Below are 72,089 nucleotides of genomic sequence, written 5' to 3'. Positions count from 1 at the left end.
CATTCTTTGCATAAATGATATAGTGAAACCGGTGAAATGTGTGCCATGAAAGAGGTTACCCTGTTTTCTGATGATCCAAAGTCAAAAGAAAGCGCAAAACAGCTTCAACAGGTGATTTTTCTCTGACTAAGCTGTAGCTATATTTGTATTGCCGAATTAAGAAATAACTGAATATGCCTGATTAAAGGAGTTTTGATTGTTTGCGTGTCATAATTTTGTTGAGACGCTTGATAACTTCCTTATCACCAGGTACTAAACAGTTAAGAGCTCCTCAGTTTGAGAGACATTGTTTTAGGGTATTTCTTGCTTTAATAATCAAAGCTGCAACCCTTCTTGAAAGTTATTAGTTAATGATGTAAATCTGTCTGGTGTCGCCGCGTCAGTTAATGGGTAGTTGGGTACTGAATGGTACCAATGAGTTAAACTTTTTTACTTTGTTTTAAACTTCTACTGAATTTTACGAAACAGATAAATGCTTGATTGAGTTTTTCTGCTTTTATCCCGATAGCTATGCTTCTTAAAAGAAGCCACTTCTTCTTGGATTTTTTTTTACATATTTGTGAATAAGCTCTACTTTTTTAGTTTACACCATTTATAAAGCCGTGAGTAGCTTTAATATTTACATCTAACGTTTGTGTAGGAAATTTCCTTATTGAGCCGCCTACAACATCCGAATATTGTACAGTATTATGGTTCTGAAACTGTAAGTTCGACTTCGCCTTCTATTTTCTTTAGTCACTTCTTTATTATTTTCTTTTCTTTTACCCTTTCAACTTTTTAATCTTTTAACTTTACGATATTGTACTGCCACTTCGAACTCCATAAAGTCTGCTAGTCGAAGCCTTTTGGTTTTGTCCTATCCAGTGACATTGTTTTGACTTTGATTCACGAGCATTTCTCTTTTGTATTTATATAATAGGTTGGTGATAGACTATATATATACTTGGAGTATGTGTCTGGTGGGTCTATTTATAAGCTTCTTCAAGAATATGGACAACTGGGTGAACTGGCACTTCGTAGTTATACCCAACAAATTCTGTCTGGATTAGCATACCTTCACGGGAAAAAAACTGTACACAGGTGAATTCTTTTATCTTTAATTAATTTGATGTTCACTGTTTGGTTTAGGGGAAATATATTCTCCTTTCGTTTGAGTTAGGGGGAAAATGAGGGAAATACAAAGAAAATCTATCTCCCTAAAACAACCTATATTCTCTTTGTAACACATGGATGCAATCTCCCAATCTCGCATCCACCTTTTCCTGTCTCGTTACCTATGTAAAACGAAGGAAATTTCATCTGGAGATCTAGTATTCTCTAAGAAGAATAATCCATTAAAAACATGTTTCAGCTGAAAATCTTATACCTTACCGTTATTGTTTAAGCTGAAAGTGATTCATCTGGAGCTCTGATATTATACAATTTCATCTGCAGATTATTGTTTATTGTATTTTAATTTTTTTGTTTGATTGATTCTGTTTATTTAATAATGCATGAAAAGTGGATATTCATTATAGGATAGATTTATTATTTTGTTGATCTTGATTTGCAGAGACATTAAAGGAGCAAATATACTCGTGGACCCTAATGGTCGAGTCAAGGTAGCAGATTTTGGTATGGCAAAGCATGTAAGTATCTGTTGTATTTCATGGTAGCCCGCAGTTCCATTTTTATTGGCTCGGTTATTTTGAGAAGTTCTGTTGAGGACCAAGAATCCAAGATTAGCCTTTTCTCTTCAGATTTCAGGAGTTTATTAGAATGAAGCAAGAATATTATAGGAGTGGAGGTTTTGTGTTAAGGGTATAATGGGATGTTCAATGAATTATATAAATGTTCGAAACCTAATGTGGAAATGTGGCTAAAATATGACATAGAGCCATAGAGGGAGTACATCTTCATCCAGTGAGCTGCAAGTGGTTTCCAGTTATTAGATGTTCTATAATTTTGTGGTGCAGTTACCTTTTTCTTTCATTGCACAACTGTTAAAACCCTTACTATTACTTACGATGATTTTCCAGATCACAGGACAGTCATGTCCATTGTCATTCAAGGGAAGCCCTTACTGGATGGCTCCAGAGGTCAGAAACAGAATATCACATCTCCTACATTGATTCCACTTTGTTTCTCCCTGTGGGCTTTTGGCATCCTTATTTCATCTTCTAAACGCAGGTCATTAAAAATGCGAATGGGTGCAGTCTAGCTGTTGACATATGGAGCCTTGGTTGCACCGTCTTGGAGATGGCTACAACCAAACCTCCTTGGAGTCAGTATGAAGGGGTATGTACTATGTACATTGTGATCAGTGATTTTTAGTTTGATTTTCAAATAAGTTGCTCTTTATAGGAATTTTCTTTAATCCATTGCTTCTATGATTTTTAGATTGATTTTTAGATTGATTGAACACCATTTATATGGTCAACAAGACCAGCCTTCATTTGTGTTAATTCTTTCTCCACAATCAATCCTAAGTTCATCAATAAAATTTCATTTTTGTCGTAGTCCGTATTGCTAAAGCCAAATTTTTTATGTGTTGCGTGAATTTATAATGTTCATCTGAGGGATATTGGCGCAAATGTTATATGCTAGTACTATCTATTGCAGATTAGTGCGTGTCAATATTTTTGGTTTTTAATTTAATCTTGGATGTAATTCGAGATAGCATATTTACTAAATTGGTTGTGTTTTACAGGTTGCTGCTATGTTCAAAATTGGAAATAGCAAAGAATTACCTGCAATTCCTGATCATCTTTCCGAGGAAGGAAAAGATTTTGTGAAGTTATGTTTGCGACGGAATCCACTTGATCGTCCTAGTGCTACTGAATTACTTGAGCATCGATTTGTTAAAAATGCTGCTCGTCTTGAGAGGCATATTCCAGCCCCTGTACTTGAGAGGAACCTTTCTGGCCTGGACTCAGAAATATTGGATGTGCATTCATCTAGGGTTTCACCCACTCGGCCTCGCTCCAGGTGTGTTCTAAAATATATTTATCGCATTACTTGATGAGTTTATCTACCACATCTCTTTTATCTACGTAATGGTGCAAGGATTATGGAAAAATTGTCAATCATTACCGTGTATATACCACTTTCCTTAATTTACTACCTATTATAAAAAATTACTAATCAGAAATGCTTGAAAGGTAGTAACTCGGAAATTTTCCAAGTTTTATAGAATCCTTTTGTGCTTGCATTGCAAACTGCGACCTAATTTTTTCCAATTCCAATTTTGTATTCTTAGTGAATATCACATTCCACGGAACATATCTTGTCCAGTCTCCCCGATTGGCAGCCCCTTGTTGCATGCAAGATCACCTCAGCATTTCAGTGGAATGATGTCACCTTCTCCTATATCTAGCCCTCGAACCACTTCTGGCTCATCAACTCCCCTGACTGGTGGTTGCGGTGCCATTCCATTTCATCACTCACAGCAGTCTCTTTACATGCAAGACGGTTTTGGTACAATGCCGAAGTCCCCAAATAGCGTTTTCCTCAACGGGCCATATTACCACGATTCAAACCCAAATATTCTTCGAGGAGTGCAATCTAGTCCCCGTGCATTGGCGACTTTAGTAGTATCTGATAATGATATGCTCGTAAAGCAGGGTGTAAGACCCAGTCAAGGGGACCTTTCTAACGGGCAGTCGATATTGGCTAATCGCGTGTCTGAACAACTCCTAAGGGAACATGCAAAGCTCAATCCTTCACTGGAATTGAGTTCCCGTTCTTCGTTGCCTAACCGGATCAATGGCCAGCTTGCCTCACACCAATACAAGGAGAAATGAAGAGTCTAGAAAATGGATTTTTTGAATCTGAGTTGGTTCTTTTAGAAAAGATTTGGTCCAGGAGGTTGCCCCTTGTGACGTTGGGAGACTTCCAGGAAGGGACCAGAAGCACTACTTGGGGTTTTTGCGTTTCTGTATTCTCTGGTTAAAATTCTTGCAGCAAAGGATGTTCAATGTGTTGGACTTAACTCGGGGGAACTGACTTCATCTGAATTGACTGAACCCAAAACTGGCTATCCCAAATCCAATACTGCTAAGTCAAAACAAAATACTAATACCCACAACATGGAATGGAACGACCTTCAAATGACCCGGGACCCATAACCACTGACCTGAAAAAGTCCAAAACTGTATTGACCCTGTTCGAACCCTGCATGACCATTTTGACAAGTCTAACCATAGATCATTATACTTTACTACCTTGTACAAATTGGGAGATATGGTATCTGAATATCTGATGCTGACTAGTTGAGGGTGCAAGACACCCACAGAGAAAAACATCTCACCTTCAGTTTCTAACAAGTTTCTGAAAAGTTTCTGACCTGCATTTTTCTAGGTCATCTTGGACAGGTTCAAAGCCTGGATCGAAGCTCGCGTTTAGGCGTGAGTTAGATTTGCAGTTCAGCAGTCAGGTAAATTGAATTTGAAAAACTATGGGACCTAATTTATACCTGCTCTAATGAGATTGTCAATATTTTGTCAGTATGTAATATTGTCGCCGTGTTTCTATACATTCACAATTCTAGTACAGAAATCCAATTCATATTGTAAATTACCTGTTCTCTACTTCTGATATAAGGTGGAAATTTGAATGAATGTCGTGACTGTCCTGTCTCCTTTAAGTATTTTTATGATTTTGGTGCACTTATTCCAGAACAGGTGGAAGATTTGACAGTGACTTCGTAGAAGACCGTCTTCTTGTGAGACCAATTCATTTACATATATTAACCGGAGTATCATTTAGTAATAATAATATATTTGAATTTTTGGATTTTTTTTTTTTTTTAAAATTTAGAACTGACAGCGATAGGTTGTCTCCCAAATTCAATAGCATTTGGTTGGTCTCGTATGTAAGACGGTCTGTTATAAGAACTGTGTGATTCTTTGAGACATTTGTCGAGCTGCAGCCTGCAAGAAGCGTGATTTGAGAGATATTTTGGTGTAGGTAGGTGGTTCGAGCTGTCTTTTATCAGCTCTTAAGCTGAACCATTACTTTCACTGCAAGTCATTTGACATTCCTCGAGGAACTGCACAACTCAAATCCAATCATTGTTGATCACACTCTAGACCTTCACAGTAATTGACATGGTAACAAGGAGCAACTAGAGGTGTATGGGCAAAATCTGCAATCCCATTCACGGTAATATTTACATATTGCTACAAATGGGGTACATTATATGCTATAAGAGTCCGCATCCGTATCATATTTCTAGCATTGAGATCTTTTCCATTTACCCTCCCCATTTTATAACTCAAATTTATTCCTCCCTCAATTTCCTTCCATTTGTAGGGTAGTTAATGTACAATGTCTAGGAATTTGTTTTTGGTTTTTTTTTTTTTTTTTTGCTCATTTGAGGAAAGAGAAGGCAAATGGGGAGGTGATTTCTCTCCTTTGCGGATGCTCTAACGTACCCTATTTATAGCAATTGGGATCCTCTCCGTTTATTCCTCCCTCAATTTCCTTCCATTTGTAGGGTAGTTAATGTACAATGTCTAGGAATTTGTAGTTTTTTTTTTGATTAGGTAAGAAAACTAGGTTGATCCTCTAAGGTAGGACCAACCTATCTCATCCTTTCGAATGAGGGAGGTAAGTTGAACCCAGCGACTATCAAACCACCTCGAAAGAGTTGGACATGAATGTCCAATAGTAGCCATGAAGTCAGCAATCTTGTTGGCTTCACGAAATGTCCAATAGTAGCCATGAAGTCAGCAACCTTGTTGGCTTCACGAAAACAATGTTTAATTGTTATCTCATCGAAAAAATGAAGGTCTAATTTCACATCCTTGATAATACTAGAAATTTCCCAAAAATTTGCCAAGTACCTCGAATTGAGTTAATAATACATAAATTATCATCCTCCACAATTAACTTTTGAGATTCCTAAGTATTTAGCTGATAAAATACATTCTTTTAAAGCGAGAGCTTCCGCAACAAGGATACTATTGGATCCGCACTTTTTTGCTCCCAACAAAATGACTTTACCATTGTGATCTCTTATAGAATATCCTAAAGCAGCTTTATTACCTTCTATTCTTGATCTGTCAAAATTTAGTTTTAGGAAACCGTTTCTAAGTTTTTCCCACCAAATTTCTTCCTTACTAGAGTTGTTTCTAGCTGACTCTTCTATCTCGGGATTATTGAGATCCTTAAATCTAGTCACATTTCACGTGTTAGTGCTATTATTACATAAAGTAATAAGTTTGCTGATACTTAAATTAACATTATTAAATATAATATCATTTCTATGAAACCATGCATTCCACCAAATAAAAATAATCTTAATGAAATCATCTTTTGGAATTAAATCTTTGAGATAATTAAGTTTCGTTAGAAAACTTTGACTTCTAATATTATCATAATTTGACAAAAACTCGTTGAAACTAATAATGTTCAGGTCTTGGATGACAGACCCAATCAAGGGACATTCGTAAAAGAAATGATCTTTGTTTTCAATAGGATTGTCGCACAGAACACAATGGAGTGGAACATCAATATGACTCTTGAGAAGTCTACTTTTCGTTGGAAGTCAACACAGGCTTTCCAAAGAAAAAATTTTAATTTTGGAGGGATATTCAATTTCCAAATCCACTGAAATTCACATTTGTCAAGAGCTTGATCGAACAAACCTTGCACTAACCAAGTTGCTGTTTTGGTAGAGAAATTTCCATTTACGGACAACCCCCAAATGAGGGTATCTGGAATATCATTATGTGGTAGTGGAATGTTAGTAATCTGATTAACAATATTGTTATTCACTAAGCTAGATAATTTACAAACATCCCATTGTTTGTCTGACGTTATGAAATCTTTAACCAAAAGATTAAGATCATGGTTACTATCATCATCAACCATACTGCTTGTAAGTGAGTGTGAAAACGACCAATTATTAGACCAAAATTTAATGTTGCTACCATTACCTACCTGCCACCTCAGTCTTTTTCTAAATAAAGTCCGAAGACTCATAAGTTTACGCCATTGCCAAGAAGAGACTGAATTAGGCTTATGATCAAAGAGTGAACAATTTCTCAAGTATTTTTTAGTTACCACTTTGACCCATATACTTTCCTTAGCCATAAGAATTTTCCATAAAAGTTTCATTTGAAGAGCTTTATTAGCTGCTTCAGAAGATTTAATTCCTAAACCACCAACCGACTTTGGTAAACAAACTTTATGCCAACCAATCAAATTAGGAGAACGCCGGGAATGATTCTTATTCCAAAGAAAATCTCTATTAATTTTATCTAATCTATTATGGATCGATGAAGGAAGGAGGAAGCTTTGCATATGAAAAGTTCCCTTCGCGGCTAAATTAGCATTGACAAGAACTAGTCCACCTGCTTGGGATAGAGAATTCGCTTTCCATTTCGATAATTGAGTGCAAGAAAATTGAATAATGTTCTCGAAAGTATTTTTAGTTACTTTGCTATCAATTATAGGACATCCTAAATACTTACCCAAATGAGCTTCCTCGTTCATATGAAGAATGCCTCTAAAGGATTCACGAAGAGAACGCTCAATATTTCTAGCGCATTGAAAAGTGAATTTGTCAAAATTAACAAATTGTCCGAAAATCGTACAAAATTTATCTAAAATAGACTTAATAGTCCTACAACTCTGGTTAGAGGCTTTAGCGAAAATGATAGTGTCATCCGCAAAAGTGACAAAAGGAATTTTCTCCACCTCGGATCCAATTCTAATACCAATATCCCTAGAGCTAACATCACTATTTTTTTGGAGAGATCTTGCTAAAATCTCGGCGCACATACTAAATATATATGGCGAAAGTGGGTCTCCTTATCGAATACCTCGAGTGGGTCTAAAAACATTTCCCAATGTTCCATTTACTAACACTGAGTAAGAAACAGTGTTTATACATGCATAATCCATGAAATCCACTTATCTAGGAATTTGTAGTTAATGAGACAAATCACAATACTATTCGATTCTTTTATTTAGACTCTAGAATTTTGATGCCTTCCTTCAAGATACAAGGGCATTTTGGTTGTGCAAGAATACCTCGACATGGTACATTTCCCTTTTTTTTTTTCAAAATACCAAGAAGTAAACATAATAAAAGGGCATTAACAAGAAAGTCACAAATTCTCATCAGAAAATAAAGTCTCTTAAAAACCCATAAAAGGAATTAAAAAATAATACTACAAAATAAATAAACAAATTCTACCACGGTAAAGAGGAAACAGACATAATTCTATAGAAGAAATAGAGAGATCTCCTGAAATGCAATGTACGAAAAAATTTGTATTTACTCTTATATTTCTAGAATCAACAATGATTTGTACAATCAATTTCAAGATAAATCTTGAAATATTACTCTTTAATCTTTAATTTTCACCTTCTTTAACTAAGACATATGACTAAAATGAACTCTTCTATGCTAAAATGGAGAGTAGATTAAAGTCAAGTCTTTAAGAAGATAAAAATCAAGAACGAAATCTAAAAAATTTCAATTAAAGGGCTAAAAAGAGAAAAAGAAAAAACTACAGAATCATGCCAACGGAGGAGATGATTATATAGAGAAAGGATAATAAAAACAAGATGAAGGAAGTTTTCTCAATTTCTGAGATTTGGAGAGATTTTTCTCTCTCCTCTTTCTCTCACTAAAGTTTTCATTCGAATGAGTATTTTGCGAGTTTTGTGAGTACCTACTTTGGACAATTAATTTGAAATAAATTAAAAGAAATCAAGGGATAATAAAAATAAGATGTGGGAAGTATTATTTTGTACGGAATAATTTATTTTACCGATTGAAGAAAGCATGAGATAGCCTCGGATCACCATGACAACGGCCAAATGCATGTTATCCTTTTTTTGGATGTTTTCAAGAGATTCAAATTGCTGCAATTTTTTTGTGATTTCCTTCTTTTATACCAATATCGAGTAGATTTAAAATCACATGACATAAAATTGACCCATTAAAGTCGACTAAGTAAACTAGTTGAAACTTGTTATAAAAAAAAAGTAAATTAGTTAGAACACCTTAATAAAATAATTTAAACGAACTCAAGTCACATTAATATCCGTGTTAAAAACCAATTTTACTCGTATATAGTAATACACTCATAATAAAAAAAAAAAAAAATCAATCTACCCAGCCTAGATCATATCTCAAATAATCCGATCCAAACAAATCAACAAAATCCACCTAAAAATACCTTATACCCGCTCAAAAATCTCTAAATTAAATCCCCAAAAAAACGGTTACACAAGTAGTATAGGCCGGAAGATGCTACGGTTACACTCGATGTATAGAATCTTCTATACACACCAATTAAAATGTAGCATGTGGAGGAATATATTTGTAGTTAGGGAGGGAATTGTGTAGATGTTTGGAGGGGAAAAATTTCACATAGGAGGGAAAGATGAAAAAGATGGAGGGAAATTTGTTAAAGCTCTATTAATTTTGGCAACATGAATAATAATCATATTTATTATGATTAAATATAATATGATATCTTAATAAAATATTTGTCTATATCTTTTAAAAATTTTAGGGGTTTTTGGTTTATAATTAAGATAAAAAAAATCAAAAACTAAAATTTTCACATGAATTAAAAAAAAAAAAAAAAAAGCATATGTGAATTATCTACCCTAAAAATGTCAACTTTAATTGGTAAATTTTTTGATTTAAATGAAGAATATAATGATGAATTCAATGAACAAGATGTACCTTCATTGGAAGAAATTAATTTGACTTCCTCCATGACATGGAGGAACTTAAATTCCAGTCCAAACCGGGAAAATTCCACTTCCCATGATTTTGGCAACCAAACAAGTCCATAATATTGCAATTCATGGGATTTTCAAAATCCCATGAATTTAAAAGATAACTAACAAGTCCTTAATGGTAAACTTTAAATCATTCACGGTTTATAATTATTTTATAAAAAAATCAAAAACCTAAAATTTTCAATACGTCTTTGCATTAAAAAAAAAAAAAATCGAAACATGAACAAGATATCTACCCTAACCTTCATCAATGTCAACTTCTAATCATAACTTTTTTGATTTAAATCAAGAATATAATGATGAATTCAATGAACAAGATGTACCTTCATTGGAAGAAATTAATTTGAGGACCTTTCCTCAATGAAGGTTGAGGATGACTTTCACCTTTTGTCACGTGGTAGAACGAGTCCAAACCGAGACAATTGGAAAGACCGTTCTACCCTCGGCGATGGACCCATGCAACTCAAGGTGGGTCTACTAATTTGTTCCAACAAACAATTGAACTATTTGATAACGATAATTCGAAGTCGTTAATGATATTACTAATCCCGTCGTTGGAATGGTTTTTCCTTGCTCAATCTTTCACCGCGTTGATATATTCTTATGCATATAAACGTGATTTCAAGCTTTTTATAAGAACTAATGAGTTTAAAGAAGAGTATAAAGCGAATGGCATAAGTCGATTATCGACGGGTGAAAAGGAATCACGTTTTTTTATGTACAAGCGATGAGAATGATGTGTAAGAAAGGTGGAGAAAGCAAACATGAAGGTTCAAATGTTACCAGGTGCAAATTTGTAGTAGATGCTAGATGCTAGATTTCCGAAAGGAAAAACGATGATGGAAATCACATGTTGTGAGTTAGAGCATAATCATGAGATTATTCCTGAAAATATGCGTTTTATGGTAAATTATAGGGTTATAAGTGACTATTTCAAAAGGCGAATTATGCTCAACGATGCTGCTGGTATCTCGATTGTTAAAAACTACAATTCTATGGTACTTTAATGTGGGGGACACGAAAATGTTCCATTTAATAATAAGGATGTGAGGAATCTTATAAATCAAGAGAGACGTACAGTGAGGCTTGGCGGCGATGCTACTGCATTGTTGAATTATTTTGAAGAGATGAAAGCGGACGATCCGGATTTTTTCTATGCTATTCGACGTAATAGTGACGGACGTTTGCCAGACTTTTTTTGGGCAGATGCTCGATATCGGCCTTTGTTTAAAGCGTTCCCCTATGTTCTTTCATATGACACTACATTCATGTGCAATAGGTAATTTAACTATTGTATTATCATCCTTTTAATATGTGTAGTTGTATTAATGAAGGAAGAGTAGCTTGAACATCATCTAATATATCAAGTTCAGCTACTGCATACACATTCAGCCGGACCTACACTACCCTTTCATACACACTCTCTGCAAAAATGGCCAACTTTTCTTTGATGAAGTTTCAGAAGTAATAAAATTAATGTTATACATTACAATAAAATTGTGGCATGTAGTGTTGGCTCTTTGTTTTCAAATATTAGAATGTATGATTAAGCTGCTGTACAACTTGATTTTGCCAAAGGAAGTAATAAGAAATAATTGTTCTGATGTACAGTGCGTTCTGATTTCTACCAGTGCCAGGAGTAAAAAAAACGCGTTGTGATTTCTACCAGAAGTGCCAAGAGTAAAAAAAATGTCCCTATTGGGGTTTGCGGGGTTGTACATTTTTGAAGGAATCCTCGTAACCAATTAACCAAGGGTATCAACACGTCTATTTACGAATTCTAATTCATTATATTGTAATTTACTAGTTAAAAAAACGTGTATATCTTAACATATCTTATATCTTATATTTTATTCTACCAACAATAGTTGCCTGTAATTATGTTATACTTGCCTAAAATCATGCCTAGAATTAAGCATAGAATTGATCATGAATATTTTTTTATTATATTTTGATTTTTTGTATATTTTGTTATCTTTTCTTTCTTTTTTTAATTTCAAAAAAGATGACGACTTTGTATATTTAGTTAGTTTTCATTTGCTATTAATTACTCAATAATATAAATGGATTGCTATTATTATTTTTTAGAAATAATAATTTTGTCGTTTTGTAAAAATAATTTTTTCTGTATCAATAATCCCCTATTTACTAAATGAATAGGTTAATCTACGTTTTTTCCTGCCTATAATATTATCTTCTAATTGAGCTTTTAACTTTTACATTCTACTATGGGCTAAGTTTAATGTAAAAAATGATTTCCAAAAAATATTATGTATAACATTCTATTCTACTATGTGTTAAATGTAGATCATATTAATGATCGTACCCAAAAATAACGTAAAATTTAATTGCTACATATATTCTTTGATTGCCAGAAAATGTAGATCATATATCTATAAAACATTATTAAAAGGTTAGCCTAAAAAAACCACGTAGACAATGTCACATGGGATAAAAAAAAGCCACGTACGCAATAACATTGTGACTTGGCAAACTAATATGACATGTATTATCAATTTATTATTATATTGCATTAATTTAATTCACTTATTTCCTTTAAAAATCCTTTCATATTCCATCTATAAAACATTATTAAAAGGTTAGCCTAAAAAAGCCACGTAAACAATGCCACATGGGATGAAAAAAAGCCACGTACGCAATAACATTGTGACTTGGCAAACTAATATGACATGTATTATCAATTTATTATTATATTGCATTAATTTAATTCACTTATTTCCTTTAAAAATCCATCCATATTCCATTAGTTTTAAACTTAATTAACTAAAAAAAAACTACAATAAAAAAAAACGCATTAACTATAAGTTAATAATTTCAAGATATTTCATATGAAGTAGTATTATATGTATTCAAATAAAAAAAAACCGAATACATGAAATTAAGAACGAAAAGAATAAATGAAGTTGAAAACAAAAAAATTTGTATCTATACAATATAGTTAAAAGTCTACTTAAAACATTTAATTTTTAATCCACATGTTGATTTTTTATTGGTAAATATTAATTCATCTATATTGATTACTTGATTATTTATTAATACAATATTATAAAAATCTAGATCTAGATTATGTATTAAAAAGTTAACTTTAAAACTATCACATGCTTATAAGTATAAAAAAATTTAAAAAATTTAATTGCAAACACAAAAAATAAATTAATACAAACTCTTTATTTTCCTCTCATAAATTTGGTTATTAATCTACTTATTTATTTAACCTTTAATTTCTTTTATTTAATAGGATGGTTTTTTGGTTTTCTCTCACCATCATTATAATTTGTAGTTATCATAATTTTTTTTTATCTCCCTTTTAATTCACAAAATTGTTTCTCTTCCCTTGAATAAATTGTTGAAATTAATCAATAATTAATAACAAAAAGTTTACTATATAGCTATTATAACAATCCTAATTTCATTTTTATTTAAAAAGTTGGTAGGTAAAGTATATATACATAGATAATTAAATGAATTCTTTCGCTTTTTATCCTTATTATGTTTTAAAATTATTAATAGTAAGAATATTATTTAGTTATTGTTTTTGTGTTTGTATTGAAATTGCAGGAAGATAACATACTCAATTATCAATAACATTGCATGAAATTTATACTATCTAATTAAAAGGGTAGCTTAGAACATTCAATTTCATTTCACATGACATTTTCACACCCCATTAATTATTATTCATTTTTATTGATTATTTAATTATATTGACAATATGACATGCATGGAATAATAATTGAATCTATAAAACTATAATCTATAATTAAAAAGTAAGTCAAACTATTTAACCATTATCTGAATGTCATATTTTAAATTTCATAAGATAATTTATAAACTACTCTTATGCAAAGTGGATTTTGTAAAAAAAATAAATAAATAAGAATTTTAATAAAGCAAATCTTTTACGTTCCAGTTCTCCTTTGCTTCATATATATTTATGTCTATATTAAATTTCATAATAATGAGAAAAATCTATAACTCAATAATCTAAATATAAAATATATAAATCTAATTAAAAGGCAAGCAAAACTAACTATCGTCATTTACATGCCATATTTTAATTACATAATAAGACAACATCTTAAATCAATCTCCTCTAAAGTGGATCTTGTAAAAAAATATTATAATAATAATAATCAAGCAAAACTTATACATTCCATTTCTCTTTATTCCTTATTAATGTTTATATTAAATTTCATAATAATGAAAAATGATGCTCAAAAGTCGTGAACCTTGATTCATATTTATACCTATATTAATTTTGATAATAATGAAAAAGGGATGCTCAAAAGTCATAAAATGCATCCTCAATTCTTTATATATTTTTTATGGAAGACAAAATTTATAAGCCAAAATTTTTCTTATCTCTATCGTCAATAGAACTAAATATGTCACTAAACTTTCCTATCATCCTATTAACATTAAGCCAAGTGTATTAAGGTTTTAAAATTTTTAACTAAATTATTTACTTTTTATGTAAGTTCCATTGGGTTATGAAATGTTCATCACATTTTCAATTTCATCGTTTGTGTTTGTTTTGTTCTCATTTAGGGGCTATCAAGATTTGTGGTGTGGTGTTGAGCTATTCAAAGGTGATATGTTCATTTTATATACACTTTTACCCCTCATTTTAGCTCGATTTCTATTGATATTTATACTTTAATTAGTTTATTTTTGAGCTAATCTCGTGTTCTAGGTGTATGGTTGTGTTTGTTATATTTTTGTAGGAATCTAAGCATTTGAAGGCTTTTTCCTATCATTTTATACACCAAGTTCACTAAGCTAAACAAGGCCAAAGATTGGACTAAGTATGTGAAGATGGCTTGAGTTTTGCATGGAGAAATTTATGGATCAATATGTATAATGCAAAAGATGCCAACAATCAAGTCAAAGCCCAATGATCAAGTCCAAGTCAAGATGAGAAACTTAAGATTCCAACATGCATGGGATACTTTTTGGAGGCTCTAAAGATGAGAGATTAGGCATTTACCCGGGTGATTAAGGTGCATTAATGTATAAACTTTGGATTCCTCGAACAATTAAGAGAGGAATTAAGGGAAATCATCCGGAAACACACGACCCCGATCGGGGTTGCATGCTCGTTGGTTCTTACGTTTTCTCCTCCTCTCCTATAAATAGGAGAGGTATTCCTAGGTTTTATCTATCTCATTTTACGTCCAAGTTTACTACAATAAGCCTCAAGCATTATAAGTTTTCTCTCATTAGTTTTCATTTCAAGTTTAAGTTGTTTAAGCATTCCTTAGTTAATCTTTCAACATTTTGTATTTCAAGAGATTCTCAAGCATTTGTTATTCAATCTTTTGGTTATTAGTTGTTTGTTCTTCCATACAAGTCCTCCTTTATAAGGTATTTCTTATTACAAGTTTACAATTTACATAATTGCTTTAGTTATCACATAGTTACTATAGTCAAGTATTTCATATTTACTTAGCTTTGTTCTTTTCGCATGTTATATCACTTAATTAGTATAATTCATATAGCCATGTTCAACATTCCTTACAATTTAGTTTACATTTTACATCTTAGTATGAGTAGCTAAATTCTCTAGTCTAAAGGTTAGGGGAGCCATGCAAAATCAAACATATAATATTATTAAATAAAGTTCATAATAATATTGATCAATTGCTTCCATCACATGTTTGCTTTGTTACGCTTAATCTTTGATTATCGGCCGTAGTCGTAGATTGAAACTTGTTTATTCGTTCTAAAGTCGAGAGGCACGGAATTGAATTAGACTAAGCATGTGTGGTAGGACGACCCAATCATGGACGAGAGTTTTTCTAGGACTCGGTCTATGGTTGATACTAATACCGTAAGGTGGGTATCTTTAAGCCTAAGTAATTGACAAGATTATTAGTATCAAGTTTATCATGTTCATATGTTTACCTTTGTATGAGTGACCCGAACCCTTTAGACTATCTGTTATCATATTATTTACATTGCATTCTTATTAATCACCAACCAAACAAACCAAACCCAAATCGTAATCGACCTTGATAAAAATCTACCCATAACAATTCACGACGTAATTCCCGTTTCCTTGTGTTCGACCCCTATTACTACATTAAATTGTGTCTAGGGAAATTATCTTTGCATAGGTACACAATAAAACCTATCAAATTTTGGCGTCGTTGCCGGGGAAACGGTTTTATTGCTTTTTGAATTGTCGATTTTTATCTTGTTTTCCTTTGTCTTGGGGAACACTTGTTCCTTAAGACCGTTACTTATCATTTCTCTAGAAATTGTTGTCTTATGCCCAGGTCCTCTCGAAGTGGAGAATTGCTTTCACCGGATTCCGATCCCGAGAAAACATTTAGGAGAAGACGACGTTTCTGGAAGGAAGTGAAAGAAGCCACTTCTCTCATACAAGTTGAAAGTGCTAGAAAGTCTTACTTAGACGATCTAAAGGTTCTTGAAGAGGAGGAGCTTTCTTGTTCATCAACTCCACCACCACCACCATCTACTAACAAAAAGATGGTGAGACTTTCCGATCACTCAAAGCCCACCGCGGCCATGCTTCCGGCCGGAATCACAACCACTCAAATCACCGCGCCGGACTTCGAGATCAAACCGGCTTTCATTAACCTTGTGGAAAGGAAGCAATTTGGGGGAAGTCCTTTGGAGGATCCCAATTTGCATGTGCAAAACTTTTGTGACTATTGCTCCATGATCCGTCAAACGGGCGTCACCCAAGCCCAAATAAGGGAAATACTTTTCCCTTTCTCTTTGAAGGACAAGGCCAAGCTTTGAATCAATAGCCTTGACCGCACCACCTTGGGAATCACCAATTGGGAGACGTTGGCTCTTGCTTTTTACCAAAAGTTTTTTCCACCGGAGAAAACTCAAATTTTGAGGAGCCAAATCACCGGATTCCGTCAACAAGCTCTTGAGAGCTTATATGAAGCTTGAGAGAGGTACAAAGAGCTTCAAAGGCAATGCCCACATTATGGGCTAGATGATTGGTTTCTAGCAATAACATTCTACAATGGATGTTGTGCCGAGTCCCGAAGGATTCTTGATTCCGCCAACAATGGGCGGTTTGATCAAATTGACACCGATCTTGCTCATTCCACGATCGAATCTATGGCGATCCATGATGCCCAATATGTCAATTCCCGAGTTGTGTCATCTAAAGGTAAAGAAGAATCCTCTAACAACTCTGTTTTGCTAGCTCAAATTGCTTTGCTCCAACAACAATTGGCGGAAAGGGATGCTAGAGATTCCATTCAACAAGTCAATGCCATGTCTTCAACAAGCCAAATCGTTTTGTGTGAAGGTTGCGGAGGTGCGGGTCATTATGCCGCTCATTGCCAAGCTCCCATTGAAGAGGTAAATGCCTTTTTAACTTTAAGACAAAATGCACAAAATGCTTATCCACCGGGTACATTCTCAAACACATATAACCCGAATTCAAGATTTCACCCGAATATGTCTTATAGAAGCAACAATGTGCTAAATCCTCAACTACAACCGCCACCACAACAAAATGCCTATGTTCCTCAACAACAAAAATATATCCCTCCACCGGGGTATCAAAATCAACAAAGGCTCCCACAAAACAATTTCCAACAAACTCAACCTCCACAACAAAATGCCCAACAAAATAACCAAGAGGGAGGTAAGCTTGAGGGCTTGATAATCCGTATGCAAAAAGAATTGTTGGCTCAAATTCAAAAGAACGAGCAAGCTCAAAATGCCGCAATCAAAATGTTGGAGCAACAAATGGCTCAATTGGCCTCATCTAGCTCTTCAAGGAAATCGGGTCAACTACCCCCTCAAGGTGAGCAACCACATGCTACCCTTAACGCTATCTCTTTAAGAAGTGGTACGAAATATGATGGGTCATCCATTCCCAAAGATGATGAGGAGGTACTTGTTGAGTTGGAGGTCTCTCCAAATGATAAAGAAATTGAAGAAATTCCCAAGAAAGTGGAAGACCCACTTGTTGTTGTTGAGAAAGTCAAGGAAGTGGAGGATGCTCCTCCAAAGAAAGATGTTGAAGCAAAGATTCCGGAAAAAGTTAAAGTGCCATTTCCTCATAGGTTGGCAAAGCATCAAAAGAATTCTCAATTCGGTAAGTTCATGGAAGTTGTGAAGAATCTACAGGTTACCGTTCCTTTTACCGAATTAATCACTCAAATTTCATCTTACACTAAGTTCATGAAAGATATTTTAACTAAGAAGAGGACTTTTGATGAGGTTGAAACTATAGCTCTCACCGCCGAGGTGAGTGCTCTTTTGCAAAACAAGTCCCCTCCTAAGTTTAAAGATCCCGGTAGCTTTTCTATTTCATGCACAATTGGCACCTACCAAATTGATAAAGCTTTATGCGATTTAGGTGCTAGTGTGAGTGTAATACCTTATTCTATTTGTGCTAAACTTAATATGGGAGTCTTAAAATGCACTAGTGTCACATTGCAAATGGCGGACCGTTCTATAAAAGGCCCTTTGAGAGTTTTGGAGGATGTTCCCGTTAAGGTTGGTAAGTTTTTCATTCCGGTTGATTTTATTGTTCTTGACATGGCCGAAGATGCCCAAATTCCGATCATTTTGGGAAGACCATTTTTACACACCGCGGGTGCGTTGATTGATGTCAAGAACGGTAAAATTACATTGGAAGTGGGTGACGATAAGGTCACATATAATTTGAATAGTGCCATGAAGAGTCCTAAGATAGAAGAGTCTTGTTATTCTATTGACATTTTGGATGTTGTTGACATTGTTATAGAAGACTCTACACCTCGATCTTTGTCTAAAGATCCCTTGGAGGCACTCTTACTTTTAGAATCATTTGCAGGTGATGATGAGATTGGAAATGAGGATATTTATGCTTTGGAGCAAGAATTGGATGGAGAGGAGCTATCATTAGAGGAGAGCTCACACTTTATAGGCTTGGTTGCTACACCTCAAGATGTTGAGGTACAAAAACCCGAGCTTAAGCCCCTTCCTTCCAATTTGAGGTATGCTTTTCTAGATGATAAGGGGATGTGTCCGGTAATCGTTAGTGCTAAATTAGATGAAAGTCAATTGGCTAAATTGCTTCATGTCTTAAGATATCACAAGAAAGCCATTGGTTATAAACTTGACGATTTAAAAGGCATAAGTCCCGAATTTTGCATGCATCGAATCAATCTTGAGGAAGAGCATAAACCATGTGTCCAAGGTCAAAGACGACTAAATCCTAACATGCAAGAAGTGGTCAAAAAGGAAGTGCTTAAATTGTTAGATGCGGGAATTATCTATGCGATTTCCGATTCTAAATGGGTGAGTCCGGTCCAAGTGGTTCCTAAGAAAGGAGGAACCACCGTAGTCAAAAATGATAAAAATGAATTAATTCCAACTAGAATTGTGACGGGTTGGAGAATGTGCATTGACTATAGGAGGCTAAATCTAGCCACTAAGAAAGACCACTACCCATTACCTTTTATTGACCAAATGTTGGAAAGGTTGGCATGTCACAAGTACTTTTGCTACCTAGATGGTTATTCCGGGTTCTTTCAAATACCCATTCACCCGGATGACCAAGAGAAGACCACGTTTACATGTCCCTATGGTACATTTGCCTACCGTAGAATGCCTTTTGGTGTTTGTAATGCCCCCGCCACTTTCCAACGTTGCATGATAAGCATCTTTTCCGACTACATTGAGTCTATCATGGAGGTGTTTATGGATGATTTTAGTGTCTATGGTTCTTCTTTTGATGCTTGTTTGACTAAATTGTCCAAAGTTTTGAAGCGTTGTGAAGAAGTTGATTTGGTGTTGAATTGGGAAAAGTGCCATTTCATGGTAAATGAAGGAGTGGTACTTGGTCATATTGTTTCGGAAAGAGGAATTGAAGTGGACAGTGCTAAGGTCCAAGTTATTGAGCAACTACCCCCACCGGTAAATGTGAAGAGTGTAAGGAGTTTCTTGGGCCATGCGGGTTTCTACCGCCGTTTTATTAAAGATTTTTCTAAGATTGCCAAACCCCTTACGGAGCTTCTTTTAAAAGATGCTCCCTTTGTGTTTACTAACGATTGTTTTGAGTCTTTCAATAGGATCAAGAAGGCTTTGATTTCCGCACTTATCATCCAATCACCGGATTGGAACTTGCCATTCGAGATCATGTGTGATGCAAGTGACTACGTGGTAGATGCCGTGCTAGGACAAAGAAAGGACAAGGTTCTCTATGCTATCTACTACGCTAGCAAAACCTTGGATGCGGCTCAAATCAATTATGCCACGACGGAGAAAGAGCTACTTGCCATTGTGTATGCCTTAGACAAATTCCGCTCTTACTTGATTGGTTCCAAAGTCATTGTTCATACCGATCATGCCGCATTGAAGCATCTCCTAGCCAAACAAGAAGCTAAGCCAAGGTTGATAAGATGGATCTTACTCTTGCAAGAATTTGATCTTGAGATTAAAGATAAGAAGGGGGCCGAAAATGTTGTTGCCGATCACTTATCCCGTTTGAAGTTCAAGGATGGAGGTATTGAGTTACCTATTGATGATTCCTTCGCCGACGATGTTCTAATGATGTTGGAAGCCAATACTCCTTGGTATGCCGACATAGCCAACTACCTAGTTGGAAGATAATTGCCACCCAACCTTTCATATCAACAAAGGAAGAAGTTCTTACATGATGCCAAGTTCTTCCTATGGGATGATCCACATTTGTTCAAACATTGCTCCGATGGGCTATTCCGGAGATGTATCCCACAATGGGATGTGAAAGGGGTGCTGGAAGGATGCCATTCTTCTCCTTATGGTGGTCATCATGGACCATCCAAAACCGTTGCAAAGGTGTTGTAATCTGGCTTCTATTGGCCAACTATGTTCCAAGATGCCAAAATTTTTGTGATGGCTTGTGATGCTTGCCAAAGGACGGGTTCCATATAAAGAAGATACGAGATGCCTCTAAATGGAATCTTGGAAGTAGAGGTGTTTGATGTTTGGGGCATAGATTATCAAGGACCGTGTCCTTCCTCAAAAGGGAATCGGTATATTTTGGTTGCCGTTGATTATGTCTCTAAATGGGTAGAGGCAATTGCTACTCCTACCAATGATGATCGCAACGTGATCAACTTATTCAAGAAGATCATATTCCCAAGGTTTGGTGTTCCAAGAGCTATCATTAGTGATCGTGGTACTCACTTCGGTGAGAAACAACTTGATGCTTTGTTGGAAAAATATGGAGTCTATCATAGAAGAGGCTTGGCTTATCATCCACAAACTAGTGGCCAAGTAGAGGTTTCCAACCGTGAGATCAAGTCCATACTTGAGAAAGTTGTTGCCAAATCACGAAAGGATTGGAGTATGAAGCTCGACGATACCTTATGGGCCTACCGTACCGCGTTTAAGACACCTATTGGTACCTCGCCATATAGGTTGATCTATGGAAAGGCGTGCCATCTTCCCGTTGAGATGGAACAAAAGGCCTTTTGGGAAATTAAGGAGCTTAACATGGACCCGAAGTCGAGTGGAGAGAAGCGGTTGTTGCAACTCAATGAGCTCGATGAATTCCGCTTGCAAGCTTATGAGAGCTCCCGTCTCTACAAGGAGAGAACAAAGATATGGCATGATAAGAAGATCTTGAACAAGGAATTTCAAATTGGTGACAAGGTCTTGCTATTCAATTCCCGATACAAGCTATTTCCGGGAAAGTTACGATCATGGTGGACCGGTCCGTATACCGTCACGAATGTCAACAAGTTCGGTTCCGTTGAAGTGATGACCACCAAGGGCAAAAAATTCAAGGCAAACGGTCATCGTTTGAAGCTCTACCATGAGAATGTGATCGTTGGTGTGATAGAGGAAATGACCGTTCAACGTCTACCAAAGAAAGTTTAAATCGACTCAAGCTTTTTCGTCGTGCGGGACGTTAAATCAGCGCTTCTTGGGAGGCAACCCAAGCTTTTTACACTACAAGAAAAACGCGGGTTACTGACAGCCCTACCGACGGAAAAAAGAGGCCATCAGAAAACACGGGTTACTGACGGATGTGTGACGGAAATTCCGTCGATCGTTTCCCCGACGATATCCCGTCGATATCTATTGGCGCGTTGACCAAGTCAAAGGCGCCAAAAAGTCAATGACGGAAATTCCGTCGGTAATCCCAATTCGACGGAATATCCGTCGCTGGGCTTCACACGTTAAATTGAGTACAGTGAAATCATTTTAGCCCATCGACGAATATCCGTCGATTTTCAAAATCTGACGAATTTCCGTCGGTGGGCCAAGATATTTGAATGCTTTGTGTTGATGACAGTCATGTCACGATTTTTGCCCACTCACGGAAATTCCGTCAGGATTTTGAAAAAACTGACGGATATTCCGTCAGTGGGGCCAATAATTGTGACGTGTAAAGTTTCTGCATTATTGTCCTGATAAAGGTGCCAGTGACGGATATTCCGTCAGTGTTTTTAATATACTGACGGATATTCCGTCAGTTTTTTATACGACGGATAATCCGTCAGTGGGTCCTTTTATCTCAACCACGGGAGCATCCCGTATCACTTTACCAATTTTTTCCCCCAAATTAAAAATCGCCAAACCCTCCTCCACCAACTTAAAACCCGACACCATCACCACCCTCCTCCACTTCCGGCGCCGCCACCACCACCAACAACACCACCACGCCGTCGCCATCACTATAAGGTAATTTTATTTGTTTTTCTTCTTTTCTCCTTTCTCTTTTTCCTTATTCTTTAATTGTTTTTAATTTTTTTTTCTCCATAGCCTCCCACCGCCACTACCGCGCCCTTTACCGCCGCCGCCACTTCCCTCTTTCTCATCCTTCTTTTTCATTTTTTTTCTTTGTTGAACTAATTAGGTATTTTCTCTTTTAATTTTTTTTGTTTAATTATCTTAATTGAATTAGAATATTAGTTATTGTTTTAATTACTGTTGAATTATTGTTGATGTTGATGCATGTTGACTTAGGATAGAAGCCAATTTTGTTTAAATGTATGTTGTGACGGTTTTATTGTATGCATCTAATTTTTTTGTTAATTAGATTATTGTTAAATTTTGTTAAATGTTAATATTTTTAAAATGATAATTAGACTAGATATGTAAATTGAAAAATTATTGATGTTAGTTTTTAAAATGATAATTAGACTAGATATGTAAAATGAAAAGTAAATCATTTTAGTTTATGTTAATTCAAAAAGTAGTCATTGTTGTATGTTTTGTTTTTAATATTGTTAAAATTATTGTTCATATTGACCTAGTACCCGTTCAAAAATTACTCACTAGGAGTAATTTTTGAATAGTCCCCGTTTTGGGACTGTCTTTGTACGTTTTAAGTCACTTAGGTAGTAAACATGTGCTTGTGATTTGTTAATGAAAAAAGAGTTTGGTGACAATTCCTTTAGTGTTCTCTAAATGCATATGTAGAGTAATTATTTATTCTATATTGTGTATTTGGAGAACGGATGGGAATTGCTTTGCCAATTTTTTTCTCATTAATAAATCACAAGTACATGTTTGCTAGTGACTTAAAACGTACATTGATGGGTTTATGTTGGAGTGATAAGGACCCAATTCAAAGAAATACAATATTTATATTGGTTAAAATGTTAAATTATTGTTTATTATGCTTGATTTTGATTGTTGTTAGGTTATTATCTTTTTTAATGACATATATAAATGTGTAGATATATAATACACGAAAAGATTAGAACGGCAGTGGATGTATGAAAGATTAGACGAAAAAAAGAAACCCAAGAAAGCATATGCAGAGGGGGTGAAAGAGTTTATTAAATTCGCGGAAGGAAGTAGTGAGTACAAGAATTTAGGTGAAATGAGGTGTCCGTGTAAGAAATGCAAAAACCTAGGTTTTAAAAGGAAAGCAGATGTTCAAATTCATCTTTGGTCGTATGGTTTCGCCGATAATTATTATGTATGGACATATCACGGTGAGAAACTACCTAGTACAAATGCTAGTGAGAATCCTTACCGTGAGTTCGTGGAAAATGCATTGCGTGATACTGTTGACCAAATTTTGGAGGATCGACTTAATCCTGATGACCTTAACGATGAAGAAGTGCGTTATGAAACCCCGAACCCCCAAGTTTCTTCGTTCTTTAAAATGTTAGAGCAAGCCGAACAACCGGTGTTTGAGGGAAGTGATATGAGTTTGTTGCAAGCAGCTGCTAGGTTGTTATCACTCAAATGTGAGAACAACATATCTCTTAGATGCGCTAATGGTTTTGTGTCGTTCGTTGGTGACATAATTCCAAAGGAAAATCAAATGGCGCGCAGTTTTAATGAGATTAAAAAAGTTCTGAAGGGACTCCAACTTTCCCATAAAAAGATTGATGCATGTATCAATGGATGCATGCTTTTCTGGGAGGAAAATTCTAATCTTGAAGAATGTACAAAGTGTCGTGCATCTCGGTATAAAGGTAAAAAGAATTCAAGTGGGAGGCGAATTCCATGTAAACCAATAACTTATTTCCCGCTTGCTCCAAGGTTACAACGACTATATGCAACCAAGCACATAGCAGGTGAGATGAGTTGGCACTACAAAAACTCTCGATTAAGAGAAAGGGGGACAATGGCACATCCAAGTGATGGAGAAGCGTGGAAGAATTTCGATAGAGAGCATCCAAATTTTGCAAGTGAACCCCGAAATGTTAGGCTAGGTTTGTGTACGGATGGATTTCAACCTTTTGGGCAGTTTGGGACGAAACACTCTTGTTGGCCCGTGATTGTGACTCCGTACAACTTACCTCCTTGGTTATGCATGAAGAGACAATTTATGTTCTTATCTGTACTAGTTCCCGGTCCTAAGAACCCAAAGTCAAATTTAGATGTTTTCCTCCAACCGTTGATCAAAGAGTTGAAACAACTTTGGGAAACCGGCGTAGACACCTATTATGTCTCTAAGAAACAAAATTTTCAATTAAAGGCTGCATTAATGTGGACGATCAACGATTTCCCGGCATATGGCATACTTTCTGGTTGGTCCACAAGTGGATATCGTGCCTGTCCTTATTGTCCGTAAAATGATCACGGATCTTTTTGGCTTAAAAATAGCAAAAAGGTTTGTTGGTTTGATTGTCACCGTGAGTTCTTAACACCGATCATCCTTTCCGCGACAATTGTAAGCATTTTCTTAAAAACAAAAAACGAGAATCGCATAACCGCATCGAAACTAACGGGTGATGAAGTGTGGGAATCCGTAAAAGACTTGCCTAAAATAGTTGATGCTTCGATAAAGAATTGAAAAGATTGAAAGATCGAAATGAAGGTTGGTGGAAACAAAGCATATTCCTGGGAACTTCCCTCTTTGAAAACGTTGTCGATTCGACACAACTTGGATGTTATGCACATTGAGAAAAAAATTTTTGAACAACTTATCAACACCATCATGGATGTACCAGGTAAAACTAAATTTGACACTAAGGGTAAAGAAGACTTTAATGAACTTTGCTATAAACGGACCACATCATCTAGGTTTGTTTTATCAAACGCGAGAAAAAGGCTCTATGTGATCAAGTTGCTAACTTAAAATTCCCGAATGGTTATGCTTCAGATTTGAGTCGGTGTGTTGACCATAAAAAGATGGTGTTACATTCCATGAAAAGTCATGATTGTCATGTCTTTATGGAACGACTACTCCCCGTTGCCTTGAAAGAGTTGCTCCCGACAGGTCCTTGGAATGCAATAACTGAGATAAGCCAATTTTTTAGAGACCTGTGTACTTCTACGATTAGAGTTGATTCTATGGAACGTCTGGAGTCAAATATTGCGGAGATAGTATGCAAGTTAGAGAAGATATTTCCCCCGTCTTTTTTCAATTCCATGGAGCATTTGCCTTTTCACCTACCTTATGAAGCGAAAGTTGGAGGACCTGTTCAATATCGATGGATGTATCCATTTGAGAGATTTCTTAATCATATATAAAAAAAGATTGGCAACAAAGCTCGGGTGGAGGGTTCAATATGCAACGCTTTTTTGTTAGAGGAAATTTCAAATTTCTGTTCTTTTTATTTCGAAGATCACATTGACACAAAAGCAAAAGACTTAGATGTTGGTGTAAATTCGATGACCAAATGAAATCTAAGTTACCCGAGTTATTCAATGATGACATGGGAACTACAACCTAAAATGTATACAGAGGTACTTAACCGAGAAAGAGTATGAAGAAGCTCATTTTTATGTGCTAAGGAACTGTGGAGATTTTTTAGATACTTATGAAAAGTAAGTTAATACTTCATCATTACTCAATTGTTTTTTAATTATCAAATTAGATCGAATTTATAGGTAATTAATACATAACTAAAACATGCTTTCCCTACTTATAGGGAATTTGAGGCACATATCAAAATCAATTTTCCTGATGTCACATCCTCTGATGATGTTTGGGCATCACATGAGAAAAGTTTTCCGAAATGGTTCCGAAATCAAGTAAGTGATGATACATTTTCTTTGAAATTGAACTATACATTTAGATTTCTTATTAGATATTGAAAAAAATATAACAACTTAATTAACATTTTTTTATTCATAGGTTCATAGATTGAAGGATCGTCTAATAATAGCTTTAGCATTGGGTCCTAGTAACATGGTGAAGTCTTGGAGACGGTATTCCATCAACGGCTATAAGTTTCGAGCTTATAAGGAGGGAGTTGATGTTTCAAGTCTACGTTAAGGAATGGGGTTTCGTGAATTCAATGAAGGGTTGGACTACTATGGAACCCTAAATGAAGTAATTGAGCTTTCTTATTATGCCGAGCAAAGGGTTTATAGGGTTATATTGTTTAAATGTGATTTGCTTGATAATTCCCCACAAGGACTTAGTATCCATAAGGTTTATGGACTTGTAGATGTAAACGAGAAAAAGAAACTTCGTGGACATAACCCATTTGTGGCAGCTTTTCAAGTCGATCAAGTTTGTTATGCTCCTTATCCAACCATTAAGAAAGGTAATCAAGGTATTCAGTGGTCCGCGGTTTTTAAAACCAAGGCAAGATCACAAGTTGATGCTCCTATTGAAGAAAGTGTCTTTCAAGAAGATGTGGTTGTGAATGATCACTCAATTTCACCGATTTTGTTGGAAGATATAGAGGATGAAGATGTATACGAAGTGACAGTGGAAAGAGGTCAAGGGGAATATGACAGAGACGTCGGAGAACAAGGGGATGAAGATGAAGTTGAAGAACTTATTAGATACGAAAATGAGGAATCAGAGGAAGAAGTAGGAGTACTTTTTTCAGAAGATGAACCTGTTTTGATTTGTAGTGATAGTGATAGTGAGGAGGACTAGTTGTAATTGTACAATTATTAAACATTCAATAAAATTTGCCCTCCGTTTTTTATTACTTGTCGTTCTAGCCTATTTGGTTTTTTGTTTTATACATGTCGTTTGAGCTTAACATCAATAGTGTGTTTCAATTTCCAAGGTTTGGTCATAAGAAACCTCTCAATTCAGCCAATAAAATGCATTAAAGAAGAGGCAAGTGGTAATTAGTTCACAGTTTTCCATAGTTAGTGTTTGTTTCAATTGTTTATATATACCCTGCAGAAATGGATGTTTTGAACTAACGATTTTTTCTTTGAACTAACAATTTGAATTGTTTTCATGCAATGATTATGCCGAACATTTTTCGCTGTTATTTTGGGAGCAATAGTAATGCAAATGCATCTCAACAGAATCGGGAGGACGACGAGGTTGAGAATGAGGAAGATCCTGATCCTCCATCACGAAGACAGAGAACATGCGGTGACTCTCTCGAAGGCCCGTGCTCGGCCGTATCATTTTTGGTAAGTTTATGTTAATGTTTTAATTTTTAAAAAACTTAACATTTACAGTTTTAATTTCAAATATTTGTGTATTTTTCAGGTGGGATGACGAACCAATCAAGAAATATGTTACTTGGTCGTTCACCCGTAACACAGGAGATGAGTACTTCACTAGGTGGGGTGAAGCGAGTAACGCACAGCGTCAGAAGATGTTGAGTTATTTTGCGGTAATTATGTTTTTCAATAATAATTTTCTTAAGTTTATAATAATTTTCTTAAGTTTATAAGAATTTTCATAAGTTTTATATAACTAATTTCACATTTGTTTTTGAAACAGAGTCATGTAAGATCCATCGATCCCGAGTATGATCCTATTCCCGAGTGGCGGGGCGAGGGTAACGAGGCGGATTACCACTCTTATTAATGGACTAAAATATAACAAGAAACCGCCAAAGTGGGTGCCTACTACTTGGTTGGAGAACCTTAGGAATAGGCCAAATGATCCTACTTTTGCCAAACATTCGAAAATCAACACGTCAAATAGGTAGTCGGGTGGGAAAGATGGGAAAGCATTGGGCACCCACACTCTTGGTCGGAAGAGTTGTTCCGATGCTTTCAAGGAATTGGTAAGTATTGTTTATATTGCTTTTAAAAAGTGGTTAATATATATGATTGACAAATATATACTTGATTTTACTTGTTTCCATACTAATTTCAGGGTCAAGAGGCCACCCCCCACAAGATGTTCATGAAGACGAAGAAAAATAAGAAGGGCGAGTGGGTTAACCCTCGAGCGGCTGATATTAAGGTAAATTCTTGTATTTAATTTAATATTTATTTTTATTACAAAGAACGATAATCTCTTTCTTATAAAGATAGGTATATATATATCATTTCGACGATTTTGTATTTTTTTCAAATGTGATTTCCAAGCGGAGATGAGTCGACCATTGCCACCGGACGAGTCTCCGACGAGATTCAGGCCTACTACAAGGTCAGTAGGAGGCTTCGACGAGAAGAACCGGATGTTTGGGACCGGAGATACAAGGGCCCAAATATGGTATGATTTTCCTCCTAACAAAGCTGGCCGACGGTCTTTGTCTTATGCTCCTAGCATGATTTCACAACTTTCCACCCAAATGAATGATGAGCGAGCCGCTCGAGTTGCTCTTGAAAGACAGGTTCGTGAACAAAGTCAAGAAATGGCGGCAATGAGAAAGGCTTGGGCTGATATGCAAGCATCTCAACCCCAAACACGTGTTCACAATTTCCTACTCCACATAGACGGGATGACTTTGGGGGTGGTGATGACGGGTTTGGAGGTACTGGTAGTTTTATTGAGCCTATAATAACTTAGAGCTTTAAGTTAGAGCCTTTAGGTTAGAACTTTAGTTTAGTTAGTATTGTCGTCTAGTAGGGAGTATGAAAGACATGGTAAGACAATTCTCTTTCGTGTTTAATTTGTAAGACAATGTACAAATTTGACTATGTTTTTATGTAAAACAATTTGCGTCCCCTTCTCTTTTGTTGTCTATTGATTCCCGCATTAGCGGTCGACGTGAAAATGGATTCCCGCTTGGCGGTCGACGATTGGATGTGTTTTGCAGGTTTTGGTTATATTGGAAACGATGCAAATAGGCATCGTGGCTGTATTTGAAACGATGCGAAAACGATCGTGGGTGAAATTTTGACAGTCGCTTTTTCCAGACATTGTTATTTAATATATCTGACGGAAATTCCGTCAGTAATTTTAAAATACCGACGGAATTTCCGTCACTGCTTTCCCTCTCCATTTTTCCAAATTCAAGAGGAAAGTGTCACGTGTCCATGTAACTGACGGCTTTTCCTTCAGTAAAGTGAGAAAACTGACGGATTTTCCGTCAGTAAAGTGGGAAAACTGACGGATTTTCCGTCACTCACTATCTTCTCCATTTTCCCTGATATCACCCTAAAAATCCACGTGTCAGGACCACCGACGGAATTTCCGTCAGTAATTTTAAAAAACTGACGAAAATTCCGTCACTTTGGGGCTGAAAATAAAGACGGATTTCCCGTCACAGATCCGTCAGTATTTTGAAAGACTGACGGAAATTCCGTCAGGATAGGTTTTTTAGTGACGAAATAAGCTGACCCTGATTCCTGACGGAATTTCCGTCAGGAAAGTGAAATACCGACGGAAAGGCCGTTAGTATGGGCTTAAATTTACCGTCAGTTTCCCGCGTTTTCGTTGTAGTGTTATTGCTTTTATTTATTTTCCTGCATTTTAATTGTTTTTCGTAGATTAGTAATAAAAATACTCGACTTAACGATATTTCTTTTGTGATTTCTAGGTGAAAATGAAGAAAGGAGAAATTGGAGTGCACTTGACACGCAACCCCATGCAAAAACCCCGTTCGGGGACGTGGTTTTCAAAAAAAAAGAAAAACAAGTCACCCCCATATACGAGGAAGTCAAAAAGCGGAATTGCGGTCAACCCCGATCGGGGTTGGTGGACCCGATCGGGGTCGTGGTTTTGTAGCTGTCTTGCGTTATTTTGACGGGTAAGTAAAAAAAAAGCTTTTCTATCACTCTCTTCTTACCCGACGGTACTCCTTCTTCCCATTCTCCATCATTTTCTTCATTTTTCTACCTAAAATCACAAGAAAACTTCAAGTTCTTCATTGATTTGCAAGCTTTATTCATCCATTAACATCAAATTGGTAAGATCTCTTCTCTTTTCTCTTTAAATTCATCTATTGCAATCAATTAATTGGATTATGCAAACCCTAAATCAATTTGGGGGAATTCGATTTTGTGCTTTTTGGTACTAAAAATTGGTTGTAGAATGTTTATTACATGTTTGTAGTGTGGATTAGTTCACTAATTCATACTATTATGCCTATTAGGATGGATTTTGGTTTGCCTTAAGATGAATTTTGTCTTAAAATTTCAGAAATATGGCACCAAGAAAAAGCTCCTTCACAAGGTGCTTCTAAGAGAAGGAGAGGTGAGGCGGAGCCTTCAAATGCAGCAGCGGATGTCCAAATGGAGGAAGTCCCACAATGGCATGACCCGGAATATCCGAATGTGATCTTCAATTCACTAGCTCAATAAAACAATTGGTTTATTTTGAAAAGCAAAGGTATGGAACCAACAAAATTCATCAACCAAGCATCTTTAAACAATATTGGAATAGAGAAAAATGTTAAAGCTTTGTTTAAAAATCTTGGCATGAAATTTTGTTATACCATGAATTATAAGACCTTCCCCGAACTCACCCTTGAGTTCTTAAGCTCTTTCGAGTTTCATAGGTATAGGAAACCCGGTTTCATTCTTTTTGTTACCTTTCGCTTATTTAATGAAGATCATAAGTTGGACTTAGCGGATTACGCCGCTATCTTTGATTTGCCTCACAAAGACTTACCGACCGAATCACCCGATGATTATAACCCCGTTTTAACTTGGGATGCCATTTCTCACTTGACTTTTCCGGGTTTTGATCATACACCACATCAATTTATTCATTATCCCGACATAAGGATTTGGCAAAGGTTATGGGATGGACCTTTTTTGGGAGAAATGAACCTCACTCGATGAGGAAGATTGAGTTAGAAATCTTGGGTGTTTTCTTGAATGTTAATGATGATGAGAATTGGGGAATTAATATCCCCTACCACTTTGCGGTCCACTTGACCAAGCAAACTAATGCCAAGAATAGTTGCATTGTCTTAGATGGTTTGGTCACTAAAATTGCTCACCATTTGTGTCGGTTTAACCAAGAGACTACCGGTTTGAGACAATTGCTTGAGTCTAGGGCTAGGGGGGTTGGTCTTGATTATGAGTACTTTCTTTCTTGTAATTGGTTTAAAGATGCATATCCCAACATGACTTGGAAGATAGGTAGGCAAGACTCCATTCGTCTACCCAAGGAAAAGAAAGAGATAAAGGCTTTAGTTCACACTAAGCTTCGTCGTGGAAGTGACCCCTTTGTTAGACCGACCTACCATTTACCCCTTAGAGGTGAGTCCACTACCACCGTTGAGAGACGTGTGGGAGGTCAATCCTCCCAAGCTCGTCACTCCACCTCTAGCCTTGAGTCACCATCTAGCATAGAAATGATGAATATGATGCGGGAAATGAACTTAGGTGTTAACCAAATTCGTGATGACCAACGTCTTGCATTAAATCCTATTTATGATCATTTTGCTAGGCAAGGAGTTATCCCACCCGAGGGGTCACACCCTTCATTCTATACTTATCCTCTGGGTGGATTTCCTCCTTCATCTCCTATTCTCTCTCCCCTTCCTCACCATGATGCAGGTACATTTGCTCAATATGAACCCGGCCCGGACTTTTGTGGTTCGGATTATGGGGTTGAAGCCTTGCAAGGAGGCTATGGTGGCTATGGTGGCTATGGTGGCTATGGTGGGATTAGTAGTTATGGTGAAGGTCTTGGTAGTGGCCAAGATATTGGTGAGTATGTCACTCCTCTTCATGGGGATGACTCAAGTGGAAGTGGTCATCAAGGAGAATCAAGTGGTGGTGGCAAGAAGAAGAAGAAAGGAAGGAAGAGGTTCAATTTTTGGCCCTTTTCTTAGTTGATTGATGAAGAAATCCCCCGAATTCATGCTAGCTGGGGGGGGGGGGGGGGGGGGGCTAGCAAGTTGAGTAAGTTTTTAATTGCTTTGCATATTAGTTTAGATCTTGCAACTCATTAAACATAACCTCTAGTCCTTCTTGTTTTGTGCTTTGAGCCATTTTTATGGTTTGATTGGGTGATTTGGATAGGTGGCACATTGAGGACAATGTGATGTTTAGCTTGGGGGGGGGATTGCATTTGCATATAGTGTAGTTTGCATGTAGTGTAGAAAATTTGAAAATTTTTGAGAGAAATTTTTGCTTTGTGCTTGCTTGTTGCCTACTTTCCTCTTTGCTTATCCTATTAATAGCTTGTTGCTAATGATTTATTCTTTAATGATGGGATATTAGCTACATGGGGATGTCTTGACATAGTAGGTGGGAGATGGAGAATGAACCGAATAGGCTTGATCTTGACTTTTGGCAAGCTACAAAATTGATAAGGTAGAACCTCCTTTAAGGCCATTTCATCTTTATTTGGTCTCACTTAGGTGAGTGTAGGTGTCTCCTTATAATGTGTGTTACATCAAAACGCACAAGTATGGTCTTCATGTCATTTCTTGGTAAGCATGCATTTATTTGTTTTAGCATTTTGGAGCCATTCACATGATATTTTAGCATTTTTGACCCCTTCACAAAATTTATCCTTAGCTACATCATTGAAATTGCCTACCCTTGTTAAGCTAGTAGCTTTATTGGATAGTGTTTGGGTGCTCATTGGGATATGTTTGATTGTTTGAAATCATGTGAGCTTGGTCTTAATGCTCAAAAAAAAGGAAATGGAAAATTTGAAAAATTGAAAAATGAAAGAAAATGAAAAAAATGAAGAAATGAAGAAAGAAAAATGAATGAATGAGAAGAAGCATGAAAAAAAAAAGTATGCATTGAAAAGAAAAAAAAAAAAGAAGAAGAAGCAAAGATATGAGAAATTCTCAAGCATTATTCATCATATTTTGGAGAAATTTCTTATGGTTTGAATTGCAAAATTGGGTTAGAATTGGGATTGAGCATCCTTGCATTTTGGTAGTTGCTAGCTTGACTTAGCTCCACATTACCATAATTCCTTTGTTCCCCCTTCTTACCCATGTTTATTTGCCTTCTTCCTACCCATTTGGCTTCTTTATGATGCTTACATTTGATTAACTTTGCTTGCTAGTTTTGACATGTTTACCATATTAGATTGCGGGGACATTGTTATAAGTTGAGGATAGTTGAGTGTTCACTCACAAAAATTGTCCTTTCACATATAAAAGAGTTTGAGTGTCCCGTGAGAGTCCATAAGTCAAAAGATCATGCAAGAGCTTAAAGGTTCATTCAAAGTTTTCTATGCTACGCCTTCGTGTAAATCTCATCCATGTCTTGCTTTATTCGTTGCCCATGTTGTTTCGGGTTTTTAAATCGTTATGCTTAACTTGTTTAGGATATAGCAATTGATGGGATTTGGTTTCTTGCTTGAGGACAAGCAAGGGTTTAGCTTGGGGGAGTTTGATATGTTCATTTTATATACACTTTTACCCCTCATTTTAGCTCGGTTTCTATTGATATTTATACTTTAATTAGTGTATTTTTGAGCTAATCTCGTGTTCTAGGTGTATGGTTGTGTTTGTTATATTTTTGTAGGAATCTAAGCATTTGAAGGCTTTTTCCTATCATTTTATACACCAAGTTCACTAAGCTAAACAAGGCCAAAGATTGGACTAAGTATGTGAATATGGCTTGAGTTTTGCATGGAGAAATTTATGGATCAATATGTATAATGCAAAAGATGCCAACAATCAAGTCAAAGCCCAATGATCAAGTCCAAGTCAAGATGAAAAACTTAGGATTCCAACATGCATGGGATACTTTTTGGAGGCTCTAAAGATGAGAGATTAGGCATTTACCCGGGTGATTAAGGTGCATTAATGTATAAACTTTGGATTCCTCAAACAATTAAGAGAGGAATTAAGGGAAATCATCCGGAAACACATGACCCCGATCGGGGTTGCATGCTCGTTGGTTCTTACGTTTTCTCCTCCTCTCCTATAAATAGGAGAGGTATTCCTAGGTTTTATCCATCTCATTTTACGTCCAAGTTTACTACAATAAGCCTCAAGCATTATAAGTTTTCTCTCATTAGTTTTCATTTCAAGTTTAAGTTGTTTAAGCATTCCTTAGTTAATCTTTCAACATTTTGTATTTCAAGAGATTCTCAAGCATTTGTTATTCAATCTTTTGGTTATTAGTTGTTTGTTCTTCAATACAAGTCCTCCTTTATAAGGTATTTCTTATTACAAGTTTACAATTTACATCATTGCTTTAGTTATCACATAGTTACTATAGTCAAGTATTTCATATTTACTTAGCTTTGTTCTTTTCGCATGTTATATCAGTTAATTAGTATAATTCATATAACCATGTTCAACATTCCTTACAATTTAGTTTACATTTTACATCTTAGTATGAGTAGCTAAATTCTCTAGTCTAAAGGCTAGGGGAGCCATGCAAAATCAAACATATAATATGATTAAATAAAGTTCATAATAATATTGATCAATTGCTTCCATCACATGTTTGTTTTGTTACGCTTAATCTTTGATTATCGGCCGTAGTCGTAGATTGAAACTTGTTTATTCGTTCTAAAGTCGAGAGGCACGGAATTGAATTAGACTAAGCATGTGTGGTAGGACGACCTAGTCATGGACGAGAGTTTTTCTAGGACCCGGTCTATGGTTGATACTAATACCGTAAGGTGGGTATCTTTAAGCCTAAGTAATTGACAAGATTATTAGTATCAAGTTTATCATGTTCATATGTTTACCTTTGCATGAGTGACCCGAACCCTTTAGACTATCTTTTATCATATTATTTACATTGCATTCTTATTAATCACCAACCAAACAAACCAAACCCAAATCGTAATCGACCTTGATAAAAATCTACCCATAACAATTCACGACGTAATTCCCGTTTCCTTGTGTTCGACCCCTATTACTACATTAAATTGTGTCTAGGGAAATTATCTTTGCATAGGTACACGATAAAACCTATCAAAAGGTAATATACTTACATCTCTACGACTTCATTCTCATTCCCTTTTTCTTTCACTATTTAAGAGGAAACTTAATTTAACAACGATAATATTGCATAAAACAAATTTCACTATTTTGTTGGTTTATTCAGACTAATTACGGAGTTACTTTTTTTTATCATAGGGTCGATTCGTTAGAAAAAGATGACTATATGGAGAAGTAAAATATTAGGATAACTTAAATAACTATATATTGGAGACTAACTACAAGATTGACGACATCAACGTGAATGGCTAATTGCTTTTTTTTTCTTTTTTTTTTCAAATGTATATTTTATTTTGGTATTTGTTTATTTTTTTTCATCATTTTACCTTCGAAAAAATAGCAATATTCACCTACTTTGGCTTATTTAATTTATCGAGTTTGATCTTTATGTTAACATGTATGTAAATGTCCGTACTCTTAGTACGCAATCAATGATAACTTATTCATAAGGTGAGCTTACTATATGTTTTGATATTTTATAAAATTTCAATTACTAAAAACACTAGAAACATCACACTCAAAACAAAACATCCCGTGAATTTTACGGGGCATAAAACTAGTTATATTATTTAATTGCCAGGATAATGATTTCAGCAAAATATAACTTATTATCTTGCCCAAGGATTATTATTTGATTGCATATATTATTGTGCAAATTATAGTTACTGAAATTATTATAAGATATCAGAAAATGTAGATCATATCAGTAATTTTGCCCAAAAGTAACGTAAAATTTGATTGCCAAAAAATAAGTATGAAATCTTCAATCATTGCAAAAGAAAAAAAAAAAAAATTATTGTCAATCATTGTTATATTGCTACAAGTAAAAAATCCTTGATCATTGCCAAAATTTCGGGTTCATATATATCTTTCACTAATCAAAATATATAAAATCATTGTCAAAAAGAACATATCGTCAATCATGCCAACTATTGCACGTCATATAATATATCTTAAAAAAATATCTTCAAATTATCATTACTCATAAGATCATCCCCTATATACTAAAAGAATAGGAAAAGTTTTAAGTTTTCCCGCCTAACTCACATCCCTATTTACTAAATGAATAGGTCAATCTACGTTTTTTCCCGCCTAAAATATTATCTTCTAATTGGGCTTTTGACTTTTGCATTCTACTATGGGCTAAGTCTAATGTAAAAAATAATTCCCAAAAAATATTATGTATAACATTCTATTCTACTATGTGCTAAATGTAGATCATATCAATGATCTTACCCAAAAATAACGTAAAATTCGATTGCTATATATATTTTTTGATTGCCAGAAAATGTAGATCATATATTATATTATTTAAGGGTGTTGCTCATTCATGTACGGATTTTACTCATTCATGGACGTTAATGACCATAATACCCCTTTTATTTTAATGATTTCATTTTAATACCCTTATTTCATCTCTCTCCCCCTTCTTCATTTACTCTTTTCTCACCCTAACTATCACCACCCATCAACCACTATTCACCACCCTCACCGCCGCCTCCCTTGCACCACCGGCCGGTCTTGACGACCTCCTAAGTCCGAGTCTTTAAATAAATAAATAAAAATAGTAAAAATTACTAAAATAGTAAAAAAAAAAAAAAAAAAAAAAAAAAAGAAAAATCGGAAAACGGAAAAGTGAAATGCAGGAAGAAGTAACATGTTCATGTACTACGGCCACTACTACCATTAACGCCCAATACCAGCAAGGCGGCAACATTTCTGGCGGGCCACACCCCTCAATCCAAAGTCGGTTGACCTCCCTTCATCCCTACGCCGGCGACGATTAAAATAAACCCTGATTTAATTAATGTAAATCAATTCTTAATTTGATACAATATAATTAATTTAATTAAAAAGTACAATTATTACTTGATCGATACGAGAATTTTGTTAATATTTAAGGATCGATAATTTGTCAGTACTAATTATGGAGAAATAAAATTGATACTTTACTTTAATATCGGATGATAAAAAAAAGAACCTTCAATAATATAGAATTTCATAACTTTGAATTTATTCGTAACAATACTAAATGTAAATAAAATTAAAACAGATTATTCGTAACAATGCGAAACAACATAAATGAATTCTAAAATACTATCTTCTTGCAGCTTTTGCGTGCTCCACCACCTCTTATTTTTCTCTCTCTCCCACCCTTTGATGATGAGCATGGAGGTGGGGTCTCGAGGATAACTACGTCACTATCGTAGTCATTTTCATCATCCCTTACGATGATATTATCGATTTTTGGTGTCGCCGCCATCGAAATATCATCGTCAATTTTTGTCCAGTATAACTTGTCGAGGGGGGAGATTAGAGTTAAGAATATTGTACTCCTCCTCGTACATGTTTTTTAAAAGTATATTGGATGTTGATGCTACTCGATACATAGCTTTCGAAACTACGTCGTGGCCAACTTCCTTCAACATTTCTCGCATAAATAAGCGAAAAACGATTAGGTCACCAACATGTTGTTTGTTTGGTGTTGCCATTCTCACAAATTGTTTGCTAAAGAAATTAAGGTTTTGAGTAGGAGTAAAATGGAGATGAATGATAATAAAATGGAGGGTTTAAGGTTGTATTTATAACCTTTTTTTTCCCTATAATTTTATATTTCACTAAAAAATTTCCCTCCATTTTTTTCAATTTTCCATCTAAAATAGTATTATAAGAGTAAAAAAAATGAACACATAACACTTAAATATCAAATAATTTAGTTAAATAAATGTGTAGATGTGTCTTGAACAACTGGTTGAAGTGCTATATTTACACTAGAGATCGCAGGTTCAATACTCAATAGCAGTGACTCAAAGAAGAATCGAACTCTGGTATTAAGGAGAAGAGTATCAATATTCAAGGCAAGCATTGCAATCAATTGAGCAAGGGTATCAGCACACGCATTAAACTAAATTATAATCTATTTAGTTGTCTTAAACAATTACGTAAATTTTAGTAACGTTGAAATGATTATTCAAATGTACGTTCAACGTGCACGGTAACTCTTAATTCCCACATACCCGATCTGCCGATCATTCTATTATAATTAAATTAAATGCTTGCATTTCTCTTTATATCTCATAATATAATTAAACTCAATCGATCGCATTTAGTATTAACTTTCATAAAACAATTATTCTGTTATTGTTCCCGTTAAATTTAACACGGTTATCATTAAATCACATAAAATGATTACATTAATATTGTAACGTTCAATCAAGCACATTATCTTTGTACACCCTTAAACCGATAATTATTATTAACACGTTATATCGATCCCATTTAGCATTAAATTGCATATATTGATCATTTTATTACAATTACGCTCAAATTAGTACACTATCTCTTTTTGAATAACATAAAGCGATCATTTCAATCGTTCGCATTTCTCATTACGTTCATTTTCCTATCATATTTACGTTATGTATTATTTCGCGTAACCCTAAACCCTATTAATAAACCTAAACCCTAAAATTTTATAATTCCTTAAATCCTGCTTAAACCCTAAACCTTAAAACCTGAAACCAATAACCAATAACCTCTAAAACCCTATAATAAATTTTGAACGGGCAAATTTTAATCTGAAGTTAAAAACTAACATGAATATCGTATGAGTAAGATCACAAATGCTCGTATGGTTCGATTAATCATGTCATTGTATGTTTTACTAGCGTCAATTTGTAGTTAATAAGATTATATTTGTATAATTCAACTGGTAGTAACATTATTTTATCTTTATTAACGTCAATTTTTTACTCATAATAACGTAACACTTGTATTGGAGTACAATGATTTGTATGATTCGATTTGAAGACGAATGTTCATATAATTCTATCAACAATGTCAATATTTTGCTAATGTCAATTTTTAGTTAATACTTAATAATGTAATAGTTGTACATAGGGGTGTTATAGGAGTGTTAACGAGCCGAGCCGAGTGATGGTTCAAGTTAAACCACGCAAGTGAACGATGCGTGCGTTGCACTAGTAAGGGTCGAACACGAGGAGTTTGGGAGACTACTAATTGTTGTTATTCTTAAGTTTAGCTAAGTCAAAGGAAAAGGATTGTTTGGTAAATTAACTATGTAGGCTACACTGAATGACTAGCAATTTAAACTAAATAAGCAGCAACTAAATTCAAAGAGAAAACTAAGAGGAAAGATGTGTTACTCAAGATATAAAAGGACTAGGGCACGATTAGGCTACAAACATTCATGATTATCATGTTAATTCCGGCAAATAGTCATCTTGGGTACACAAGGCGGGGGAAAACGCCTCTAACTCGCCTATTGACTCCCTCCCGGGCTCACAATAGGACACTAGACCTACCGACTCAACTCCCTCTCGGGCTCATGACTCAGAATCTCCTATACAACATTCTAAGACCCTAGGAATGCGCGCCATCCCCAAGGTAGTCGATTTATGCTAGGATTCATTAAGTATACGATAAATTCCCGGCCTTCCCAACCCTTTTCCCAAAGGTGAAGGTCAAACCGGCACTAGTAGAAAAATATTTATTTGCGGCTCCAAAAAAAGGGCTTTTTGCGGCGTTTTTCATGTAGCAGCAAATGGCAGGGCCGCAAATAACAAAGTTATTTGCGGCGTTAAAAAAACGCCGCAAATAAATGGTTATTTGCGGCGTTTTTTTGAAAAAACGCCGCAAATAAATAGGCTATTTGAGGCGTTTTTTAAATAAAAACGCCGCAAATAGGTATTAAAAAAAAAAAATTTTTTTTTTTTTTTACAAAAAAAAATGATCTAAACAAATGATTTAAATATAATAACTATCAAATAGAATAACAATCTTACATTATTTTCATTCACACATCAAATAGAATAAAACACATACAAATACACAATATTTCAAAACTAATTACAATGGCACTAAAATATAAAATTAAAAAGTAACTCAAGTTTGATTCTAATCTCAAGCTTCTAAAACTTAAAAACAACAATTAATTCGATAGTATACTATGGCTAGAGCTTCATTCAACAAACAAGCTCTTATGTCACCTTTCCAAATGTTTCACCTGATTCTAATCTCAAGCTTTTACCTTCTTCCCATAGTTTCCTCTTGCATAAAAATAGTCAGAAGATTGAATCATCAAACTTTAATATCCATAATAACTAAGAAAATAGCTGTCAGATTGAATCGTCAAACTTTCATATCCATAACTAAGAAAAGAGCTGTAACATTTCAATTACTAAGTAGCATCAAATCATGGCTGTTTCAACTAGAATCTATCTTAACTGATGAAATTGGTGAATACCAAGTTACAGATTAGGTAGCAAGTCATGACATTAGATAAAAATCGACGCAATAACAACCAGAAGAACTTTTCTCATGCGTATGAGCTATGAAAAACTGAGCTATGAATTCTCCAGGAAAAAAAATTAAGAACAACCCCAATTACCAACCTTTGAAATGGAAAGACGAGGAAAGATGAGAAGTATGTTCACCTGCAGAGGAAAGACAAAGGGAGGGATGATTGTGGCTGAGCGACTTCATCAGCTGCATTGTGGACAAACGGGTGTATAAACAAACCCATCATTAAAAGTACTAAAATAACGAATTAATAAAAATCTCAGAAACCATATGCTCCATATAATGGATCATATGGTTACTGAAAATCTCAGAAACCCATCATTAGGCCATTTTTAGTCTGGTATTGTATACAGATTATAAAGTACGGATTATCATTTATGCTGCACTCGAATTTGTTCCATCGCTCTCAGTTAAACCATATTCAATCTAATAATAGAGCACATCACCACCACAAACATTTGATTTAAAGAGGGGAGGAACTTACTTTGCTGACTAATATGATTCGCAAGCACAACATAAAATGACCTTTAGATGAAATAACCTGCCAAAAAGAAAGAACAGGTAAAAAAACATTGAAGCAAGTTAAATAGAATCACAATGGCTAATTCAAAGAATCCTTGTACCGGACAGGATGGATTCTATACTCCTTACCTTTAAGGTTTGAAGAGCTGAGTTGTAGCTACTGTATAGTATAATGCAAAGGTACTTAATGTTGAAGAGTATGGAAGGGAAGCGATGAATCAAAACTACTCGTTAATAGTGGGCACAAAGAGTGCAGGATTGTAGTTTGTTTTTACTTGATTTATCTACGAATAAAATGCACCACACTTGTGTTAACTCAAATATGAAAACTTGACCTGGTTAACAGTAGGAACAAAAAGTGGGTGATACCATATAACTTTTGATCCGAAGGGGGTAGAAGGATGCCCCCCGCACGAGTAACAAATACAACATCAAAATAGAAGTCGGCGGGCCATATCCAACGGAAGTATATGTGCAACCTTTAGATATAACAACAAAAACGAGGGATAAATAAATTTCAAACTCTAACCTGTTGAAGAAGTGAAGTGGAGACAAAATTCTGAATGGTTATCCAATTGAAGACGTGAAGTGGAGACAGAATTCCAAAGGGTGATTATAATTAACATCTCAACCTCGGGTAAATCCTAGAAAAAGTAATACACTATGTCACTCTTATAAACATGTGATACAAATTTCAAAACAAAAAACGGGTCATATATGCAAAAAGTTAGTGAAATAGCCACATGAAACTTCACCTCACATAATGAAGGCAGTAGAAAAAATCTAAGCCTAGTAGCCGCTTTCTGTATCAGATTCACTTCCTTCAATCCATCTTCACTCTTTGCCTAAAACATAGTGAACCGTATAAATTTTAAAAAGAAAAGTGAGTTTGCGAACAACAATTGATCAGTTCCAACGCTTAAACAAAGAGCACAGTCATTGAAAACAACATTTTTACAAATGTCAAAGCACGATAGCAAATAGAGCGATAATTACAGCCTTGGCATTTTTCAGTGCAAGAAGCCAAAAATAGTTTTATATCTTTCAGACTTGCAGTATGAATGAGATGACATTGCTCAACCAAATACAAAACATGTACACAAATAAATATACGTAACTAATCAAATAAATACATGTTTGTTACCAAATGTGTGTTTACCTCGTCTTTAATCACAACATATTTCCGAGGCTGTATTTCAAAGTCTTTCGCTTCTATAAGGTCTCCATTTCAGACAAAATATAATTCTTCAATTTGCCTGCAAACATTATATATACACGATAAATTGACACAACCAAGCTGAAGACAAGCATACAGAGTCAATGGCCAGAACCAACAGTACAACTCATGGCAAACCTTAAGGAAACAGATACAGAGCCAACCGACAACCACAAAGACCCGCCTATCCAGAAATTCATTCCAAAACATAACATTAACACCAACCAACAATATTAGATACTCCCTATATGATATCAACAATTGAAAAAAATCTAGCTTTTACCCACAAATCTATCACTCTAATTCGCACATAAACAACCACCTTCAATCAAACCGGCCCATTTAACCAAGATCACCAGCAAAATCAAAGCTTTACCATCAATAGCAGCTAAACAAGATGTCATCAACTAACTACCATTCTACCAAGCTAATCACAAACAACATTAATGTAAACTTTACCAATTAAATTAGTACAATTACCAAGCTTAATTAATTTCAAATGCCATTTATCAAACAAATATAAACCCACCAAATTTAATTAGTAAAATTAAATTCACAAGTAATTACCTCCTGCGAGAATTCGCCGTAACGCGACGAAGGTCAACAATGGTGGAATTAACCGAAGAAGGAAGAACACCGAGATTAATACGCCATTTAACGCTTCTAAGTTCATCAAAACACGACGTCGTACAACTACCCAACATTGATTCCGGCATTTCCTCCGTAATTTCCGCCGTAGACATGATTTTCTGGTGAAATAATTAATACCCAATTGATCAAAACCCTCAATTAATATAATTTAACCTCGACGCCAATAATAACCTTAACTCTGGTTACAATCCAAAACCCCTAATTTTCACAAACCCTAATTTAATTACCATGTACCTCAATAATATGAAATTTCAATTGAAATAAACCCTAATTTAATACACCAACAATTCAAACTCAAAGATCAAAACTTTCAATTGAAATAAAACTAAGTTTACCCGAATTCTTGATCCAATTAGGGTACAAACCTAAAGAGGAAAGACGAGAAAACAGTTGTGCGCGGAAGTTAATGGCCCGTCGTAGTGCGCTGTGGAAGGTGGCGGTGGACAGTGGCGGCCACCTTGGTCGACCGTGAGGGATGAGGGGGAGAGTGAAGAAATAAGGGAGGGATTTGGGGTTATTTTGACGGTATGATTGGTGAATGGTTACTTGGTGAGTGAATGAGGGGAGTTTTTTCTTTTATACGGAGTATATTATTTATTTGCTGCGTTTGGTAAGAAACGCCTCATATAGATTCATTTGCTGCGTTTTTTTAATAAACGCCTCAAATAAACATTTATGTTTAAAAAAAATTAAATTCAGTATCTTTTTGCTGCGTCTCGACAAAAACGCCTCAAATGAAGAGCCGCAAATCAATGTTTTTCTACTAGTGCGGTTCCCAAAGGCACCCTCTTTAGGCTCTCCCTCCCGGGTTCAACCCAAATAGGCAAAGGATGTAAATAGGGGGTCAACTTAGGACCAAACCAATTCCCATTGGTGAACAAGGGTCATCAATCAACCAAATTCCCAAATTGCAACATTAACAAAATAAATCCTAAGGTAAACCCCACCAATTTCCCCTTAATGACTATTTAAATGGAATCAAGCATTTTAATCACTCATGTAAATGCCTAATCGCACCCTAGTAAGGGTACTACTCACTAATCATGGTCAATTTAGCAAGACAAGCAATAAAGGAGGCTACTTTAACAATAAACATGGTGATAATATGAATTTTATGATAGAGTATGTAAAGGTGATAAGAGATGATGGAAATCAACTAATAAGGCTAAGAGTAAATGAATCAACTCAAAAAGACCCAAGCTTTATCAAATCTATCAAAGTCTCAAGCTTTATATGAACAACTCCCATCAAAAGCATGAACAAAAAACAAGAGAGAGAGATTTTGACTAAACTATCAACAAACAACAAGTCTCAACAAATTCCAACAAAAGGAAATCCAACAATAACAAACAACAATAGGAAACAATTGAAGAACAAGGGAGAAAAGAGAAAAAGGAAAGAAGCAATACCAACTATTGAAAGGATGAACAATAAGGAAGATCAAGGTAAGAACAATAATAATAATCTTTGATTGATGAAGAATGATTGTCAAATTACTAGGGATTTGAGTTTCTCCTCTCTTAACCTTACAAATTTCTTCTCAAACTAGGATTAGATCCCTAATTTTTTGGGAAATCAAGTATTTATATCCCTTACAAAAAGTTAGGTGAGAATACCAAAGAAGACGAAAACAACTGCAGCCGAGGGAGTAAATTGTACCCGGGAGGGTACAATTATGCCCGGGCGGGTACAATTGTACCCTCCCGGGTAAAATGTCAAAATGGGCTAAAAAAACACTAAAAACGCCAAACGGGTGAGAGGTACCCGACCGGGTAAAGTTGTGCCCGGTCGGGTACAATCGTGCCCGGCTGTAATTTCTCATAGTTGCTTCCATTCTTTGAGTAAATTCCGCTCCAAGTTCCGTCCCTCTTAGATTTCCAAGCATGGTACCTACAAAAGGGTTCATAAGTACGGGAAAAATGCTCAAAAGAGGTATTACACTAAGCATGAGGGAAAAGAACTCGGACTAGGCTAATACTAACTAAATGAGTTCATAATGCTTGATTTATCAAGACAAAATGGGTCCAGGACATCAAAATATGGGGGTTAGAATGGTGTTATCACCGAGCTCGAGCTTGGCCTTGCTAGGCTTGTGCTCAAGCTTTGACCATATTTCGAGCAGAGCTCGAGTCGAGCTCGCACGACCCGAGCTTTGACCAAGCTTTGACCTAGCCGATTTCGAGTTACTCGCTAACTGTCTCATCTACTCGTCTCATTAATTAACACCCCTATTTGTACATTTCGATTAGTAACATTATTTTTTCTCTGCTAATTAATGTCAATTTTGTAGTAATAATAACGTAAGACTTGTAAGATTCGATTAATAACGTATAACTTGGAGCACGAAGATTTGTTCATTAGATTAATATTGTGAATTTTTCATCAATACCATTATATTTCTAGCATTTGGAGCATGTTCTCGCTTGTGTTACAGGATATTTTATTTTTGTGTAATTCTTTTTCATCTGTTGTTTGGTCGCATACGAGTCGTGAAAACAATAGTGTGGCTCACTCTTTAGCTCATCTTTTACCTAGAGTAGTTGGTAGAACCGTGTGGTCGGATGTTTTACCACCGGCTGCGAACAATGCGGTTTGTTTTTATTCTCGTTTAATGCAGTAAGGCCTTCGGGTTTTCCCTTCAAAAATAAAAATAAAAAAAATAACGTCAATTTTTTAATAATAACGTAAAATTAATAACGTTATTTATTTTCGCAGTACGTATTTTACCCATTACCGTATATTTTGTACAGAAGTTTCCATTTGTATACCCCTACCTCAAAAATCTCTAAAATTTTATTCCCTCGATTTCTAACCACATAACCTCTAAAATTAATCATTTTTTTTTAATTCTAAATGATGATTTAGATATAGAAAAAGCATCGACTTGTTAATTACAAATTACTAATCGAATTAATGAATTATTGTATGTGTTTTTAAGATTTGCTTTAAATATTTATTTAGGTTTTGGTTTCAATTGAGTGAAATTGGTTGTTGGATAGCCGCGGGTCAGCGGCGTGGAAGGTGAACGGTAGCGGTAAGTGCGGCGCATGAGTGGCCGACGGTAGGCGACATGGGTGGGTTAGAGAAGGCTGACGTGTGTTCTTTAGGTGTCGGGTTCGCCGACGAAGGGAATGAGGGGTGTGGGTCAGCGTGAAAGAGGGGGGAGGAGGATAACTGGGGTCGATGGTGAGGCCGGCTGATGACACCGGTGATGGGTGGCCGGCGTTGGGGCGGTGGTTGTTGGATTGTACTTAACTTGTACATGTTAATGTTTGGTGGTTTTTCTGGTAAGATTTTCTACACAATACAAAACAATTGGAAATGGCAGGGTTGGCAGGGTTATTGGCGGCTGACCGGAGGGCGACGGGATGGACGGATTATTCGTCGGCGTGAGAAGTCACCGGCGCCTGTAGGTGTTTAACGTCGAGGTGGAGGGAGTTCAACATATCGTGAAGTACAATTTTTGTTATTTGCAGGGTTAATGGCGAAAAACATGAGAATATGAGATAATGAAAAATAAAAAAAAGAAGGAAATAATTGCAAAATAAAAATAATAATATTTACCAAATTTGTTGAAAAATCTTATAACAAATTTTGAAAGTTTAAATTTTAAATTTGAATTCACTCTCAAAAGGTACAAAAAAAAATTGAAAATGATTCTATCTCAATTTCCACAGTCGCCAGTTTGCCACATGTCACGATGTTATACGCAGTGTATAGAAGATTCTATACACCATGTACGAAAAGGCTACGGTTACACTCAGTGTATAGAATCTTCTCTATACTGCGAGTAACATAATAACATGTGGCGATTGTGGGTATGAAATAAAATCTTTCTTAAGTTTAGTTTTATTATATTTTGGGAGCCAAAATGCTAAAAATCAAATTCAAAATGCTAAAAATCATAATCTTTTTAAGTTAGGTAAGGTATTATTTTTTGGATTATTTCATAGGAATAATCCATCCTATGGGTGTCCTGCAAATATCACTCCATCTTATTCGTAATTCTAATTAAATCCATCCTATCAACCATTCTTCCCGTAACAAACTTACTAAAAATTATGACCTGTTATCTTAGGTAACCTTCCCTATCCACCATTTTTCGACTAATTTTCTTCCTTTTTCTTGGGACACCATAATCAATAACTTGATAAACAAAATTCACAAAAGAAAAAGAACATCCATTGACCCAACAACTTCTTCCTTTCTCTAATAAACCCAACATCAACTAACGATCCTTTTCCCTTGTTATTTGTTAAGCTTGTTATTACTAATACAGTTCGCAGAATTAATCGCAGCATTACCACCAACAAATCTATGATTAAGGAAGATGAAATGAGAGGAATTAGGAGCAGGGGTAGAATAGCAATTGTTGTCAGATCTTGGAGAAGTGAGAACGAGGTCGATCTCATGGTGGAGGTTGGTAGTGGAGGTGGTGATGTCGGCGGCGGAGGTGGCGATGGTTGTGTTGGTGGGGCTTTTGAAGGAGGGCGCGCGCCAGGTGACGGAGGTGGAGAAACGAGGACTGTTATTGACTAATTGAGGAAGTGGGGTACCGACTCCGCCATTGTTGTCGATTGAGCTGCTTTGTTTGTGCTGGTATCCCAAAAGATGATGACGGTGAAGATGCGAGAGTGACGAAGATATTGGTGATTGGTTGATCAAGTTATTGATTATGGTGGCAGTGGCGGTGGCGGTGGTGCTGAGGTGGCGGAATATGGTTTCTACTTTCTATAGGGTAGATTGAGGTGTTATGGTATAGTGTTCGTTGTAGTTAACCTGAAAATAACAACGGTGACCAGTTGTTCAGGTTGCCCATCTCCTTAGATTTTTTTATTATTTCATGTTTTGCGTTTTTTTCCCAAATAACAAAGTGAACACTTACCAATTCGTCGACGCTATTAATATCGAATCAAACTCGCTATGAATATCTTCGACATTATTAGTTTGTATGTAATCTAATAAAATTGATTCGTTGGCGTTATTAATATCTCCATGCCCAATTGACAAACTTATCTGTGATTATTTTTTAAGGATAAAGGGATGTTCCTTTAATCAATTGCAATATAAACATAGCAAAATTGTGAGGCTTAGTTATAAATCAGCACATTCTGCAATGGAGCACATAATGATCGTAGCAAAGTTAACTATAACAATCCAATTTACAGCAAAGTTCAATAGCAAAGTACACATTCTGCTGATGGTAGAAAAAAATTGATTTTTTTTTTCTTCAATGTAAATGTATCGATTTAAGTGTTTTTTTTTTTTTTTTTTTTTTTTTTTTAAAGCAAAGTAACCTATAAATTTATGATAATAAATTGCTTTTTTTTGTTACATATGATAATCAATATCAATCAATCAATCAATCAATCAATATATATACTTAAAAGAGGAACTTTTGAAGCGATATCATTGGCTATAGCTTTTGTTCAATAAAATATGTATATAAAAAATAATTTGTTTAATAAATTTCATATAAAAAAATACATTAAAATAATAATATAAGATGCATTGGTAAAGTCTTCTATAATTTTATGCTAAACAATTAAGTATTCAGATAAAGTCCAGGCTCTTCTCGGTCAAATAGGATGCATATTGTCCAGGTCAAATAGGATGCATATTGTCCAACTCTATTCACTTCTTTGATTTGATTTTAATTAATAATAATAGACTTCTAATAGACCAAGGGTATCTTCACCTATATATATTGATTTCATGATTGGTCGAGCAGCACAATTATTTGCTTGCACATATTCATTGATGTTTTGGCTCTTTTATTTTTCTGCGATTCGTTATTTTTATCTATCATATGTGGTGGTACGAATTGTATTGTAATTTATTGGTTTGTCGGGTTGATATCTTTAACTCTAATGTCTTGCAAGTATAAAGGATTCGCTTATGCTTAATTAGTTTTTCTCATATGTCGTCTATGTCAAAAATAGAAAATAAAGTGTACGCTACAAAGTTGGGTAAGATTTTAGTTTTTACAAAGATTAGTAATGTTAGTGTATTTCTTATGTTCTCAACAAGGCAATTGTTGTTTTTTCTAATTTTTAGCTTAACTATAAGCCTTGAGTTTGAGTCCGTGTAATGCAATAGTATATTAAATAAATCATAGGAGGAAGAGCTTTATAACTCTTACGGTCTTTCTCAATAGAACTAAATCGAGTGATATACACACACGTAAAAGAAAAAGTACGGCAGGTAAGTTTTGTAGGAGTAGGAAACAACTACTACTATTGTCTATATAGCTATAATCATCATATTTTTTCCAAACATTGTTTTCGTTATGCATTCTGAAATGATGAATTTTAGTTATTCTGTTTCTTATTTATTTGTGTGACTTTATTTTAATTACTTATCAATCTTCACCACGTAAATTTAATTCCAATGATTAGTATAAAAATATACATTAAAATAATGTAGGAGTCTCCTAATGCAATAAGGGTACGACAACTACAAAACAGCAAAAAATAAAAAGATTATAAGTTATGCTAAAAAACCTAATAATAATAATAATAATAATAAAATAATAATAATAATAATAATAATAATAATAATAATAATAATAATAATAATAATAATAATGTAAATATTAAAACTAAGATGCGATACATGTTGATGACTCAAAATGCAAATGACCCAACCCGATAATGAAGCAATATGAACCTTAACCGACCAGAACCTGTAGTGGACCTGATACATAGTTTACTTTCTTCATACTTTTCGAACGATTATAGAATTCTATATGTTTACAGTTAATATACTCCATATTTGATCTGTCAAACAGTAGTAGTTTAGTTTCATAATACATCTTGGACATGATAAATTTTGACAACAATTGTTAGAGATTGTCATGAAAGCTACGTCGAGTGAGACTAGCTTGAATTTGAACACAAAACAAGATGCAAATCAAATGGCAAAATAATAATATGTTTATACAATAATTTTAGGCATATATTCTGCTTGGACTTAAATTCTATAAAGGCTGGATTGTTTATTCACAGTTAAATTTTTCATGAACATACGAGGAGACCATGTCTTGAATTAAGTGGGAGGGCAAGTGGGAAGAGGCTGAGAATCCTGTAAGAGGGTTATTTGAAGATAACGTCACAAGGAAGACTCTTTGTAAGGATACCGTCACAAGGAAGACTCTTTGTAAGAAAGATTTTTTGTACAAATTGTGACTTTCAATTCCTTGACTATTTATGAAGTGATCCAAGTGTTTTTCACTAGAAATAGAAAATCAAGAAAAAGCCAAGAGAAAGCATTCGTTTTTTAGCTTGAGATTTACAAATAATTTTGTTTTTTAGAAAAAAGGAAATTGAAAATCAAAAGTTGGAGTAGTGCAGTTGTTTGCATTTGCTTCAGGACGACTAACAAGTTTGGTAAATCCCAAAATAGATGTTAATGTAGTAATTGATTTGTTTTGGAGTTAAGAGATTGAATAGGTAACATTAGGGAAATAATGGAAGAAGAACTCGAAATTAATTATTAAGACCTTTTCTCCGATTTATATGTCACTGATTTATTCGTTTATTGCGTATTCTCAATGATTAATACTATAAACTCAAAAGTCGAGCTACAAATAGTTACATATTATTAAAAATAAAGTCAATTGTGTAGCATGCAGTCTCGAAACGGGTAATTTAACACCCAATTAGATTCCAAAAATTACATATTAACGGAAATTTATTTGGACTATTGTTTTAAACAAGTTCAACACGCACCAAACATGTTACAAAATATTTTATTCTAAAAGAGCCAGCAACACAGTCGTACTCTTCCTTAGGGTTAATCAAACAAAGTATGCGAAACATGGATAATTAAGTACGTAGTCACTATAAAAGACTGTCTTTTAAAAACACAACTTCTTGAAAATGCTCAAAAGCAACTGTTAAGATATAACCCGGGCAACGCCCGGGCTTGAACACTAGTATATATATATAAAAGAGGCTTTTTTCAGGCAATTCTAGAGTCTCCAACTATTCTAAAACACCTAAATAATTTTAAATTAAATTAATAAATTAATATTATTAAAACTAAATCTTAAAATTAAACTATTCTAAAACACCTAAATAATTTTAAATTAAATTAATATTATTAAAACTAAATCTTAAAATTATTTTAAAAGTTAAAAATAAATCTTAAAAGATAGAGAATTTGATAAGATGTCATATTTTAGTGAGATAGAATTCTAACTACCACTTTTGTTCAATAAAGATGAATAAATTATGTTTACGATCAATTTAGTATTAATTACTCCCTAAAAGATAAAGATAAAGAAATACAGTACTTGGTAAGTATCAAAGAGTTCATGTTTGAATGGAATAATAACCATTAATTAATTTGACTATGAGATAGAAATTTGCTTCTACGTTCTCTAATATATATGTGCGGAATGTGCCCCTACTATATTTGACCTGCTAAGAAATTTTGTATTCTTTCCCCTCCCTACAGTTTAGCTAATGGGTGTTGATTTTCGTAGTACACATATTACTCATTATAGTACACATTTAACAATTTTACCCTTGTCATTTACCATCTATCTTGTACTGCTTTCAAGAGGAAAACTTTGAAAATGAAATCCCAAATTCACGTACTACACATTACCACCACCGCCTCCTACCTTTCAACCACCCCCTACCACCCTCACCAGACCTTGCCTCCTCCGAAGAACACCACCAGCCGACCGCCACCACCCATTCCTTATCCCGCCAGCCCCAACTCCCTCTTGCTCTCACCATCCCCTACGTACCCACTGCTCCTACAGCGACACCCTTGCTGCGGGCCTGCGGCCTCCTACCAGCGGCGCCGCCCCTTCAGTCATCCCTATTGCAGCGGCCAACACTAGCGTATCACTTCCAACCACCACCAAACCCTAATTAATCGAAAATCGCATAATACTCTGACGAACCATCAATTATTGATTGAAATTATGGGGAAAAAAACCAACTTGTTCAATGATTTACAATTAATAGATAGATTAAATATGTTTTTATGTACAAATTTTTATTCATTATTGAATAAATTGATTTATTTGAGAAGTTGGATAGGGAAGAACTGGGAGAAATTAATTTTGTGCATTTTCTTAGTCAAACAAGTAAAGGGTATCAAATGGAAAGTATTGGGTAAAATGTACTAAGACGAGTAAAAAACGTACTGCGAAAATAAATTGCGATTTTTTTTTATCGTGTTATCCCCTCCCCACGTCACTATTAGCTTATTTATTATTTGTATTATATTAAGTTGCAGCAAACATGTTTTATATTGGCTTCTAATCTTTTTCGTCAATTGAATTATTGTATAGTTTGTGAATTTGAGTGATTTTGTTTGCTTTTCTTTTCAGGTATACGAGGACTAACAATTTCATCTTATTTACGAAACACTAAAATTCTTATTATTGTATGTTATCTTTTTCGTCAATTGAATTATTGTATAGATGATAATATTCAGTTTCATATGGGGCGGATCAAGGCCCGTATTGATTCGCACTACAAGAAAACAAGAAAAAGGCGACACACATGCTACAGTCGCCAATTTGGCGACAGGAAAAAAAACGCGGGCGACCACAACCCGTCGCCAATTTGGCGACTATACCTTTTTATCCAAAAATCCGTATGAAATCCCAGGGCGACGCAATATTATCCAAATTGGCGACGAAAATACCGCCAAATTGGCGACCATTACCTGTCAGCAATTTGGCGACCAAAAACGGTCGCCAATCGTCTGTATATTTTTTTTTTGCTTGTTTCTTCACCCCGTCCCCTTCATTCACTCTAACATCAACTTAAAAAAAAAAAACGCCCAGAAATCCGACGACCCGACGCCACCACCAATACAACGACCACCGGACGCCACCACTCGCCGCCGCCATCCGCACACTACATTACTACCGACCCTTTGTTTTTAATAAAGGTTTGTTTTCGACTCAAATCGATTTAATTACTTCAATCCTTCATATTTTGTTTAAGTTGTGATGCTTATTTAGTATCTAGTTGTAATTTATACATTAGTGATGCTTATTATTGTATGTAGTTGTAATTTAATTAGCATTTTTGTTAATTAATTTGAGTTAGGGTTAGAAATTGGGGGTTTTTGTTAAATTAGTAATGTGATTTGATTAGGGGATGTAATTGAAGGTAATCTTGATAATATTAGTATTATTGAAGGTAGTAACTTAGTTTTAGTAATATTGAAGTAGTATTGTTGAAGGTAGTATAGTTTTATGAAGGTAGTATAATGTTAGGATTGTATAAATTTGCCTTATAATTAACCAAATTAAGTTAGAATGATTTAATTAGCATTTTTGTTAATTAATTTGAGTTAGGGTTAGAAATTAGCATTTTTGACAACTTGTATAATTAACCAAATTAATTAAGTTAGAATGATTTAATTAGCATTTTTGTTAATTAATTTGAGTTAGGGTTAGAAATTGGGGGTTTTTGTTAAATTAGTAATGTGATTTGATTAGGGGATGTAATTGAAGGTAATCTTGATAATATTAGTATTATTGAAGGTAGTAACTTAGTTTTAGTAATATTGAAGTAGTATTGTTGAAGGTAGTATAGTTTTATGAAGGTAGTATAATGTTAGGATTGTATAAATTTGCCTTATAATTAACCAAATTAAGTTAGAATGATTTAATTAGCATTTTTGTTAATTAATTTGAGTTAGGGTTAGAAATTAGCATTTTTGACAACTTGTATAATTAACCAAATTAATTAAGTTAGAATGATTTAATTAGCATTTTTGTTAATTAATTAGCATTTTTCTTGATAGAATGAGCATGATGTATAAATTTGTTAAATTAGTAATGTCATTTAATTAGGGGATTGTATAAATTTGCCTTATAATTTTGACAACTTGTTTAATATATAATGACCTAGTACCCCTTCAAGAATTACTCATTAGGAGCAATTCTTGAATAGTCCCCATTTTGGGATCGTCTTTGCGTTCAAGTCACTTAGGTAGTAAACACATAGTTGTGATTTTATTAATGAGAAAAGAATTTGGTTGCAAATTTCTCCAATGTTCTCTGAATACATATGTGGAATATGTATCTTTTCCACATTGTGTATTTGGAGAACTAAGGGGAATTCTTTGCCGAAATTTTTTTCTCATTAATAATTCACAAATGTGTGTTTGCTAGTGACTTGAAACGTACATTGATGGGTTTAGGTTGGAGTGATAAGGACCCAATTGAAATCTTGAAATTAGCATAAAATGGAGGATGAGATAACCATTGCTTTTTTTGTTGAAATTAAATATTATTATTTAAAATGGTTAGTTTGCTATATATTGCTTATAGATTAAAATGAAGAGATCTCGAACGTAGCTTGGATGTACGAAGAAAGAGTAGATAAGAAGAAACGTCCTATCGCTAGATTTGTAAAGGGAGTTCGTGGATTTATTGAATTTGCTAGATGTCAAGATTCATATGATTTGGAACAACATAAACTTAGGTGTCCTTGTACTAAATGTAAAAACTTAAAATATTTATTTGACATTGAAGTAGAAGAGCATCTTGTTACAAATGGTTTTTTTCCAAACTACTACAATTGGATCTCCCATGGAGAAAAATATTATCCCGAAGAGCCTCAAATCCAACAAAATGAGAACCCATATAGAGAAATGGTACTTGATGCCTTTCAATCTAATGATTTCATTAATGACGACCGTGTACCAATGATTGATGAAGAACAACCAAACCCAAGAGCAAAAGCCTTTTTTGACATGCTAAGTGCTTCCGAAAAAACCTTATATGAGGGGAGTAGAATGACATTGTTACAAGTTGCATCCAGGATAGTTTCTTTAAAATGTGAGTATAATATGCCATTTAAAGCCGTTGATAGTATTGCTACGTTGGTTGAGGATGTTATACCCGATAATAATGTTATGACCCGAAATTTCTATAATACCAAGAAAGTGGTCAAAGGTCTTCAACTTCCACATGAAAAGATTGATGCATGTCCTAAAGGATGTATGCTTTTTTGGAAAGATGATGCTTTGCTTGACAAATGTAAGAAATGTCAAAGGGATAGATATGAGACAAGTGAAGGAAATATTGTTTTGAAGGGGAAGAAGGGTAATAAAAGGAGTGGAAAGAGAAAGAAACCAATATCAAAAAACACATTAATTTATTTTCCATTAGCTCCTAGACTTCAAAGAATGTATGCCACGAAAAATCTTGCCAACCAAATGAGATGGCACAAAGAAAATCCTCGTACACCAGGAAAGATGTGTCATCCGAGTGACGGGAGGAGTGGAAGCGTTTTGATAGGTTATATCCCGATTTTGCCGAGGAACCTCGCAATGTGAGACTTGGCTTGTGTACGGATGGGTTTGACCCTTTTGGCCGATTTGGTAGAAAGTACTCGTGTTGGCCCGTAATGACCACGCCCGTACAACTTACCTCCTTGGCTTTGTCTCGAAAAGACAATTTATTTTCCTCTCTTTACTTATTCCGGTCCGATAACCCAAAAACCATCTGGATGTTTATTTACAACCGTTGGTGGAGGAACTGAAGTATTTGTGGGAAGTTGGTGTAGAAACATTTGATGTGTCGAAGAAGCAAAATTTCCAACTAAGAGCTTCATTGTTATGGACTATAAATGATTTTCCCGCATATGGTATGCTATCAGGATGGGCAACCGCTGGGCGAAAGGCATGTCCTTATTGCATGGATAGGAGTAAAGCATTTTATCTTCCTAATTCCAAAAAAATTAGTTGGTTTGATTGTCATAGATGCTTCTTACCGGATGGACATATTCATAGAGAGAACAAGAAATCTTTCTTAAAAGGTAAGGAGGTGCGTGACAATGCTCCGGTTCGACTCCAAGGGGATGAGATATGGGAGGTTATACGTGATTTGCCAACAACTGTCGATGGGACTGAAGAAGAGTTTAAAGAGTTGAAAAAGAAAAAAATGGTTGGTTTAAAAGAAGTATTTTTTGGGAGCTTCCCTACTGGAAAACAATGTTGATCAGACACAATTTGGATGTGATGCACATAGAGAAGAACTTCTTTGAGTTACTTATTCATACGATTATGGATGTAAAAGGAAAGACACGTGAAGATGAGGATGATGGTGATGATGAGTAAGAGAAGGTATTGAAAGTATACATATCAAAATTTGGAAACAATTATTAGCGTTTTATTTTTTTGTATCTTATAATAATTATCCTGTAATATTTGCTAACACTTTTTAATCAATTGTAGTACACATGGCTCGTGGAGGAGGTAGGCAGCGCGGAGGCTATAGTGAGGGAGGTAGTAGCTCCCAGGAGCGGGAGGAGGAGGACGTTGACCGTTCTACTACGGAGGTGAGTGAGGAGGAGGAGGAGGAGGTTGGTGTACCCCGACATACTGACGGCAGGATGATCCTTGATCCGAATGGTCTATGGTAATTTTTTATTCATTCTATTTTGTAATTTTTTTATTTAGTAATAAATGACTTTTTTTAGACATATGTTAATTATACATTATTTTTTATTCCTATATAATTATGTTTTTAACATGTTTGATTTCAGGTTTAGAAGTCAAACAGTTGTTCGTGGTGTGACTAATAGCACCCAAGAGAACATGACACACGGCGTTACTTGTTGGAGTAACGCTAGTGATGAAGATAAGGAGATGTGGTTCAACAACTTCCGGGTATCTATTTATAAAATATATATTATTAAATATAATTTATTTATTCTTTTTACCTTATTATTAATTTGTTTCTCATCTATGTGTTTACTTTTTGTAGCGTGTGTTCTATTGGTCAACCGACCTTGAGCGCCTAGTTTGGCAAAGGTATAATGACATTGGCAAGAAGAGGCTAAGGGACAACATGTATAAGGTGTCTAAGAGGAAGAAGGCGCCATCTTTCATGAAAGGTATTTAGTTTCTTTTAATACCCGTAATTAGTTAAAATTCATTACATATTTTGAAAATATATTAATTAATAATTGTTATTTTATTGATTACAGTTCGTCATATGAGGAATATACCAAGTACCGGAAGTCCCGAGTTCAAGGAAGCATCGGCCCGGAACAAGATCAACAGGAAAGGAGGAGATAAGGACGCGGAACTTGAGCCTACTCATTATGGAGGGTCTCAATCTTTTCATGATCGTGTGGTGTTAGATGTAAGTTATTTGTCTTAGCTTTTAATTTAATAGTCTTCTAATTTAATTAGTCTCATTAATTATCATGTTTGAGTAACAATTTCCTTGTTTTTTTTCCGGAAGACCAAGAAGAATAAGGGTAAGGTACCCACGATTGTTGATCTCTTTGTTGACACTCACGCAAAGAAGACAAGCAAGGGCAAGTTGATCTTCGCGAAGGAAAAAGATCAACAGTTATATGTAAGTGTCAAAAAATAAAAATTTCTTAGCTTTTTAAAGTATATGTTTTATCAATTTTTAGATAAGTAACCTCTAACCATTAATGTTTTATCAATTTTTTAGGAACAATTCCTTGTCCGTAGGAAGAACAACCCGGAAATTGATGACAATGAGCTATGGTTTGATCTTGTTGAGGGGTTCCAAAGAGGAGATGTGTATGGAGCCGGGTCGGCAAAGGAGATTTTCTACCCTCCTACAAGAAGAAGAGGGTCAATTTCCTCCCAACAACAACCTTATACCCCAAGTGTCGTGAGTGTGCTCCAAGCTCAATTAGCCGCCGGGAGAGCGGGATGCCGAGAGGGAGAGGCGGGATGCCGAGAGAGATCTTTGAAATTCGGAGGATGAAGGAGGAAATGGACCGGATGAACTCCTTCTTCGCCAATTGCAACACTGGGTGGCGCCCGCAACCAAAGGATCCTAGAGATCCTAATTATGGAGGTGGTAGTGGAGCGGGAGCAAGTTTCCCTGTTATGTAGTTTTTTAGAAAACATGTTATTCCCGGATAATGTTAGATGACCAAAACTCGTAGAACTCGTAGTTGTGTGTATGGAACATGATTTTCTTTATCAAGTTTGGTTGTGTTGGCTTCCCATGTGTTCTCTGCTGGAAGTGTTGGTTTATTTGCAGGTTTTTACGTATTTGGCTAGGTCAAAAACGATTTTTACGCTAAAAAAAATGTAAATTTGGCGACGGATACTGGGCATTTGGCGACGGGAAACCGTCGCTAAGTCTCTGATCATGAATTAATTTTATGGTCATTGGCGACGGGGAACAGTGGTTTTGGCGACCAAAATCTGTCGCCAAAATGGCGACCAACATCTGTCGCCAAAATGGCGACGCCAATCCGTCGCCCATTTTCAAGATATGGAGATGACGTGGATTTTAGGAAAGCGACTAATAGCAGTCGCCTTTTTAGCGACTAATGACAGTCGCCAATTTTGGCGACGAATTTCGGTCGCCCGATTTAAAAAAATTCAGTCGCCAATATTGGCGACGAACGCCTGTCGCCAAAAGCGACCAAACCTAGCTACGAAGTGCGGGCGACGGGTCTTAGTCGCTTTATTCTTAATGGCGACTGTTCTCAGGCGCCTTATATGGTCGCCAATTCCCTTATTTGTTGTAGTGTCGCATTCACTCCATTACAAGAATTGGTAGTAGACTAAAATTTTTTCCTGGGGAAAGCCGACTAAAATTCCCTGGATTTAAGAAATAAATCACGTAGATTTGTCCTTCGTTATATGTTATTGCTTATAGTTATATGGTGTTCTATTTTATTGTCTACACTAATGAAGCAATGCATGAATAGATTTTAAGAAGTCAAATATGCAAAATAATAGTTACCATTGAATTAAAAGTGTCACAAATTTTAAGAGAAACGGTCTCTTATTAATCTTAATAGAAGACTTACTAATTACCATTTTTATTTAATATTTATCTTTTTATTTTTAATTAGTTTTTAGCTCATTAATGTTCTGAGCGACGATCTCTCAGGACTCTTACTAATTATGCATGTTTTTCATCCACCACCTACCGACTTAAAATTATGTATTTTAGTTTGCTCTTATTATATGGAAAATCTATCCGTTTTTATTGTCATACACCACTTATACTTTAAAACAGAGATAAAAAATTTTCTGCCCACACATTAGTATGCTAACGGAAATTAAAGAAAAGAAGAAAAAATAGAGAGAATATTACCTTTTCCTTAAAATTAAAGAATTGTCCTTAAAATACATGTTTGTAGTTCCTTTATTGTATTAAGATTGTACTCGGTTGTAACAAAATGCTAATCTTATAGATAAAACTATTTTTGTTATAACGTGAATATATGATACAACAAAGCCTGAGTTTAAATTGGGGTTCACCTCGAATTTTTAATGCTATAATAAAATTGATATCACCCAAATAACACTAAAGAGGAATTTTTGGAGAGATATTAAATATTATATGATTATATCTAAGTATTACTCCCTCCGTCCCGGCCATTTGTTATACTTTGGTTTTGGTACAAAGACCAAGGAAAGGGGGAGGGGGTCAATTACTAAATGACAAGTGGAATAAGTTGGGTGTGAATAATCAAATTAGTCATCAAATTCATTCTTAAAATAGAAAGGACAATAAATGACTGGGACACCCTAAAATGGAAAAGGACAACAAATGACCGGGACAGAGGGAGTAAATATTATATCTAAGTGGCGCCAGTAAAGGACAAGATGATGGAAAACCGACTAAGATGGTTTGGTCATGTGAGAAGGAGACCTATGGACGCACCAGTTAGGAGGCTGGAGACTTGGAAAGAAAAGGTCCCTAGAGGTAGAGGAAGACCGAGACAGACATGATTGAGAGTGATAGAGCATGATATGAGATTTCTAGGGCTTGAGGAGAGTATGGTGACGGAGAGGGCACAATGAAGGGAAAGGATTAAAAATCATTTTAATCTTTTCTCTCGATTTAAATTTTAAGTTTTTATAAAAGAAATCCGAAATTCGATTTTAAAACCCCTAAGTTTACCTTGATTTTCCATTACATTTCCATTCTCCCTTTTTGTTTTTCATTTTCCTTTTTTTATTCGCATTTTGAGACGTGCGTTCACCCATGGACGGTTCGAAAGGATGATTCATGTCAGCCGAACCCAAATTATTTTGGGATTAAGGCTCTGATATTGTTGAACACTGTTTAAAATGAATAAAAAGGTCCACAACAATTAAAAGATAGTCAAATTTAAAACCCGTGCAACGCACGGGCACAAAATCTAGTAAATTATTAGGGTAGAAAATTTAGAAGATATGGGGATAAAAAATATGCTAATATATAATATTATCTCTAATTATGGTAAATATAAGGGATATTCTCTCGTGTACCTCTGAACTTTTTCGTTTTCTATGGTGTACCCCTCGTTTTTCGCAAAAAAACTTTGACCGACAGAATTCTCTATTACGAGTTTAGAAAACAGTAATTTTTTTTTCCAAACCAATTATCTCGTCAAAGCCTTCAATTTGAAAAAAAAATTCACCGCTTTTTGAACTCTTAGCCGGTAGTTATGGTTGGTCAAACATTTTTTAACGAATAAACTTTGACCGACCATAATTCCCGACTACAAGTTGAGACGTCGGTGAATTTTTTTTCAAACGGAAGACCTCTTAAAGACGGTCAATTTAGAAAAAAATGTTATTGTATTCTGAACTTGTAGCCAAGAGTTATTGATGGTCAAATTTTTTTTTGCATGAAAAGAGGGGTATATCATAGAAAATGAAAAAGTTAAGGGATACACGAGAGAATATCCAAAAAAAACAAAACTAGTATAGGCCAGATGGCAAAACACAACAAAGTATAGAGACTAGACTAGAGTACACAAGTTAAGCCGTCGTCACTCAACAGTCACAACTTCACAACTCTCACAACGACGGCTGTCTCATCCCTTTCACTCCAATTACCAGTTTACCACTTCCCTCATTTTCTCTCTCTTCGCCGTTACCACCAACCACTCCTTCTCCCTCCTCGCCGTCTTCGCCACCGATCGCCGGACCTCTCTCTCTGCCTTTAGGTTACTTCATTTCTCCCTCTCTTTTTTTTTTTTGTAAAAAATTGTTGTATGATTAATTGATAATGAATTCATTAATTTGATATGTCATATGTTTGATTAATTGAATTGATTGTATTACATTTTTACCTGAATGTAATACGAGTAGCTGTTTTTCCTGCGTGTTTGATTTTTCTACGTTTGTTGTTGATTAATTTTATGTTTGTTGATTATCGTAGCTTTGTTTAACTAGTGTTCAATTTGCGAACTTGATTAATTAAGATTTGTTGTTATTATGTTAATTGAGTTTAGTTTTCTCGATGCCGAGCTCTTGCTTCATTTTTTCGTATAGTGTGATTAATTTATAATGATTTCGTTAAATTTAATCAGTCGTAGTGATTGATTAATTGAATTTATTGCATTACATTTTCATCGGAATGTTATGTGTTGTGCGGAAGCGTGAATACCTCGTATGCTATAACATGTTTAGTCTTTATTCATACTTATTCGATTTTTCTACGTCTGTCGTTTATTAATTTTGTGTTTGCGGATTATTGTAGCTTTGTTTAGGTAGTGTTAATTTTGTGAAATTGAATTAATTGAGATTTGATGCTGTTATGTTGATATAGTTTAGCTCTCTTGATTCCGAGCTCTTGCTTGTTCGATTTTTCTACGTTTGTTGTTGATTAATTTTGTGTGTTGATTATTGTAGCTTTGTATATGAGTGTTAATTTTGCAAAGTTGATTAATTATGATTTGGTGTTATTATGTTAATAGCGTTTAGCTGTCTCGATTCTGAGCTTTTGCTTCATTTTTTTTCTTGTAGTATGATTAATTGATAATGATTGTTAATTGAATCTGTCATATGATTGATTAATTGATTTTTTTTTTGGTATTATAAATCTGATTAATCTGCAATAACATGATTGCTCACGATGAATATGTTTATCTCTGTAATCTTACAAGTACAGTAAATGATGTTTCTTGCTATTCTATTTATACAAGCATCTATGCAGGTGTCTAGTCTTTAACCGACTTACTCAACTAACTAATTCTATAACTAACTGCCAACTAGGATAACTAACTAGTCTATCCAACTTTTTGCATTTTTACCTGAGTGCTATGCTAAATCATGTTTAGCTCATAATTCGTGCTTGTTCGATTTTTTTTTTTACGTTGATTGTTGATTAATTTTGTATTTGTTGATTGTTGTTGCTTTGCTTAAGTAGTGTTAAATTTTGCGAAGTTGATTTAATGGAGATTTGATGTTATTATGTTGATATAGTTTACCTCTCTCGATTCCGAGCTCTTGCCTTCTTTTTTTGGTATAGTATGATTAATTGATAATGATTTCGACATTTAGTTAATTTAATCGGTCGGTCTTAGTGATCGATTGATTAAATTTATTGTATTACATTTGTACTCAAGTGCTATGGTATAGCTTCCCTAGCTGTTTTTCATGTTTATTCGATTTTTTACATTGTTTGTTCATTAATTTTGTGTTTGTTGAGTATTGCAGCTTTGTTTAAGTAGTGTGAAATTTTTGCAAAGTTGGTTTAAATCAGTCTTTATGTTATTAACTTATTATGTTGATAAAGTTTAGTTCTCTTGATGCCGAGCTCTTGCTTCATTATCTTTGTGTTGTAAGGTTGATTGATTTATGTTGAATAGTGTTTTAATAGATAGAGTTTATTGTATTATGGAGTTCACTTTGTCGAATGCTACATTATAGCTTGTCTAGTTCTCTTGTCGTACTTATTTCAATTCTTAGGCCTGTTGATTAGATTTGCGTGTGCTTATTGTTGTTAAGTAGTGTTGAATTCGCAAGGTTGATGAAATTAGGAAAATGAGATGAGATTTGTTGTTATCATGTTTATATAGGCTTTGCTCTCGATGCCGAGCTCCAGAGTTTGTTTTCTAGCTTATGGCCACTCACTCCCCTATTTCTTTGCTATACATAATATATACCTTAGTATCACCTACATTCCATTTTTAATGTTCACCATTTCACTTTTGTGGTCAAAGATTTACTTTGATCATTCATTTCTGCTCTAAAAGGCAGGAGATGCTAGATTGCTAGGTGTAATTTGTCTTATTTGATTTAAAACAATTTTTCTACTATTCGTTTAAGAAAGTTGTATCTAGTTTATATTGTGAGAAAATATTAATCAAAGTTGATGGTGTTTGACCTATGAAGTCAAGTAGGGATAACATAAGGGAGTAAGTTGTCCAATTTTGACGGTTGCGAGTGGTTAACTAACAATAATATTTTGCCATTTAATTATATTGCATTTTGTACCTTACATCATAAAGTCAAATAGGGATAATATAAGTAGGATTAGAAGAGTAGTGTCTCCGATTTTGACGTTTGGGAGTGATTAGCTAACAATAATACATTATGCCATAACTATATTGCATTTTCTTCCTAACATCACAAATTCAATAACCCTAATGCATTGACATGAATCAATTACTAACAAGCACCGAGACTAATAATAAACAAATGGAGTAAAAATTAACAGAAACCTGGACTGTAAGTTAAGCTTTTTCCACTCCAATTTGATTATAATGAGTGATTACTGATTAGTTCAATAATATTATTCCATTTAACAATTTTGCATTTTGTACCTAACATCACAAATTCAGTAACCCTAAGTCCCTAATGCATCCACGGCGAATCAACTACTAACAAGCACCAAGACTAATCAATAAACAAATGGGAGTAAAAATTAAGAGAAACCTAGAATTGTTAACTTAAACTGTGTTCCTCTCCATTTTGATTATGATGAGTGAGTAATTAATTTAACTACTATTCTGCTTTAAAAGTGCGATTACAGTAGTGACGTTTTTCTTCTAGCTCATAGTTGATGTTTACACTTGAATCTTTTTACCGGCATTATTTATTTACTTTTTTTTTTGCGGTAATGATTGGGTAGATATGTGTGACCTTAAAAAATATGATAAGTTAGGATGAGGTTGTCAGACAACTTCCACTATCATGAGCTTATTGGTTTAGAAGATAAAGATGATAAACAACTTGGGAGATTTACTAGAATGACAGAAAATGTGTACCAACCACCTTCAATCGTCTTGGCTTTTTATGGTGGTGATAACATTGTTTAACAGCTAAAATGAAACCCTTTTTGAATTGTCATTGAAGTGAGAGTTAGAGATGATTTTGTAGACCAAGATTTGTCTATCCTTTTTGGGTTGCAGCAGTTAAAGATGCCAACAGTACGAACATTCATAAACAAGGGGTACTGAAAACATAATAAGGGGGGATGTTAGGAGAAAGGGGAGGGGGGGGGTGTTGTCTGGTAAGTGGTAACAAAAAACTGGTGTTCTATTAGCTGTAGCGGTGTAGCCTATAAGCTGATAATTATGCAAAAAGAGTGAAAAAACGTGTTCTGTGTAGCCTTCAATGTGGTTTTTTGCGAGCTAGGAGATGCGTTTATTTGTTCATAAATATAGTCTTTGAAACTGATGTGTGGTTTTTTATGCTTCAGGACTCAGGAGTATTCAATAAGGATAATTTTCATTTCCTTTCTTCGGAGTTCAAGGTTGACCTACTTGATATGTGAAGATTGTAAATGCTACTTTTATGAGGATTGATATCAACACCAGATTATGAACAAGGAATCAATATTTCTGTTACTTTAAGCTTGGCGTGAAGTAAAATAAAATTGTTCTTTGTTTTGGTGACTATTTTGAAAACGTGAAAGAACAAGACTACTTGCACTCCCAAGATAGAAAGATATTAGATATACTGAATGCCAGAAGGTACAATGGCAGTTGTCAAGCAAGAGGTATGTTGAGTGGCTTGTTGATTTTTGAACTAAAGACTGATAAAATGCGAAACATGGTCTTCTAGCGCGTTAGATAATCAGAATCATTATGTAGCTCTATTATATGGTTTATATTATGATTTTGAGTTTCTAATGGGTCGATTATTGGAAAGTTTATATTTTTTTGTGCAACTTGCCTGAATAAGGTTGGACCATTTGTTACGACATTTCATGATCTCCACTTACATTAGTGATTTACCGTCATATAAATGCTTTGGCTGTCGTAGTTTATCCTGCTTGCTATTTGTTTCAGATGAAGTCTTATGTTTGGTTACAAACCGCTGATGGCTCAATTCAGCAAGTAGAGGAAGAGGTTGCAATGTTTTGCCCTGTTATATGCCGAGAAATACTGCAAACAGGTACGGGGACTTCCAAAACAAATGCTGTTGTACTCCCAGAGCGGGTTACCCCTGTAACTTTGGGTTCGATCTTGGATTATTGCCGTTTTCACCAAGAGCCGGGTCACTCCATTAAGGTTAGTCTGTGTGACATATTTTTGGTTTTCTTTTGCTTGTAGTACTTTGACTTCCCTACTCGGAGCCTTTGGGGAACTTGTATAATGTTGTTGTATCTTCTCATTGTGTGTTAAGGTGTTTTAACTTGACTTATCTTACTTTGCCAAATCTCTCTTTGTTCCCTATGTTCCACTTATTTATTTAGTCTTTTTTTTGTTCCATATGTTGCTATGCTCGCTAATATCATTTATGTATCCTTTTTGTTTCCAGGAGCGGAAGGCGTTTGATGATAGGTTCATTCGATTAGATACCAAGAAATTATGCGAGTTAACATCTGCTGCTGATAGCCTTCAGTTGAAACCTTTAGTGGATCTCACTAGTCGCTCACTTGCTCGGATAATTGAAGGGAAGACCCCAGAGGAGATACGTGAGATATTTAATTTACCTGATGATCTCACAGAGGTTATAGTTTGTTGCTAAAAGGCTTGTAGCATGTGCATTGTATAGTGGGCACCCTTCTGATGTGAATGTTGTTATTGCAGGAGGAGAAGTTGGAGCCATTAAAAAATGTCACGGACGATCCTCGCATACGATTATTGAACCGGCTGTATGCGAGAAAGAGGAAAGAATTGAAAGAAAGAGAACAAAAAAAGGTGCTTGCTTTTTTCAATGTAACGTTTCAGTTAATAGGGATCAAATAAAAGTTTACAAGAGATATAATCTAGTTGGGACCTCAAACCAAACTTTTTCCTCAAACCAAACTTTTTCCTTCTCTAGACTTGGGCTCAATGGCCTTAATCTAGCAAGAGCACCGGGCCACACTATTAGCACTACCTCTAACGTGTGAGCAGGCAAAATACTCAAAAGTGCAGGCTAACAAGAACATGTCAGCTATGACCCTGACATAATCCTGAGCATTCGTAATTCTTTATTTATCTTCAGTCTGTTTGGAAGATTATAACTGTGGAAAGGGACATCATGCATTAAGTGTTGGTGGCTTTGTATTGGTAGGGCGACCTGTTGAGTTTCAATATGTACTTTGGAAATAGACGTACATACTCGGAGATAATTCCTAACCTCGTCATTGTAGGGCAAAATCCTAGCTTTAGTGTACCAGTAACACACATGTGTCCTGATTGCTTATATGCCTATTGTGTGGTATCTCAGATAACTGAAGCTGAAGAAGAGGCTGTAGATGACCGCTCTGTGGATGATCTCTTATCATTCATAAATAGTGGAGAAAAAGGTGCAGATTCTTTCATTGATATTCAAGTAGACTAAATTTGCTTGCTTACTGAAGTGTCTAAATTTAGTTGTGCTATGATAGCGGGTAGCTACCTGTTTTTTTTCCCCTACTCTAGATTTGCTTGCCAATGTGAGTTTGGGGTTCATTGTGAAGGTCACTGGTAAATTGTACAGTAGGTAGGTCAGGGGGAGTTGTCGAAACTTGAAAGAGCCATTTTGCTCCACATGCCACTTAAATTCTACTATACCCAGTCATGGTGAGAGACTGATGTTTCTGTAATATAACTGTGTTGCTTTGGTAAGGGTACATACGTAAACCATCCAGATATTCTCATGTTTAGGTTTAATGGTTTGCCATTAGATTCGAGAGAGGGGAGTTTTTATATCTCATAGTCAGAACCCAGAAGCTTTAGTGAATTAAGGCACTCTGTTTTCTTGGTATTTGAGACGTTTATTAAGAGTTGCGAGTTATGACGTAGCTGCAGCTGCTTAGTTTTAGATTTTATCATCCTGGAGGCATGCTGTGGTACTGTTTAAATCTCCTCTGTAATCCTTTTTACTACTACGTATCATTCACTTTTGTGTATTTATCTTGCAGAATGTAAAGGAGGTAAAGCAGCTAAAACTAAAAAGAAAAACCGTAGAAAAAAAACACACATGAAAGTGCCAAACAATGCTATTGGATACCAGAAGGTCAGTTCCTTCCCTATTGTTTGTTAACATCTTTTAGCATCCATGTGGCCCACTTATTTTATTAGTTTCTTGTTATTGATTCAGGAGGGAGGCCTCTCTCAATCATTTGAAAATGGGAAGTTTGGCCATAGTTCAGAATCACAAGAGCTGGATCCTAAAGTTGATTATGACGATGGTGATGATGAGCTAGATCCTGCAATGAAGGAAGAGCTTGACAGGTTTGAAAATTTTTCATTTCATGTGCTGTATTTTTTCCTTTCAGTTGTATTTGAAACAACTTCCCTGATTTATGTCTAATCATTCCAGTTGTCCACCATGGGAAATTCAGTCCTAATTAAGGCGCATTAAATTTACTATTTTTTCTTGCTTATAATTGAGAGGCTTTTCCAAAGCCAATTTTCTGTGTGTTTAACTTATGACAGACCAAAAAGAAGGCTCACTAACTGATTACCTTCTGTTAATTGTGAAGTCATTCGATGCAATATTAGACACATTTTCAGTATGGATCATTTGGAAAGTTTCTGTGTGTTAACAACACATGGGTAATGTTGTCATTGTTGGGTACATCCGCCTAACCTTTTCCCGCCATGTAGAGAAGCCCTCGAGCATAAGGATAATGTTGTGGAGAGGCTCCGTATTTTTGAAAATTGTACTCACTTACCCCTTTCTGAGCCAAGGCCAGCAGGTTTACATGTTAACAAATCACAAGTGACAACCTTATTCTTCTCATGTGGAAGGTTGAGGATGCCAAACCTATCGACATATCAAAATTGGCACAGAATGAAATAATAAATGCTATTCAAATAAAATACTCGTAGTATATAGTCCAGTTGACATTAGGATTCACATAATGTACCTTTTTCTTGTATTCTCTTGGTACCGCATGTCCACATGTTAATTCTGATACTGTAGTCGAGTTACCGTGATCCCAGAACATTTTTTTTACATATTAGCTAACGTCAATGATGCAAGAAAATTAGTCAACTTGTTTGTTAATTTTGTTTTGCAATTACGTGGTACTGCAGGGAGGTGGAGGACTTTGCTCGGAGGTTGAACTCAGACTGGCCAGAAAGAATGCAAGAGATTCTATCCTTGGGCCAAGGAAGAAGTCTCACGTCCATTTCCTTGAATGGCAACGGTTCTACACAGAGAAATAATGGTACGTGTGTCATACAAGAGATAAGACGGTCTTACATGTGAAATGAAATGAGGTCATTTGGTTTGACATGTACACGAGACCTTATATAAGAGATAAGAAGGTCTTACATGTCTAACCAAATGATAATTCATTAGCATAGTTAAACAAGGTGCATATAAGTTTGGGTAGATCTCTCATTTGAAATCGTCGCATACAAGACTGATTATGGATGGTAAAGATCTCCCCAAGTAAAATAAAAATCAAAGTAAAAAATGTTCTTGAGCTTATTTCATCCTTGCTGTTCTTTCCTCTTATTGAAATGTTCGATTTGTAATCAGGTTCACGACGGAGAATGATCGAATAAGAGAAGGTGAATGGTACCAGTTAACATGGTAACATTCTGATGTCGTTTAAGACACCTCTCACTTAGTAGGTTAATCCGGCGGTTGTGCTGTGCAGTTGTTTATATCATGCACATTACAGGGGTCATGAAGATGGGATAGCCAGGAACTGACTCTAATCCCGCTACTTGCAAAATCTGTATATTTGTGAGTAAGGGCAATTGACTTGTGGATTCTTTTTCATTCCATGTTGGTCACATTTTTCCCTTTCTGGTTCGTCACATTACATAGTTACATTCGATACGCAGTTTTCTCGTGACGTGTATTGTTTTCATTTGAAAAAATCAGCTTCTTTTCTTTGTAATACTTTTAGCCATAAAACCTTTGTAGTTTGTACAATGGATTCATCCATAAACAATTAAACATAGAGCAGACTTTGTGTTAATGTCAAATGATTAAAAACATGAGCAATTGAACTTTTTGATATGCATCAGTCACTCAGAGTCCGTCACAAACTATCGCATGAGCTGCAGTAGACCTCATTTAAAATGATCCCGAAGAGCACGCCATTCTGAAAAATCGAGAAGTACCAAGTACTGATAGGAGTGCACTTTTTCAAGAAAAACAAAATTTCCACGATAGCAGAAATGCTATGTGCCTACGTCAGTCATCTCAGTATTTCTGCATCTGTACACTAAAAAAGCATTTACATTTTAGGGAAACAAAAAATTGGAAATAAAATGAGGACCAAAATTATTAATTTTATGAAAATACCACCTAAAATCCACAATTATGCTAAAAGTACCCACAGTTTATTACATGAGAAAAATATCCAACTCATGAAGGCGAAAAGGCTTACAGCTTACAGCATCCTATGGAAAATAGATAATAATGAGCTATCACTAAAAAACCACTTTCCCCAAAATTTCCGGACAGAAGACCACTCCTAAAACTGGAACCCTCTGAAAAGAATGTAAAGATATGATGGGCGAAAAAACTGCACATTTCCTATACCAATTGTATGAATATCTCAAAAATTTCCGAAAGTTGTTTGTTTCTGGATGTACTTGACCTTATTTCCCTTCTGGGGCTTAGCCCTGGCCTTGGTCTTCACTGTTGTTGAAGAATCGATGGTCAATTGGACTGGTAAATAATTCCCAGCACAACTAAGGACGTTACTGCCATTTAACTCGGGAGATGAAACTTCTTGATTACTAGTATCATCTAGTACCACGGAATGTCCTGGAGGTCCCTCTGTGAACAAGACTAGTTCAACATGATCTGCCGTGGTAGCCTCCTTCCATCCTAGATTAGTGAAAAACCATGATGTTAAAACTAGTTGTTTTAGATAAATAGCCACATTGGAGCCTAAACATGAATCAACATTAAACGACTTTTGTAGTATTATTGCAAAACTGCATGTTATTTAATCAAATAACCCTTACAAAAGATAATTTTTAATAAATGCCATATGGTCGTGTCTGGTGTCTTGATATGATATACGAGTATCACTTTTCCTTTTGCATTTACTAAAAAGAAAACATCAAAAAGCCAAAAACATTCCCCGAAAATCTACATATCTACAATAGTTCTCGAAAGGATTGATCATTTTCAACTAGGCTTCATTTTAAGAAAAGGAATGTAAATACCCTTACCCTTAATGCTCTTTTTCACCAAACTTAAGTTGGGTATGCTCATTTGCCTCTTCAAGAAAGGTAGTAAAAAATAAAGTTATAAATTAAAGTTGCCCAATATAGAAAGCAATCATTATTATGGGACAAACCAAATTGAGCTTGTGATCATTCTATTGGAAGGAGTAGAAATTAAGAAAAGCATGCAATGGCATATGCACTTCACATGATTTCAATATGTATAGAGTAATAATCAAATAAGCTCAAAATTTGAAAAGGAAAAACATTGTGGAACAGAGAACATACTCTGAGAGAGGAATGCTTCTGCCAGATGGCTGGAGAACTTCACGCCTCCTTTCTGTCCGCCTTCCACACATGAGTCAGATTTATCTTCGCAGCCACTAGTACTCTCAACTATGAATGTTGTCGGCTGCACCCCACCACAGTCATTGCGAAGGAAGCTATCTACAATGGCAGTACCACTGCTATTATCGATGGGAAGCTGGATTCCATCACCACGTCGATTAACAGGTCTCCACAACATGACAGTTGAATTACTTGCATTATCCTGATTTTCACTTGGTACAGAATGTTCTGAGGCACAGCTTTTGGAAGCACTACAGAGATTACCATCCGTCCTGGATACTACTATTTCCAAGTGAAACAGGTATAGAGCCAATTAAAACCTTTCTTTCTTGACATGGTAGCTTTGGTGCTTCAATAAGATATTTAGGTTTAGTGTTCCGTTCATCAGTTTCTGATTTTGGTTTTGCTGTCCAAACTTTAGTGCCATTGGTAGTAACATGGGAGTTTCTTGAAGAAGCACGTTTCTGAATGGCTCCAGGCTTTGGAGCCTGATAGTTGTGATTGGTGTGAAAGCCATTGGGATATCTATGCGATTTTGGTGCTTGCAAGCGAGAGTTTATCACTTGTCTTTGGCCTTCCTGCTGCAATCTTTTATGCTCGACATTTTGGCAAGCACCCAAATCTCGATTCCCCTTTTGGTGATAGCCTATATCTGGATGTCTGTTTTCTTGATCTATAAAATTATCCCTTCCCACAAGCACTAGTTGAGAATGCTCAAAAGATGGAGTTGCATCAGGAGGTATTTCTAGCATTTCTAGATTAGAGTCATAATCATTAGAAGGGATTGAACTTGACGGGGATGGAAGACTTTCTTCAGGAGAATTATCATTTTCAGCATATGCTAGCTCTTTTTCCCTTTGCTCTTTCTGCCTAAGTTTCTTCTGTCTTTTCTTCTCTACCAGAGCAGCTTGCCTGCAGACAAAATACATCAGAGTGGCTATGAGCTTATGGTGGAGTAAAACAGGGGGAGGGGGCTGCACAAGCACAACGCTACTCAGGTTGAAAACACGGAGAGGTTGTTTTTGGATGACAACAACAACAACAACAATACCCCAATGCCTCAATGCCTCCCACAAATTGCGGGGTGGGGGGGAAGGGGGATGTACGCAGCCTTACCCTTGTGTTAGAAACACAAAGAGGCTGTTTCCGAATGACCCAAGACGAAAACACGGAGAGGTTGTTTGGATGACCCGTAAAGAAAATTGGTGTTAAGATTGTCTCGAGTTTATTTTTTGTGGAGTTGGTGAAGTTTACCATAAGTGGCACAACAATAACAGATGGTGATATTGGTAATTAAACACAAAAATGTGAAAATGACTTGAATACCATAACTCTACGTAGTCATTTTACAGCTGTATGATCCTAATCCAAAAAATTGTGTTACGTATTGCACCAACTAAACCAAATTCACAATATATGAAGTATAAACTGTTCAATGAGTTCTTTCGCTGTAATACATAATTTCCATTATATTCCGGAGCCAAAGTAGTGAGTCTTTGGCTCACTGGGAAGCAGAAAACTCTTGCCAAACTCCAACAGTGGAAATATTGTTTTACC

The 72,089-nt window shown here is 35.3% G+C and overlaps 3 protein-coding genes, 3 long non-coding RNA genes and 1 other non-coding gene across 10 annotated transcripts in view; 4 read left to right on the top strand and 3 right to left on the bottom strand.

The window, feature by feature from the left end:
* Positions 1–4,620, top strand: part of LOC141618313 (mitogen-activated protein kinase kinase kinase YODA-like) — a 9,142-nt gene extending 4,522 nt beyond the window's left edge. For all 4 annotated transcript variants that reach the window (XM_074435413.1, XM_074435414.1, XM_074435415.1 and 1 more), the window contains 8 exons: positions 24–111; positions 641–703; positions 920–1,080; positions 1,553–1,628; positions 2,019–2,078; positions 2,170–2,277; positions 2,690–2,967; positions 3,239–4,620. In XM_074435413.1, the coding sequence (XP_074291514.1) occupies positions 24–111; positions 641–703; positions 920–1,080; positions 1,553–1,628; positions 2,019–2,078; positions 2,170–2,277; positions 2,690–2,967; positions 3,239–3,782 (1,378 nt within the window). In that variant the 3' untranslated portion in view covers positions 3,783–4,620. The remainder of the gene's footprint in view (positions 1–23; positions 112–640; positions 704–919; positions 1,081–1,552; positions 1,629–2,018; positions 2,079–2,169; positions 2,278–2,689; positions 2,968–3,238) is intronic.
* Positions 4,621–16,635: 12,015 nt separating this feature from the next.
* LOC141624912 (small nucleolar RNA R71) lies at positions 16,636–16,742 on the bottom strand. The gene has a single exon (XR_012534715.1). It is a non-coding gene; the product is annotated as a small nucleolar RNA R71 (small nucleolar RNA).
* Positions 16,743–40,989: 24,247 nt separating this feature from the next.
* Positions 40,990–42,288, bottom strand: LOC141622064 (uncharacterized). The gene is made up of 4 exons (XR_012532857.1): positions 42,199–42,288; positions 41,795–41,884; positions 41,569–41,683; positions 40,990–41,058 (listed from the first exon to the last, which is right to left on the bottom strand). It is a non-coding gene; the product is annotated as an uncharacterized LOC141622064 (long non-coding RNA).
* A 13,915-nt stretch (positions 42,289–56,203) lies between these two features.
* Positions 56,204–56,758, top strand: LOC141622063 (uncharacterized). The gene is made up of 3 exons (XR_012532856.1): positions 56,204–56,311; positions 56,439–56,562; positions 56,660–56,758. It is a non-coding gene; the product is annotated as an uncharacterized LOC141622063 (long non-coding RNA).
* Positions 56,759–56,948: 190 nt separating this feature from the next.
* On the top strand, positions 56,949–57,548 carry LOC141622062 (uncharacterized). Its single transcript, XR_012532855.1, has 3 exons — positions 56,949–57,040; positions 57,143–57,259; positions 57,362–57,548. It is a non-coding gene; the product is annotated as an uncharacterized LOC141622062 (long non-coding RNA).
* A 3,090-nt stretch (positions 57,549–60,638) lies between these two features.
* Positions 60,639–68,987, top strand: LOC141618310 (SKP1-like protein 21). The gene is made up of 10 exons (XM_074435410.1): positions 60,639–60,842; positions 64,325–64,624; positions 64,917–65,138; positions 65,389–65,580; positions 65,661–65,771; positions 66,286–66,364; positions 66,962–67,056; positions 67,141–67,274; positions 68,082–68,215; positions 68,533–68,987. The coding sequence occupies exons 2-10, from the start codon at positions 64,589–64,591 to the stop codon at positions 68,556–68,558; spliced, it is 1,029 nt and encodes a 342-aa protein (XP_074291511.1). The 5' UTR covers positions 60,639–60,842; positions 64,325–64,588; the 3' UTR covers positions 68,559–68,987.
* A 289-nt stretch (positions 68,988–69,276) lies between these two features.
* LOC141618309 (uncharacterized) overlaps positions 69,277–72,089 on the bottom strand; it is a gene marked incomplete at its 5' end in the record, with an annotated part of 3,904 nt that continues 1,091 nt past the window's right edge. The window contains 2 exon segments of the mRNA XM_074435409.1: positions 69,277–69,840; positions 70,473–71,444. Of these exon segments, the coding sequence (XP_074291510.1) occupies positions 70,793–71,444 (652 nt within the window).

Source organism: Silene latifolia, chromosome X, assembly GCF_048544455.1.
Source record: "Silene latifolia isolate original U9 population chromosome X, ASM4854445v1, whole genome shotgun sequence".
Classification (NCBI taxonomy): domain Eukaryota; kingdom Viridiplantae; phylum Streptophyta; class Magnoliopsida; order Caryophyllales; family Caryophyllaceae; genus Silene; species Silene latifolia.
The sequence above is the reverse complement of the archived record's forward strand: the minus strand, read 5'-3'. Positions and strand labels throughout refer to the sequence as shown.

What these genes read in the sequence shown, in the direction of transcription:
- LOC141618310 (XM_074435410.1), top strand. Translation starts at nt 64,589, where the DNA reads ATGCCAGAAGGTACAATGGCAGTTGTCAAGCAAGAG. An exon ending in TACCTGATGATCTCACAGAG is followed by an intron (nt 65,581 to 65,660) that starts GTTATAGTTTGT and finishes TTGTTATTGCAG; the next exon opens with GAGGAGAAGTTGGAGCCATT. An exon ending in AAGAAAGAGAACAAAAAAAG is followed by an intron (nt 65,772 to 66,285) that starts GTGCTTGCTTTT and finishes GTGGTATCTCAG; the next exon opens with ATAACTGAAGCTGAAGAAGA.